This window comes from Dasypus novemcinctus, chromosome 22, assembly GCF_030445035.2.
Source record: "Dasypus novemcinctus isolate mDasNov1 chromosome 22, mDasNov1.1.hap2, whole genome shotgun sequence".
NCBI classification, from domain to species: domain Eukaryota; kingdom Metazoa; phylum Chordata; class Mammalia; order Cingulata; family Dasypodidae; genus Dasypus; species Dasypus novemcinctus.
In genome coordinates, this window is record NC_080694.1 from 64,014,418 (window position 1) to 64,086,250 (window position 71,833).

General features: G+C 44.4%; 1 protein-coding gene and 3 non-coding genes across 5 annotated transcripts; 1 reads left to right on the forward strand and 3 right to left on the reverse strand.

Moving 5' to 3' along the window:
• Positions 1-23,943: 23,943 nt before the first annotated feature.
• TRNAA-CGC (transfer RNA alanine (anticodon CGC)) lies at positions 23,944-24,015 on the reverse strand. Its single transcript has one exon. It is a non-coding gene; the product is annotated as a tRNA-Ala (tRNA).
• A 1,819-nt stretch (positions 24,016-25,834) lies between these two features.
• Positions 25,835-25,907, reverse strand: TRNAR-UCG (transfer RNA arginine (anticodon UCG)). The gene has a single exon. It is a non-coding gene; the product is annotated as a tRNA-Arg (tRNA).
• Positions 25,908-46,114: 20,207 nt separating this feature from the next.
• Positions 46,115-46,221, reverse strand: LOC111759338 (U6 spliceosomal RNA). The gene has a single exon (XR_002793359.1). It is a non-coding gene; the product is annotated as a U6 spliceosomal RNA (small nuclear RNA).
• A 5,664-nt stretch (positions 46,222-51,885) lies between these two features.
• On the forward strand, positions 51,886-61,332 carry LOC101415684 (saoe class I histocompatibility antigen, A alpha chain-like). 2 transcript variants are annotated; one of them, XM_058285392.1, is made up of 9 exons: positions 51,886-52,016; positions 54,660-54,880; positions 55,067-55,336; positions 55,602-55,877; positions 56,437-56,712; positions 56,826-56,939; positions 57,327-57,359; positions 57,516-57,563; positions 57,728-61,332. In XM_058285392.1, exons 1-9 carry the CDS (start codon positions 51,901-51,903, stop codon positions 57,730-57,732), a joined length of 1,359 nt encoding a protein of 452 aa, XP_058141375.1. In that variant the 5' UTR covers positions 51,886-51,900; the 3' UTR covers positions 57,733-61,332. The 2 variants fall into 2 exon arrangements, with proteins under 2 accessions (XP_058141375.1, XP_058141376.1); XM_058285393.1 differs by lacking the exon at positions 51,886-52,016 and adding an exon at positions 52,029-52,091.
• Positions 61,333-71,833: the final 10,501 nt, after the last annotated feature.

Consider the following 71,833-nt stretch of genomic DNA (forward strand, 5'->3'; position numbering starts at 1 on the left):
GGCCCCAGACGTCGGATCCTGCTGCACCTTCCGCTCCTCTCACACAGCCTCAGGGGACGGGGGACGGCTCCCCTCGAGCCCACCAACGCCAGCGGGCCGTCCTGTCCCCAAAAGGACACTCCACCCGGGGCGCCCTCCCTAGCGCTCCCGCCCCCGAGGGGCCGCCCGACGCCCCCGGCCGCGGCAGCCCAGGCCTGGAGGAGGCCTTCGCGGGCCCGGCGCCCGCAGCCCCCGCGGGGCCTGGCCTCCTCCCGCCCGGGCCGGAGGACGCGCCGGGACATGGGCGCTCGGGCCTCGCTCCAGCCGCGGCTCCCGCACCCCGGCTCCCGCTCGCTCTCCCCGCACCGCTGCAGCCCCGCAGCCCCGTCTGCAGCCCCCGCTGCCCCTCGCTCCGGACCCCTCGCGCTGCCCCTTCGCCTCTCCTGCCTCCGCTCCGGTGTTAAGTGTCCCAGGGAGCCCACCTCGCTCCCGTGAACCCGAAGGCCAGGGCGGGCCGACCCCGGCTGCTTTGCAAAGGCGGCGGGGAGCCCCGGGCGCAGGTGGCTCAGGGCTCCCCCGGAGCGGGAGCCTGCGGCGGCGGCTGCGGCAAATTTGGGTGAAGGCGAGAAGCACCTGCCCTTCCCGGGCTCAGCAGGAGGGTCTGAAGGACGGACTTGGCAGAGACGGAGCTCCTGTCGCTGGACGCCCCCCGGGGGGCCTCGCCCCCATCCCCTCCCCTCGTCCCGGGGCCGCTCGGCACAGAGCCTCGGCGTCCCAGACCAGGCAGTGCCAGCTTCCCCGACCCCGCGCTGGCCCGGCGCTGGCGACGGGGGGACTCGGTGACCCACACTTGTCGGCCTCCACGGGGCGCCAGGAAGTGTGAATTCCGCTTCTTTCTTGTCTGCTGACCGGAACCTGAGTTTCCAGAGATGACACGGACGCTTCTACGTTTCTTTGTTTTTTAATCCAGTTGCATTATCTTTTTGTATATTCTGATATGTGGCAGAGGGAGAAGTTGTAAGAAAACAAAAATCTACCCTACACATATCAAACAATTTCGATAATGTCGTGTTTGTTCTCTCTCTCTTTCCAATTACATACATGTTTGCTCTGTCTCAGGTGCAGATTGATGCCTTCTAAATAATTCAGTTGGGAAGGGGAGGGACGAAGTGGCTTTGGGGAGCTTTGGTCTCCCTGAAATTCTGACTGGCCCCTTACTTGGCCTACAGGTGGCCCCTAGCTCACCTGCGGTCGAATCCACCTGACAGTCTAGGACTACTTTGCATGCTGCACCACTGCCCTCCCAACACCAACTTTGTCCCCGATATTCACAGATAGGAGAGGTGAGAAAATCACAATTCCTAAAGTTAAGCAATTAAATCCATTTTTTTCTCATTTTCTTGATTTCCTGGAAGTGTCCAGTTATTTGGAAAAAACAAACAGTTCTTCTCCTTCCCCATGCCCAGCATCTTTCTTCCTCAGACATCAATCTTCCCTCACCCACAAACTTGCCTGTTTGTTCCTGAATCCTCTTGTCAACATTATCTCCAGGTTTAGGTCAAAATTCAATAACTCTTTTGGGTCACATCCTAGGAGGTATGTCCTAAGGTATGTAATTCATCAAGGTAATTCTCTATTTTGAGACCAGTGAAGGCTACTGCTTGGACTAACTGGCTCTGGTTAGACCATGGGGAGGCCTTCTGCTGTTTCCAATGAAATGGATTCAGTTGAGTATGTTTATTTCTTTTGTTTTTGTTTTTATTATTTTTTTAAAAGATTTATTTATTTATTTCTCTCCCCTCCCCCCCGTTGACTGTTCTTTGTGTCTATTTGCTGCATCTTCTTCTTTGTCCGCTTCTGTTGTTGTCAGCTGGCCCGGGAATCTGTGTTTCTTTTTGTTGCGTCATCTTGTGTCAGTTCTCCATATGTGTGGTGCCATTCCTGGGCAGGCTGCACTTTCTTTTCATGGTGGGTGGCTTTCCTCACCGGCGCACTCCCACGCGGGGGACACCCTTGCGTGGCATGGCACTCCTTGCGCGCATCAGCACTGCGCATGGCCAGCTCCACACGGGTCAAGGAGGCCCGAACCCGGGGTTTGAACCGCGGACCTCCCATGTGGTAGACAGATGCCCTAACCACTGGGCCAAAGTCCGTTTCCCTTCAGTTAGGTACTTTGGTTGCATGTATTATTAAGAAAATTTTAAAAGAACCTTTAATGAAAGAATGTAGTGTAAAGGTACAGAAATTAAGTCAGTGTGGTATTGGCACAAAGATGGTGCAATAATTGATCAATGAAACAAAATAAAGAAGCTAGGGAGACTCAGAACAAAGAAAAAGCAAAGCTGGATTTCTGTGTCTTTCTTTCCTTTCTGAATCCCTTCTCCATTTCCTCAACAACAGGTTCTTCATAAACCATTTGACATCATGAAGTTTAGCAGGAAGACACTCAAAGTTTGGGATATTTGGAGCTACCACCAAGGAGGCAGTTCAAAAACAGATAAACACAATACAGGATGTTAGGATAATTGGGAACTGCCTGGGTGTCCTTGTAGATGGGGTCCACAAGGGAGATTTTGAGGATACTAAAACTTCCAGGAAGATGGAGGATTAGAGAGGCAGAAGGATCACTTTTCATCCAGAAGAATAGCTGGAGGACAAGTGGAGACTCTCTGGAAGGCAGCTGTGGGGCTCAGGACTCCAGGGAAAGATGAGACACCACCCAGAAGAGAGAAGGGTGAGGAGAGGAGTCTGAGCTGGTTGAAAAATCCTGTGTGTAGAGCTGCAGAAGCAGCAGCGTGCACTTTACCCACGTATGAAGCAAACAGCAGCCTGTGAACTGTCGCGGCTGTGGACTGCAGTGGCTGCGGACTGAGGGGGTTTCAGGGGTCTGCTTCCCCAAGAAAGGGGAGAGGGAGGGAAACAGCTTACTGCAAATTCAGATTTTGTTCAGCAAATTATGGTCTGCTGTATTTGAGGTGTCCTACACTTCCAGGTCGGTGGGGACATGGCATTATTTACTTGGAGAGCAGACAGGGGACTAAGGATAATTTGCCTTTTCAAACATCCTTCCTACTGCCCCAGGCTGGCTGCTGAAGAGGCAGAGGGAGGGAGGGTGCAGCTGGCTAAGGGAGGAAGGCAGCCTCTGAGAAAGTTTGTTTGTGAGACTTGACCAGCTTGAGGACATTTCTTCTGCCCCATCCACCCTTTACACTGAATGCACCCCCCTGCCCCAGCACCTGGGATATGAGCTGAGAGGGCTGCCAAAGTGCTTTATCTGCTGACCAAATAAGGGAAGTGCACTAAAAGGGAAAATTAATTAATAAATAAGAGGCAAGCAGGTGCCTTGCCTGTCCCCTTCTCCCAAGCCCGTGGAAATTGCCTGCCCCCCATTACTGGGTCCTTAGTCCTAGTTCGAGCAGTTGAATAGGGGCAATGCTAAATATCTAGAACAAGTTGAACCAAGAGCCAAAGAAATGTGGTAGCACACAGCTACTTGACAGTAACCCCCCAGGCAAGAGAGAGAAACCAAACCTCAGAATAAACTTATCATTAGAATCAGGTGCCTAGACATCAGCAAAAAATTACAAGCCATACTACAAAAAGGAAGGTATGACTCAGGCAAAGGAAGAAATCAAACTCCAGATGAGACACATTGATTGAAACAGCTAATTAATGAGGTTCATACAAATCTCCTAAGTCAAATCATAGAGCTGAAGGACAACATGGCTAGAAAAAAAAAAAGACATTAAGAAGACACTGGTAAGGACGAAGAAAAACTTGAAGTCTTAGATAGAAATTTAAGAGAGCTTATGAGAATGAAAGACGCAATAAGTCAGGTTAAAAATACAATTGGGAAGCGGATATGCCTCAATGAATCAAACTGCCTACCATATAGGAGATCCAGGGTTCAATACCCAGGGCCTCCTGGCCCCTGTGGTGAGCTGGCCCATGTGGAGTGCTGCCACGTACAAGGAGTGTTGCCCCCGCACAGGGGTGTCTCCTACACAAGGAGTGGACCCAGTGTAAGGAGTGCAGCCCTGTGCAGAGGGCAGACTGCCCAGGAGTGGTGCAGCCCACATGGAGAGCTGACACAGCAAGATGATGCAGCAAAAAAAGAGGCACAGAGAAGAGACAATATGACATGCGGTGAACTAGGGAGCTGAGGTGGAGCAAGAGAATGGTCCTTTCTCTCCCACTCCAGAAGGTCCCAGGATGGGTTCCTGGAGCTGCCTAATGAGAATAAAACAGACACAGAAGAACACACAGCAACTGGACAGAGAGAGCAGACAATGGGGGGTGGGGGGTGGAAGGTAGAAATAAGAAAAAAAAATTAAAAAGTTACATATAAAAAAAGACAATAGAGGCACACAGCAGAAGATTTGAAATCATGGAAGAAAGAATCAATGATGAAGAGGAAAGAAAAATGGAAATTGGAAAGACAAAACAGAGAGAGGAAAGAATGGAAAAAATTGAGCAAGGGCTCAGGGAATTGAAAGATAACATGAAGGACATCAACATACATGTTATGGGAGTTCCAGAAGGAGATGAGAGGGAAAAGGAGCAGAAAAATAACGGCTGAAAATTCCCCCAATTCTCATTAAAGAGATGAATATACATGTTCAGGAAGCACCACAGCATACTCTAAATAGAATAAATACAAATGTACCTAACCCAAGAAACATAATATTCAGAATGCAAATGCCAAAGATAAAGAGAAAATTCTGAAAGCAGCAAGGGAAAAGTGAAACACCATGTACAAGGGACTGCCAGTAAGACTTAAGGAATTCAGATTTCTCATCAGACACCATGGAGGCAAGAAGGCAATGATATGATATAAATAAGGTATTGAGAGAAACACTATCAGGCAAGAACTCTTTATCTGACAAAACACACTTCAGATATGACGGTGATTTTAAAATATTCACAAACAGAAACTTAGAGAGTTCATAAACAAGAACTCAGCTAAATGCTATAGGGAGTTCTGTAGCCAGAAAAGAAAAGAGAAGAGAGAGGCTTGGAAGAAAGTGTAGAAGTGAAGACTATCAGAAATGGCAACCTAAAAGATAAAAAGATAGATAAAAATCATATATGACATGTGAAAGGCAAAGAATAAAATGGCTGAAGTAATTGCCTTTACAGTTAATACCATTGCATGTTAGTCAATTAAACTCCCCAATCAAAATATAGAGGCTGACATCAGAATGGATAAGAAAACATGAGCCATCTGCATGCTGTCTGCAGGAGACTCAGCTTAGACCCAAGGATGTAAATAGACTGAAAATGAAAGGTTGAAAAAGATATTTCATTCAAATAGTAACCAAAAGAGAGCAGGGGTAACTAAACTGTTGCCACACAAAAAAGACTTCAAAAGCAAAAAAAACAAAACCAAAACACAAAAAACTGATAAGGGATAAAGAAGGCCATTATGTATCAATAAAAAGGACAATCCACCAGGAAGGAGTAACAATCATAAGTATCTATGCACCTAATCAGGTGTCCCAAAATACATGAGGCGCACTCTGGCAAAACTGAAAGGAGAAATAGACATCTCTATAATATTAGTTGGAGACTTCAACAGGCCACTCACATCAATTAGATAGAGCAACTAGAGTGAGGATCAACAAGAAAACAGAGAAATTGAACAATATGGTAACACATTGAGACCTGATAGACATACACAGAACATTTCACCACAAATCACAAGGGTATACATTCTTCTCAAGTACTCGTGGATCTTTCTCCAGGATATACCACATGTTGAACCAAAACACAGCTCTCAATAAATTTAAGAAGATTGAAATTATACAAAGCACTTTGTCTGTTCATAATAGAATGAAGCTGGAAATCAATAATAGGCAGGAAAGGGGAAATCTTGTAAATACATGGAGGCTAAACAACACACTCCTAAACAATCAATGGGCCAAAGAAGAAATTACAAGAGAAATTAGTAGATATCTTGAGATAATGAAAATGAGAAAACAACTTAACAAAACTTATGGCATACAGCAAAGGCAGTGCTGAGAGAGAAATTTATAGCCCTAAATGCCTATATTAAAAAAGAAGAAAGAGCTAAAATTAGAGATCTAAGTAAACAACTAGAGAAACTAGAAAAAGAACAGCAAACCAATCCCAAAGCAAGGAGAAAGATAGAAATAACAAAGATTAGAGCAAAAATAAATGAAACTGAGGAAAAAATAGAGAAAATCAACAAAACCAAAAGAAAAGCCAATAAAATCAACAAACATTTAGCAAGACAAACAAAGAAAAAAAGAAAAGAGATGCAAAGAAATAATATCTGGAATGAAAGGGGAGATATTACAACTGACCATGCAGAAAAAATAATGATAATAAAAGGATAGTATGAGAAACTATACGCCAACAAACTAGTGAACCTAGATGAAATGGAAAAGTTCCTAAAAATGCACAAACAACCTACATTGACACTACAAGAAATATAGGAACTCAACAAACCAATCACAACCAAACAGATTGAGCCAGTCATCAAAATTCTTTCAAGAAAGAAAAGTCCAAGACCAGATGGCTTCACAGGTGAATTCTACCAAACGTTTCTAGAAGAATTAATACCAATTGTGGTTAAATTCTTCCAAAAAATTGAAAAGGAAGGAAAATTACTCAACACATTTTATGAAGCCAACATCACCCTAATACCAAAGCCAGATAAAGATAGTACTACAAGAAAAGAAAATTGCAGATCAATCTCTCTAATGAACATAAATGCAAAAAATCTCAACAAAATACTTGCAAGTCAAATCCAAAAGCATATAAAAACAATTATACATCCCGATCAAGTGGGTTTTGTTCCTGGTATGCAAGCATGGTTCAACATAAGAAAATCCATTCATGTATTATGCCACAAAACAAATTGAAGGAAAAAAACCCACATTATCATCTTGATTCATGAAGAAAAGGCATTTGATAAGATCCAGCATGTTTTCTTGATAAAAACACTTTAAAAAGTAGGTGTAAAAGGAAAGTTCCTCAACTTAATAAAGAGTATATAAGAAAACCCCACAGCCAACATCATATTCAATGGGGAAAGGTTGAATGCTTCCCTGTAAGTTTGCAAACAAGACGAGGATGTCCTCTGTCACCACTGTTATTTAACATTGTGCTAGAAGTTCTAGCTAGAGCAATTAGGCAAGAAAAAGAAACAAAAGGCATCCAAATTGGAAAAGAGGAAGTAAAACTCTCACTATTCCCAAAAGACATGATCCTATATTTAGAAAATCCTGAAATATCTGCAACAAAACTACTTGAGCTAATAGATGAGTTCAGCAAAATAACAGCATACAAATAAACATGCAAAAATCAGTAGCATTTCCATACATCAGTAATGAGCAAGCTGAGGAGGAAATCAAGAAAAAATGTCATTTACAATAGCAACAAAATACTCAAATATCTAGGAATTATTTTAACTAGGAATGTAAAGAATCTGCATTCAGAAAACTATAAAATATTGCTAAGAGAAATCAAAGAAGACCTAAACAAATGGAAGGACATTCCATGTTCATGGATTGGAAGACTGAACATTGTGAAGATGTCAATTCTACTCAAATTAATTCGTAGATTCAGTGTAATACCAGTCAAAATTCCAACAGAGTACTTCAGAGGAATAGAAAAGTCAATTACCAAATTTACATGAAAAGGAATGGGGTTCCAAATAGCCAAAAACATCCTAAAAAGGAAGAATGAAGTAGGAGGACTCATGCTTCCTGATCTTGAAGTGTGTTATAAAGCTACAGTGGTCAAAATAGCATGGTATTAGCATAAAGATAAACACATTGTTCAATGGAATCAAGTTGAGAGTTCAGAAATAGATTCTTACTTCTATGGTCAACTGATTTTGGATAAGCCTTCCAAAGCCACTTTTCTGGGACAGAGCAGTCTCTTCAAGAAATTGTGCTGGGAGAACTGGATATCCACAACAGAAAGAATGAAAGAGGACCCTTATCTCACTCCCTATACAAGAATCAACTAAAATGGATCAAAGACCTAAACATAAAAACCTGGACCATAAGGTGTTGTATGGGAGTTCTACACATGTCCATGATTGTTTGGTAAGTTTACAACTTCCATAATAAAAATACATTTTAAAATAATAATACTAGGGTGAGTTGGGGGAAATACAGCACACGTAAGGTATGGACTATAGTTAGTAGTAATATTTTGACAGTATTCTTTCATAATTTGTAACAAGTGTTTCACAACAATGCAAGGTGTTGGTGGTGGGGTGAAGTATGGCATCCCTATATGATATTATGTCTGCTTGTTTTGTAAGTTCAAAAATTTTACCATACACTTATTGCTTATGTATGTTTATGTATGAATGATGTAATTCAATAAAATTTTTAAAAAGCTCCTAGAAGGTAATGTGGGGAAACATCTACAAAACCTTGTCATAGGTGGGAATCTCTTAAACCTTATATCCAAAGTATGAGCAACAAAAGAAAAAATGGATAAATGGGGCCTCCTTAAAATTAAACATTTCTGCATCTCAAAGAACTTTATGAAGAGGTAAATAGGAAGCCTACTAAATGTGAGAAACTATTTGAAAATTGCACATCAGACAAGAGTCAAATATCCATAGTATATAAAGAGATTCTACAACTCAACAAGAGAAAAACAAGTGACCTAAATAAAAATAGGCAAAATGCCTGAATAGATATTTTTCTAAAGAAAAAAATACCAATGGTGAAAAAAACATATGAAAAAATACTTAACATCACTGGCTATTATGAACTGCAAACCAAAGCTGCAATGCGATATCATTTTGCACCTACTAGAAGGGCCATCATTAACAAAATAGAAAACTAGAAGTGTTGGAGAGGATGTGGAGAGATAGGAACCCTTATTCACTGTTGCTGGGAATGTAGAATGGTACAACCACCGTAGATGTCTGTTTGGCGGTTTTTAAGGAATTTAGATCTAGATCTACCTTGTGAACTGGCAATACCACTACTGGGTATATATCCAGAAGAACTGAGAGCAGTGACATAAACAGACATCAGCATAGTGATGTCCATAGCAACATTATTCACTACTGTCAAAAAATGGAAACAACCGGGTGTCCATCAAGTGAGGGATGGATAATCAAACTGTGGTATATACACATGACAGGGTATTCTTCCGCTATAAGAAGAAATGAAATTGTGAAGCATAAGACAACATGGACGAACCTAGAGGACAGTATGTTGATAAAGCAAGACAGGCACAGAAGGATAAATATTGTATGGCTTTGCTATTCTGAACTAAATATAATGAGCAAACTCAGGGAGTTAATAGCTATACTATAAGTCACTAGAGGAAAGAAAGTGGTTAGAGAGTGGAAAACTGAAGTTTATTCTGTGCAGAATTGGTCAAAAGTTGTTTGGAAAGGAATAGAAATGGTGAAAGCACATTATAGGATTTGTAATTAGCAGCACTAACATATGGGTATGATAGTGATTTGGTTTTTTGTTGTTTTTCTTTCTTTTTTTTGGAGTAATGAAAATGCTGTAATGTTGATTTACATAATGAGTGAACATTTCAGTGATTATACTGAATCCCATTGATTGTACACTTAGATAAATTATATGGAAAATACACCAAATGTAAGATATGGACTATAGTAATTTTTTAAACATTTTTAAAAATTTTGTTTTATTGAAATATAACACTCATTCATAAACACATAAATAATAAGTGTCTAGTAATAGTTGTGAACTTACAAAACAAATGTACATAACATCATACAGGACTCTCATAACTCACCTTACCACAAATACCTTGCCTTGTTGTTAAAGATTTTAATCTAATGATTAAAGACCATTGTCAAAATAGTACTACTAACCAAAGTATTTCCCCCAACCCACCCTATTATTATATTATCTTTATATCATTTATATATGAACATACATAAACACAAAGTGTATAGTAACAGTTGTGAACTTACAAAGCAATCATGCATAACATCATACAAGTGTCCCAGATATTAGGGAAGTGGATTTGGCTCAACTGATAGAGTGTCCATCTACCATATGGGAGGTCCAGGGTTCAAACCTAGGGCCTCCTGGCCTGTGTGATGAGCTGGCCCATGCACAGTGCTGATGTGTGCAAGGAGTACTGTGCCATGTAGGGGTGTCCCCCCTGTGGGAGAGCCCCACACACAAGGAATGTGCCCTGCAAGGAGAGCCATCCCATGCAAAAAAACCACAGCCTGCCCAGGAGTGGTGCTGCACACACAGAGAGCTGAGGCAGGAAGATGATGCAACAAAAAGAGACACAGATTCCTGGTGCCACTGACAAGAATGCAAGCAGACACAGAGGAATGGACACAGAAAGCAGACAATGGGGGAAGTGGATTTGGCCCAATGGATAGGGCATCTGCCTACCACATGGGAGGTTCAAGGTTCAAACCCAGGGCCTCCTGACCCATGTGATGAGCTGGCCCACGCACAGTGCTGATATGTGCAAGGAATGCCATGCCATGCAGGGATGCCCCCTGCATAGGGGAGCCCCTCACATAAGGAGTCTGCCCCATAAGGAGAGCCACCCAGTGCAAAAAAAGTTCAGCCTGCCCAGGAAGGGTGGTGCACACATGGAGAGCTGATGCAGCAAGATGATGCAACAAAATGAGACACAGATTCCGGGTGCCACTGACAAGAATAAAAGTGAACACAGAAGATCACACAGTGAATGGATGCAGAAAGCAGACAACTCGGGGGGGAGGGTGCAGAAAGGGAAGAGAAATTTTAAAAAAAGAAAGAAAGCAGACAATGGGGGGAGAAGGGGAGAGAAATAAATAAAAATTAAATCTTTAAAAAAAAGGGCCCCATACATTAACCCTCCACCAACACCTTGCATTATCGTGACATGTTTGTTACAAATTATGAAAGAATATTGTGAAAATCTTACTACTAATTATGTTCACAACTTCTGTAATACATTTGGTGTGTTTTTCCCCCAACACACCTTATTAATTTTTAAATATATTTTTTTATGAAAGAAGTTGTAAACTTATAAAACAATCATGCACATGTGCAGAATTTCCAAACAACACCCCTCTATCAACACACCACACTGTGATGGAACATTTGTTACAGATAAGATAATACCATCTTATTGTTACCACATCCATAGTATACATTTGGCACACATTTCCCATACTGCCCCATTATCAACACAGTACATCTTTGGCATAGATGCAAGAATTTTGTATTAATACTGCTAACCACAGTCCATAGATCACTCCAGTGGTATTTTTCCCATGCTTCTCCACATTCCCACCACCCTGCAGTAGTGATGTACATTTGCTCTAGCTCACAAAGGACACTCTTGCATCTGTACCATCCATCACAATTCTCATCCACCTCTTGGGTTACTGTGCTATTCAGTTCCCAGATTATTCTCTAGCATTCTGTCAATTGGCATTTTAAATCCCTAGACTACCATTTTCAGCCACATCCCCATTTATAAACTGTTACTCACTATGTGTTGCCATCCGCTCTACACATTTCCCCATGTTTACAGTAAAGCTAATTAAAACTTCTACCTACCTTAAACTTCAGTAGTCATTCTCAGTCCTCCTCTTGTCTCCTTTAAGAATCCATCACCTACCACCAGGTCTTGAAGATATTTTCCTACAATTTCTTCTAAAAATTTTACAGTTCTTGCTTTTATTTTGATCCATTTTGAGTTAATTTTTGAATAAGGTGTGAGATAGGGTCCTCTTTCTTTCTTTTGACTATGGATATCCAATTCTTTGAGCACCATTTGTTGAATGGACTGCTCTGCCCAAGCTGTGTAGGTTTGACAGGCTAGTAAAAAATCACTTGACCATACATGTGAGGGTCTGTTTTTGAACCATCAGTTTGGTTCCATTGGCCTATGTGTCTGTCTTTATGCCAGTACTATGCTGCTTTTACCACTATAGCTAGGTAATATGATTTAAAGTCTGGAGATGAGGGTTTGCTTTTCCTTTTTGAGTTGTTTCTGGCTTTTCAGGACCCCTTACCCTTCCAAATAAATTTGATTATTATGTTTTCAATTTTTTTAAATGGTGGTGGAATTTTTATTGGGATTGCACTGAATCTGTGTGTCAATTTGAGTAGAATTGACATCTTAATGATATTTAGTCTTCCAATCCATGAGCATGGAATATTCTTCTAGTTATTTAGTCCTTTTTTGATTTCTTTTAACACTGAGTTGCAGTTTTATGAATACAAGTGCTTTACATCCTTGGTAGAGTTTATTCCTGACTATATGAGTTTTATCTGTCATATTTCATTTTCACCACACTTTTTGACACTTTTAGTTAATTTTATTGATATAATAATCTTCATTTCTGGACTCTCTTCTAGGCCTATCTCTCCTGTCTTTTCTTTTCAGGCTCTAGCATCTAGCACACCCTTTAGCATTTCCTAAAAATCTGAACTCTTGCTTAGAAATTCTCTCAGTTTCTGTTTAATCTGTGAATATTCTAATTTTGTTCTCATTTTTGAACAACTGTTTTGTTGGATATAAGATTCTCGGCTGGAATTTTTTTCTCTTATGGTATCTTAGATATATCAGACCACTGTCTTCTTGCCTCCATGGTTTCTGGTGAGAAATCAGCGCTTAATCTTACTGGGTATCCCTTACATATTATGCATTGTTTTTCTCTTGCTCTTCTCAGAATTCTCTCTTTGTCTTTGTCTTTGACATTCTGATGAGATTGTGTCTCGGAGTGGATCTATTTGGAGTTTTTCAGATGGCAGTAGGTTGTGCTTTTTGGACATAGATATCTATGTCCTTCAATAGGGTGGAGAAATTTTCTACAATTTATTTCTTCAAATATTGTTTCTGCCCCTTTTCCCTTCTCTTTTCCTTCTGGGACACCCATGACATGTATGTTGGCATGCTCTTCATGGTCATTTAGTTTCCTAAGACCTTGTTCAATTTTTCCCATTCTTTTCTTCATTTGTTCTTTTGTATGTTCACTTTCAGAGGCCATTTCTTCAAGCTCACCAATAATTTCTTCTGCCTCCTCAAATCTGCTATTATATGGTTCCAAAGTTTTTTTCATTTCATTTATTGCACCTTTCATTCTCATAAGATCTACTATTTTCCTATGTATGCTTTCAAATTCTTCTTTGTGCTCATCCAGTGTCTTCTTAATATACTTAATCTCTTTAGCCATCTCACTGAATCTATTAAGGAGATTTGTTTGAACATCTATGATTAGTTGTCTCAACTACTTTGTCATCTGGAAGCTTATCTTGTTCCTTTAACTGGGCCATATCTTCCTGTTTCTTGGTGTGGATTGTAAATTTTAGTCTTGGCATCTGGCTTACTAGAGTATTTATTCTATGTGCAGGTTTTCTCTTTAGTTTAGAGCTCTCTGCCCTTTCTCTCTTGCTGGTTGTGTATTAGGAGCCAAGGATGTAGTTGGTGCTGTAAGCTGTGGAGGCTCAAGCTACCTTCATTGCCCCAGGGACCAGTGAAGCTTCTCCCAACTTTTTCCTTTGCCAGGGGTAGGAACAGAGCCACACCCATGTGTAATAATCCAAGTCATGCAGACTTGGACTGGAGGTACCCAGAGTAACTGATGAAGCTTTCTCCCTTGCCTGGGGTAGGAATGGAGCTGTAGGCTTGGGCAGCAATCTATGCAGTGAGGGTCCAAGATGACCGCAGTTGCCCCAGTAGACTTCTGATTTTCAGCCTGTGCCAACCAAAGATACCTGCAGTTAGTTGGATGGGCTGGTGCAGGGTCCACCAGCCTCGTCCCTTCCAGAGATGGGGTTGAAGCCTAGTCTAGGGCTGCAGGCTGATCGGGGTGAAAGAAACCAGTTGCTACCTTCGCTGTGATTTTCGATCCTGGCTTCCCCTTAGGCTAGGGGTAGAGTCAAAATGGTGGCCACTGGCCTCTTTTCAACTTGGTCAGATTAACACCCCAGCTGTTCTCAGGGTTATATCTTAGCCAGCCGAGCCTACCAATCAGTAGCTGAAATCAGCAGCCAACTGTCTCCTTCTACCATTTTTGAAAAATGGAACTTCCAATTCCAGTCACAGAATAACTTTTGGGGCGGCTCGTGCCACCAGAGTAGGATAGTCACTGACCTCCATGGTTTGGCTGTTAATGTCCTGGAGAGGCTGGGGCAGGTTCCTGCAGCTTCCTCCCTGCTGCAGGTGGCACTGGGAACTATGAGCCACCATTTTTAAAGATTGCCCGTGTTACTACAGGAATGAATGTCAGTTTTAACGTGACCATTGCATCTACAATAGTGTTGAAGGTGTTTAACAGTTTAGTCTCCAAGTAAATTTCAATATTGAGCCCAGTATTTACTCTTGGTATTAAATTAGATAATCCATGGGCAGTCCCTGGATGAAAGTAACCTTGTGATTGGAGATTTTGACTATGTGTATATAATTATTATATATTATACAATATTATATATTGTATAGGTATTATAAATTTATATTTGTGTATTTGTTAGTATCACCAAATTTATTTGGTAAACATGGAGGAGACAAGTTCTGAAATATTTTCCTAAATAAGGCCTATGAGTAAATAAACATTAGGTCAATTATCATGAAATTGGTAACTGAATTCAATTCCTCATGATAAACATAGTTTCTTGCTCAGGATTCTCCCCCAACTCTCATCATCAGGAGCATTGATTTTGGGGAAAGTCACCTTGAAGGGCCATGCCACCTTATGTTCTCTCACAATTCATTATAGTAAACAATTGTTTTAGTTTGTGGGTTTTTTTTTTCTTTTTGGTGTGTGTTTTGTTCTTCTTGAGGTACTGGGGCTCTGGGGATTGAACCCAGGACCCCCCATGTGGGAGGTGGGCACTCAAGTACTTGTGTCACATCTGCTCCCTAGAAGTTGTTTTATTGATTTCCTTTGATGTTGGCTAATGTTACTCTCTTATGAGAGATTTTTGAGAAATGTGTCTTGTGAAAGCAAGGGACAGAAAGTTATCCTTCTCCTCCCTGCTAGATAATGGAAGCGAGAGCCTCCTGGTGTAGGACAGCCACATATTCTAATCGAGAAGGTGTTGGATGCTTCAGCTTCACTCAATTCATGAAGTTTTATTACTTCTGATCCCTTTATATTCCAAATTGCAGACTTGACAGGAGCTACTGATTTAACTTGCAGTAACTGAAGTATGATGGTGGTGATTCTTCTGTCAGAGATTCTAAATGGAAAGCTGGCACTTCATTACATAAATAATCTTTGAATACCCACAATGAGTCTGACCTGAAAAGACTTGTAAATAACAAGTGTAATAAGGTAATGATGTATTTTAGCTCCGACTGAACTTTGTATTTTTGGCATCTAACACAAGGTCTGAAATAGGATGGAACCAATAAATCGTGTATGTCTATATGTGGGTATATCAAGATGTTAGGAGGAAATAACTCAATATTTGTGGTACTATAATCTGGGTTTGGCGGCGGACTTGGCCCAGTGGTTAGGGCGACTGTCTGCCACACGGGAGGTCCGCGGTTCAAACCCTGGGCCTCCTTGACCCATGTGGAGCTGGCCCATGTGCAGTGCTGATGCGTGCAAGGAGTGCCCTGCCACAAAAGGGTGTCCCCCATAGGGGAGCCCCATGCACAAGGAGTGCACCCCGTAAGGAGAGCTGCCCAGCGCCAAAGAAAGTGCAGCCTGCCCAGGAATGGTGCCACACACACGGAGAGCTGATGCAGCAAGATGACACAACAAAAAGAAACACAGATTCCTGTGCTGCTGACAACAACAGAAGCGGACAGAGACGACGACGCTGCAAATAGATACAGAGAACAGACGGGGGGGGGGGGGGGGGGGGAGGAGAGAGAAATAAATAAATAAATCTTTTTAAAAAAATCTGGGTTTGTTACTTAATGGCATTTAAATGTTCGTGACATAGGGCAAATTTTGGAAGTTTATTTCATCCCCTTTTTCATATCTGTAAAATAAGACCATGTAAAAGCTATTTTGAAATGTCAAAGAATTTCATGCATGGTGTTTGCAAGGACATTCCAACACCCCTAGGTGATGTTGTAACAGAACTTCCCTAGGACTCTTTCCAAAACAGCAGAAAATTGCTTTTCTATGTTCCCTCAGGAAATAGATAAGTTAAACATACACCTCTTAAGGTTTAGGGTTTTCTGAATAGAGAATATTGGGTATGGGTGTGTTCTGTCTTCTGAGTAAAATGTGGAGTTCCTCAGAAAATTCTGTAACAAAGAATTAATCCTACAGACTTCCCTTGAATAGGTGCTCCAATAATGCTGTAGAAAGAAAGACTGGCTCTTGCCACAAAAAGTTTTTGAGGTGTAACTTGTGGAAGACAGAAAAAAAAATCCCTTCTGTGTTAGAAATATACAGAGTTCACTTAGAATCCAGTTTGCTCCCATCACAATACAGAGTGATGACTTATCAGACACTGGACACATCCACGTTGTGCTTTGCACCAAGACACAGAGCCAAGTTAAATGCAGCCCTTCCTCCACCCCCACTTAGATGCCTGCACACCTTTGGGTGGGACAGCTCCCTAATTCTGTCCCTCAGTAAGACCTGCCACTTTTCTGTTTCCCATTCTCACATTTTACCAGTGTGATGAAACTTCTGGACCAACTGTGAGACAAGTTTTGACAGCAGGTGGGGAGGGGCACCCCAAGATCATAGTCTCCTTCATGGGGTTTCTGTGAATAAGAAAAAGTCCCATTGACAGAATGCTAGAGAATAATCTGGGAACTGAATGGCACAGTGAGCCAGGAGGTGGATGGGAATTGTGGTTGATGGTATAGATGTAAGAGTGTCCTTTGTGAGCTAGAGCAAATGTATATCACTACTGCACGGTGTTGGGAACGCATGGGAAAAATCCAACCAGAATGACCTATGGACTGTGGTTACCAGTAATAATATAATATTCTTGCATCTATGCCAAAGATGTACTGTGTTGATAATGGGGCAGTATGGAAAATGTGAGCTAAATGAATACCATGGACATGGTAACAATCAGATGATATTAACTTATCTGAAACAAATGTTCCACCACAGAGTAGTGTGTTGATACAAGGGTGTTGCTTGGGAATTCTGCATATGTGCATGATTGTTTTGTAAGTTTACAACTTCTGTCATAAAAAATATATATTCAAAAAATAATAATAAGATGTGTTTGGGGAAAAACACACCAAATGTAAGGTAAGGACTATAATTAGTAGTACGATTTTGACAAAATTCTTTCGTAATTTGTACCAAACATCTCACGACAATGCAAGGTGTTGGTCGAGGTTGATGTATGGGGCCCCTGTGTGATGTTACGCATGTTTGCGTTGTAAGTTCACAACTTTTACTATATACTTAATTGCTTATGTATGTTCACATATAAATGACATAAGATAATAGTAGGGAGGGTTGGGGGAAATACTTTGGTTAGTAGTAATGGTTTGACAATGCTCTTTAATCATTGGTTGGAGAGGTTTAACAACAATGTAGGGTGTTGGTGGTGGGGTGAGTTGTGGGAGTCCTGTTTGATGTTATAGTTTGTTTTTTGAGTTCACAACTGTTACTATACACTTATTGTTTATGTATGTTTGTGTGTGGGTGGTATATTTCAATAAATTAATTTTAAAAAAAGGAAAAAGAAAGAAAAAGTCCCATATAGATGGAGGACAAAGGGGAGCCACCCCTTTCTAAAGGTTTTCTGGAGAGCCACCTTCACTAGCTCACCGCAGGGTTTTCAATGCATATCATTAAAACTCCCTGATTTCCAAATCACAACGGACCCTTCTCAGTTCTCTTTCTACCCACGGTCTCTCCCTTCTGTAGTTAGATGGTTAATAAAAAATGCTCCTGATCAGAGCTTTCTGCACAGTTCCAGTCTCATGGCTCTCTGTGCTTACCAGACATGTTCAAAGTCTGCACCTCAAATTTCTAGGCTTGTTAAATTAATCAAGCGCAACCCCAAGCCCTCCCCGCTTCGGGCTCTATCCAGTACCCACAAAGCACGTAATAAAACAGCCCACAAGACGCAGGAGAGGCAGACTCGCGCCGCGCCTGGAGATGCGCTCCGTCCCGCCCCGGTCCTCCTGGGCCAAGGCGCAGCCGCCACCCCGGGACGCCCCCGGCCGGCGGTCGACTTCAGGTGCCGAGCTGCCGCGCTCGGGGTTAGAGGTGCAGGAAGACTTGTCAGACCTCAGAGGCGCTGGGCTTAGAGTTCCTGAGATGAGCCACAGGACAGATGTCACTATTATTAACACCACGGAGAACCCTGAGCGGGAACGGTGCTTCATTCCAGACACCCGCAAGGGGGTTCACGCCTCACAGGTTCCGAGCCTGTTCCTCGCTTCAGGACTATGTTCACAAAAGGTTTCAGGAAAAAATAGGCACAAACAAAATGTCAAAGTTCCACCTCCTGTAAATGAATACATTGTTTCGCATTGTATGACTACGTGCGGGGGGCGTAGCTCAGGGGTAGAGCACGTGCTTAGCGTGCGCGGGGTCCCCGGCTCAATCCCCAGTCCTTCCGCCTTCGTCTCCTCACCAACCTCCGCTGTTGTCTACTAACCTGAAAGGGCCCTAGCGTTTTTTTCTGGTGAGCCTCTGGAGAAATACGGAGGTAATTCATGTTCTTTATTTTTTCTGTTCTCCATCCATTCTCTCCAAGCTGTCTTACCATCACTGGCCCCTGGCCACCGCCTCGACCCAGGTGAGTAGGCAGGTTTAGGGGGCTGCGCTGTTTAAGGAAGGCTGCCCGATTCTTCAGGAACGGTTCTACGAGTCCCTGTAAGTATTTTAAATTCTCCGTCCTGAAAAAATAGTAACCTCGATGAATCAATGGAAAATCGCTGATACAATCTGTGATAAGAAATAAAAGGTTTTTATGCTGTGTGTATGTGTGTGTGTCACACACTCTTTGTCCTTCTGTGCTGGCTTTACTTCCTCTTTTCCAATTTGGATGCTTTTTATTTTGTTTTCTTGTCTAATTGCTCTGGTTAGAACTTTTAGCACAATGTTGAATAGTGGTGACAGTGGGCATCATTGTCTTGTTCCTGATCATAGAGGGAAAGCTTTCAACCTCTCCCCATTAAGCAAAATGTTGACTATGGGATTTTCATAGATGCCCTTTATTATGTTGAGGAACTTGCACACCTGTTGCAAATCAACTCCTGAAGAGCACGGTTGGGGAGGCAGCAAGACCAAAGATGCACCTGGTACAGGATTAGATATAAACTCTATTTATTGGGACTCATAGACAGGGGAGGGGGGTTTCTGAAGGCAGAAATTCAGAGAATGGTTAGGGCTCCCCTAAGTGGCCGGCAAAATGAGAGGCAATATATAGGGTCTCAGAACAAAAACATTTCATAACAATGTTACATAAATGTGACCTGGTGAGGTTATTGTAGGAAGGAATTGTGTGGGCTGGAGAAAATTACAGTCTATGATACCATCTGTGCATTGTTCCTATGTGACATTGTTACGTTTTAACTTGTTTTTGGGGGCAGGCAGGCTGCTGCTGGCAGGGGGCTGTTTCCTTTAGGGAGGGGCAGGCAGGACCAGGGACCCACTGCACCCCACAATACCTGTCTTTTAAAGTGCTTTTATCAAGAAAGGATGCTGGATTTTGTCAAATGCTTTACCTGTATCAATTGAGATGATCATTTGTTTTTTTCTTTTGATTTGTTACTGAAGTGTATTATGTTAATTGATTTTCCTATGTTGAACCACGAATAAATCCCACTTCATCCTGATGTGTAATTGTTTTTATATGCTGTTGGATTCGATTTGCAGGGATTTTTCGAAAAATTTTGCACCTGTGTTCACTAGAGTTTGGTCTGTAAGTTTCTTTTCTTGCAGTATCTTTATCTGGCTTTGGTATTAGGGTGATATTGACTTCATAAAATGTGTTGGGCAATTTTCTCTCCTTTTCAAATTTTTGGAAGAGTTTAAACACGATTGTTATTAATTCTTCTTGAAATGTTTGATAGAATTCGTCTGTGAAGCCATCTGGTCTTGGACTTTCCTTTCTTGAATGATTTTTAATGCCTAATTCAATCTCTTTGCTTGTGATTGTCGAGTACCTGCATTTCTTGTAGAGTCAATGTAGGTTGTTTGTGCATTTTTAGGAATTTTTCCATTTCATGTAGGTTGCCTGATTTGTTAGCACACAGTTTCTCTTAATATCTTCTTATGATTCTTTTTATTTCTGTGGGGTCAGTCATAACATCCCCCATTCATTTCTGATTTTATTTTTAAATTTTCATTAATATTCCCACACAATGTAAAAATTACACATTGTTACCACTCATTTTGCAGAACACTATTAACAGAAAATAGAGTAATAATAAAAAAATGTAGAAAAACTGACAATGCGAAGCAGATGTGGTCCCTGGTTTGGTTGCCGGTACCTCCTGAAGAAGACAGCGAGTGGACGTGGTGGGCAGGCGCGGAAAGCTGACACAAAATAATGCATCAAGAACACAAGATGAAAAACATTTTCAGAGACGCAACGAAGCAGGGAAAGGAGGTGCTCAAGCATTTAGGGGCCTCCCTCCCACATTGGAAGTCACGGGTTCAGTTGCTGGTACCTCCTCAAGACATATCATACAGCAAGGGCAAATAAGTAGGGGGTGAGAAGAAATAAATTTTAAAAAATGTTTAAAAAATTGACAAGATTCTTGCGACATTTCTCACTCATTCCCATACTTGGCCGAGAAAAATATCAGAATGAAAATTGAAAATGAAAGAACAGGCACAATGATTTAAGATTAGTTTCTAAAACATATATGGGTTGACTACCTGTATTTTTTTAAAGGGGTACCAGTGTTTGAACCACTGAGCTACCCCAGCTCCCCAAGAAACCTCTGCTCTTTGGTCCCCTGCGATGACTGAGGTTTGAGTAGCCGTCCAGCAGTATGGGTGCGGGTGGGGGCTGATTAAAAGCGGGAAGCAGCTGTGGCTCCATCAGTCAGACTCCGGGCTACCAAATGGGTAGGGCCTGGGTTTGAGTGTGAGCCGCCTTGTGAGCGCAGACTCAGCAAGGTGACGCAACAAAAAGGGAGAGAAGCAAAAAAACAAATAAAAACAAGAAAACCACATGCTCAGAAAAGCACGGAGCGAATGTATACAGAGCAGACGGCAAGCAAAAAAAGCTGCGGGCTGGGGGGTGGGGGGTATTAAAAAGAAGGTTAACTCATCGGAGGGCGTGTGGCTCCGTGACTGAGCGCCTGCTTTCCACGTACAAGGTCCAAGGTTCAATCCCTGGTACCGTCTTAAAAGAAAGTGAACGCACTTTGCAGCCTCGAAATCCCTTCCTCAAGTTTTTTTCGTGGGTCTCGGAACTAGACCTGAGCCGTCCTAGACCTGAGGCGTCCTAGACCTGAGCCGGCCGAGGCAAAGCCCCTGCGGCGTGTCCCAGGCCTGGCGCTGGGCTCAGCTGTTCTAGAGCAGGGACTGTTCTGACTTCCCACACTTACCGTTTCCCATTCGGGACCTGTTTTCTCTCTCTCTGTGGATCTAGATCTCCTTTGCCAACTTTTCCAGGTCTGCTCTTTTGTTCCCGCCGCGCGTTTCCCGGGGCGGCTTTGAGCTGGAAGTGGGAGCTGCAGGAGCCCGAGGGGGAGGCGGGGCCAGGCCTCGGCGCCGCGGGGACTTCGCGGAGGAGCCGCACAGTCGGAGCCCGAGCCGCAGCCGCCCGAGGGACCGCGGCCCCGCACGCCCGGCGAAGCTGCAGGGCCCGGGCTTGCTTTCCCTGCCCTGTGAGAGGTCCGTGGCCTGGATTCCCTCCGCGGCCGCGGGGCAGAGCTCCGTGCTCCGTGGGGTTTCTCCTCCCTCAGGGCGGAGCTCCGTGCTCCGTGGGGTTTCTCCTCCCGCGGGGCGGAGCTCCGTGTTCCGTGGGGTTTCTCCTCCCTCGGGGCAGAGCTCCGTGTTCCGTGGGGTTTCTCCTCCCTCGGGGCAGAGCTCCGTGCTCCGTGGGGTTTCTCCTCCCTCGGGGCAGAGCTCCTGTTCCGTGGGGTTTCTCCTCCCTCGGGGCAGAGCTCCGTGCTCCGTGGGGTTTCTCCTCCCTCGGGGCAGAGCTCCGTGTTCCGTGGGGTTTCTCCTCCCTCGGGGCAGAGCTCCGTGCTCCGTGGGGTTTCTCCTCCCTCGGGGCAGAGCTCCGTGTTCCGTGGGGTTTCTCCTCCCTCGGGGCAGAGCTCCGTGCTCCGTGGGGTTTCTCCTCCCTCGGGGCAGAGCTCCGTGTTCCGTGGGGTTTCTCCTCCCTCGGGGCAGAGCTCCGTGTTCCGTGGGGTTTCTCCTCCCTCGGGGCAGAGCTCCGTGCTCCGTGGGGTTTCTCCTCCCTCGGGGCAGAGCTCCGTGTTCCGTGGGGTTTCTCCTCCCTCGGGGCAGAGCTCCGTGTTCCGTGGGTTTCTCCTCCCTCGGGGCAGAGCTCCGTGTTCCGTGGGGTTTCTCCTCCCTCGGGGCAGAGCTCCGTGTTCCGTGGGTTTCTCCTCCCTCGGGGCAGAGCTCCGTGTTCCGTGGGGCTTCTCCTCCCTCCGGCTTCGCCAGGTGCGCGGGAGAGTCCCGCGGTAGTGAATGGAGGGGGTGACGCAGGGCCGGAGGGGAAGAGCCCGCGTGGGAGGGGGCCCGGGGCCTGTCCCTGCCGAGGGGCTCGGGGTCAGGAGTCACGAGTGGGCGTCAGCCTCAGGAAGCGCGGCTCTCCCATGTCAGCACAAGGGGCACCTGGAGACCACCCGGGAGGAGCCCGGGGGGCGGGGCTGGGGGCCGCTCGGAGGCCTGGCTGGTTCAAGTCACAAGTGAGAGGTCTGGGGGCAGGAAAATGAAGCCATTTTAAAATTTCGGCTTCACCTTTTAAAATCCCTTTTCAAATACAAATCTAGCATAAACAGGTTTTGGGAAAACTCGAACTGATTTTGGTCCATCCAGCCTCCACACGCTAGCACAGAAAGCAAAGGAAGAACAGTGGTGAGTAGAGCGCTTACTAACTCTCCAACAGCGCTTCCTCTCGCAAGTACAAGCAACTTGGGAAACTCCTGTAGTTCCCGCCCAAACTCCGTGGGCTCCGTCTTCCTCGGGGGCCTCGATGTGGGTTCCCCTGAGGTGTCATGAATTCATTAAAGGATTTAAGAACAAAAAGCTGAAATTCAGGAGGAAAGGGGGAAGACGAGGCACGTTAATCCGCTGTCCGCGGGTGTCCTGTGGATTTCTTCACTTAGGGGTCCTGGTTGGAGTGAGGAGTTGGGGCGAGGCTCCTCGCGAACACTGGAAAGTGGCCCTTCGTGAACGCCTGTTTCGTGTGGACCCAAAAGGTCTGCTCGCGACAGCCGGGCTGGAACCTCGAGCACGTGTCTGTGGAAGTCGCGCTCAGCTGCGCTGCGCAGGAACCTGAGAGCTGCTCCCTTGAGTTTTCCAAATTACGTTCCCCACGTGCTCGTGGCAGAGGCCGCGCCCAGGGCCCCGTGCTTGTCCAGGGCCCACCCATCACTGGCCTGGAGAAACGTGGGACCTGATGCCCAGAGCTCTGCGCGGACCCGGCTCTCGGTGGCGGCGGCGGCTGTGCGGGCGAGAGACGCCACGAACACCCGTGGGAAGCTTTTCTGCTCCTCCGTCTTGGACCACCCAGTGCTCAGAAAACCAAGGGAACGCAGGGAAGTCCTTCGCGGAGCTGCCCACCCCCACTGACGTTCTTTCCTGTCCTGCTCTTTAGCGATGCTCCCGAGTGGAACTCAGTGAAGGGAGGAGACCCCGGGGCGTGGTCCTTTCCTTCCTTGCTTCCCTCTTCCTTCTGAGGATGCCCGCGCCCTGAGTGGCACTAAGGCCCGTGGAAGGGAAATGATGTACTAAAAGCTCTTCTTTGGACTTCTTTTCAAAATGTGAGAGCAGTAATCGCGATAACATACATGTAAAGAATGGGAGAGTCATTCATTACCTGATTGTGGGAAAAAGAAAAGGCCGAATGGAACATTATCTGATTATGAAAAGGAAAGACCGAATGGAGGTGCCGGGGATTGAACCCGGGGCCTCGTACATGCGAAGCACGCGCTCTACCACTGAGCTACACCCCCAGCTGCAATCTAAGCACTTTCAGAAAATATTTATTGCATGTATCCATTTTTGCCTGCGTGTATTTAAGGAGCTGAAACCGTTAGCACGAAGATCTCAGATCTACCACTATTTCTGAAAGCCCTAGATTGCTCTGTCCTTTACAGCTGCATCAGGAGAAAGTAACAGCTGTGGACAGAAAGCCACAGTGCCCAGGCTTTACCCACTCCTGCAGCTCGCCCCAAAGTCCGGTCCAGAGAAGATGATTAATGGACACTTCCATCCTCCCCGGGGAGAGTCCTGAGATACTAGGTTCTCTCGCAACTTCAAAATCTCTTTCCAAAGACACTCTCTTTGGAATCCTGTTAATACTTTTTATAGTCAAATGTAAAAACCAGATTAACACGTATAGAAGAAAAGTACCTTAAGCTTGAATACAAATTGTTAAAAAAATGAAAATAACTCCATTTCAAACGAATACTATAACCACACTGAATAGAAAAAAAGAATTAATCCAAGTAAATGCTTTCCACAGTACTTTGACCTTGTATCCACATCATAGAAACAAAAGAAGGGCAAACATCTTGAATCCTCCTTGTTGTGTTTTTTTGTAGTGCTGTGAGTGTAGCAATGATAATGTTATTTTTGTCTTTTTAAGGATTGAGCAAATGAGTAAATACATTGCTGTTGTTGGAAGCCACTGATCTCACTATAAGAAAAATAATACGCAAAACCTGAAGAGGAGGGCAGAGAGTAGTCCTGTCTGAGCCGGGTCTGCTGAAAGAGCCTCGAAACAGCGCACCCTAGAGCGCGGAGCAGGGCGAGCCGCGTTTCCATGCCTGGGTTTCTTAAAACCAATTCCCTCCTGGGAGAATTTGCTGTTACCAGAAGGGCTGTAGGTTGTATATATGGTAACAGAATAAAAATTTTTAAAAATCCATGTAATTGTACTACACAGTGAACCCTAAGTTAAACCATAGACTATACTTAATAGTACAATTACAAAAATGTATTGTTATTCATTGTAACAAATGCTTCACACCAATATGAGGTGTTAATAATAGGATCAAACATGGGAATCCTGTACTTTATCCACGACTATTCTGTAAATTTTCAACTTCTCTAACAAAAAACGGCACGAGGAAGTTTTCGGGGTGATATCTATGCTCAGTACCTTTGCTGTGGCCGTCGTTTCACGAGTGTGAGCGTGCCAACTTACGCATACACTTAAAAACCTGCAGCTTACTGCGTGTCAACTGTGCCCCCACAAAGCTCCATAAAGCTCTGAAAGACAAGCTCGTGACATTCTGGTGTTTTAAAAATGGAGTCCTGGGCCTTCCCCTGTTTTCTATCCTGTGGAAGAGTTTGTGTCTGTTTTAATTTATTTACTCTTTGATCGTTTTGAAGAAGTCTCCAGGAAGCACCGGGACATGGCATTGTCTCGGTAGGAAGATTTTTGGCAACGAATTCCATTTATTTCCTAGTTGAAGATGCTCACATGTGCTCTTCCTCCTTGAATCTAACGCGATAAGGGATAGTGCTCTAACATTCTGTCCATTCATCTCACTGTTGAAGCGTTTGTCCGGATCCCTTGCGCTTCTGCAGAAGCTGCCCCGTCGTGGTCCAGGCTTTCTGGGCTCGCCCTTCTAGAAGGAGTCCAGGTCTCAGTTTCACTTTGTTCTTCAATGTTAGTTCCTGACGCTGCGTCACCGAGACAGGCGTCTTTGCTAAACTTTTCCCAGAGGCTATAACGTGGGTTTGGGAGTTTGGGGGTGGGAGTGGAGTATGGGAAAGGGAGCTGGAGACCGGGAAAGGAGCCGGTGAGTGAAAAAAACCAAAGCGCAACCACGAAGGGATTCGAACCCTCAATCTTCTGATCCGAAGTCAGACGCCTTATCCATTAGGCCACGTGGTCTCCGAGGAAGTGATGTGTTCGAACTTCTATACTGTAGAGATTGTGAGCTCTGTGTCTGGATTATTTCGTGCAACTTTATAAAAGAGTTACATGATGTTACCATTAATTTCATGGCAAAGCTGGTGTCATTAACACTCAAAAAAGCCAAGGCACTTTAGTGTAACACACGGTAACAGGCTGACCCGAAATCCGAATTCCGGTTTTCTCCAATTCTCCTACCCTAAACTCAGCCCTACTTTTCCTACTTGAACAACATTACCCTGCTCTCCGTAAACATCTGAAGAACCAAAGCTCAACTGAGACCTAAACGGTGAAAAAAGGTTAGTCAGAAGAAAAGCAGAGAGAAGAGTATTTCCAGAAGCGGCATCAGAACAGGCAATGGTGTGAAGAATTTTGCCCAAATTATTGAAAAAATTTAAATGAAGTAGCAAATTCTTCAAAAATATTCTTTATGAAATTTGACTCGAGAAGAAATAGCAAATATGAATGCTTTTTGGTTTCCAGGAGGGGCCAAGAGACGCGCTCGATTGATTCCTAATTGAAGCCCTCAGGTGGGAGTGGACACCCAGCCCAGAGGGTCTCTTCTTCACTTCAAGGTGATTTTCCTTTACTCCTAGAGCTTCTCATATCTGACTGTCTTCATTCTGAGGCTAATCGAGTTCGTAGCCCTGGTTATAGAGGAACACGCCATTCTTTTCTTCTACCCATTTACAGCCTACTTCTACCAGCTTAGAGACAGACACACCTAAGCACAAGGGTAAAATGTTCAAACAGGAAATGTGGAGTTCACTTTAGGGTAGGAGAATTGGAGAAAACAAAACAATCAAATAAATCAAATGAATATTCAAAGATTATCCCACAGAGAAATCTGTAAAACCAAACATGTTCACTTGGAAATTCAACAAAACACCCCAGGGAGAACCATTTCAGTGATGCAAGCACTTCCAAATATAGCAGCAGAGGGAAGGCTCTCCATCTCATTTTATAAGCCTGCATTTAATAAAGGAAAATAATATGAATACAAATAACCAACTGAAGCCAATACCAATAGTTAGTGGTAGATTTGACATTACACTAAGGGTTGTGATTCAGCCCATAAAGAAATTTAAGAAGAAAAACTATGTTCACCTCAATAAGGAAAGAAAAAGCATTTGATAAAATCCATTGTCCATTCATGATACAACTCTTAATCTGGAAAAAGAAGGAAATTTCTTTAACCTGATTTCAAAAATACAAAAATACTCTACAGAAAACATAACACTTAAATGTGAAAATGTTAAAATATTATGTCTGAGATTGGGAAGATTTCTCGTCTAAAACCATGTAGGCAAGAATGCAGTGGTATGACATAGGTAAGATGCAAAAAGGAAAAAAAAACCACTGTTAGCCAAGAATTGTGTATCCAGCAAAGCTGGCATTAAAAAATGAGGTAGAGTTAAACAGATTCACAGATGAATAGAAACTATGAGAGTTTGTCAAAAAGAAACCAGCCCTTCAAGAAATATCAAAGGGAGTTCTGCAGGTTGAAAAGAAAAAAACAGGAGAGAGAGGGTTGGGGGACAGTATAGGAAAAAAGATTATTGGCAAGAATAATGAAAAAGATAAAAAGACTGATAAAAACAACCTATGACATATATAAACTGAAAGAAAATATGGCTAAATGTAAGTAATGCCTTGACAGTAATAACACTGAATGTTAATGGATTAAACTCTCTGGCCAAGAGACACAGATTGGCACAAAGTATAAAGAAATAAGACCCATCTATATGTTGTCTAGAAGAAACTCATCTTAGACCCAGGGATGCACAGAGGTTGCAAGTGAATGGTTGGAAAAAATTTTACATGCAAACAATAACCAAAAAAGGGCATGAGTAGTTACGTTAATATCAGGCAAAATAGGCTTTAAATGCAAAACTATTGTAAGAGACAAAGAAGGCCACTATACATTAATAAAAGGGGTAAACTATCAAGAAGGAAGAACAAACATAAACACTAATGTACCTAACCAGGGCTCTTCAAAATCCATGAGGCAAATATTGGAATAACTAAGTGGAAAAATAGATGCCTCTAGAATTATAGTGGGGACTTTAATACAGCATATTCACCATTAGATAGAACATCTCAACAGAGGGCCAATAAAGAAGCAGAGATCTTGAATAATATATTAAAAGATATAGACCTAATAGATATATACATAACAATACACCCAAATACAGCAGGATATACATTCTTCTTGAGTGCACATGGATCATTCTCCAGGATAGACCACATGCAGGTCACAGAATAACTCTCAACAAATTCAGAAAGATTGCAATTATACAAAGTAATTTCTCTGACCACAATAGAATGAAGTTAGAAATCAGTAAAGGGAAGAGAAGCAGATTAGGCCCAAAGATATGAGAGTTAAACAATACACTCTTAAACAATCAGTGGGTCAAGGAGGAAATTTCAAAAGAAATCACTAACTACCTTGAAATGAATAAAAATAACAATGCATAGTACCAAAACTTCTGAGATGCAGCAAAAGCAGTGCTGAGAGAGAAATTTATAGCCATAAATGTAAAAAAGAAAGAACTAAAATCAAGGACCTAACTCCACACCTGGAGGAACTAGAAAAAAACAGCAAACTAATCCCAAAGCAAGTAGAAAGAAGGAAATATCAAAGATTAGAGTAGAGCTAAATGAAGTTGAAAAAAAGAAAACACTAGAAAAAAATTTAACAAAATAATTAATCATTCTCTGAGATGTTTAAAATTGACAAACCCTCACTAGACTACGAAAGAAAAAAAAAGAGAAGTTGCAAATATGTAAAATAAGAAATGAGGAAGGGGTTATCACCACTGGTCCCACAGAAATAAAGAGTATCATAAGAGGATACTTTGAAAATTTGTATGACAGCATACAATTAGGATAAATTAGATGAAATGGACAAATTTCTAGAAACACACAAGCAGCTTACATTGCTGGAAAAAGAAATCGATGAACTCAATAGACCAATCAAAGGTAATGAGATTGAATTAGTCATCAAAAACCTCCCAACTAAGAAGAGCCAAGTACTAGATGGCTTCACGGATGAATTCTACCAATCATTCTGGAAAGAATTAACACCAATCCTACCTAAATTCTTCCAAAAAAAAAAATAGAAGGGGAGGGAACATTGCCTAACTCATTCTATGATGCAATATTACCTTAATACCAAATCTACGTGAATATGCCACAAGAAAGAAAAATACAGACCATTCTTTCTAATGAAACTGTATGCTAAAATCCTCAACAAAATAATGCCAATTGTATTCAACAACACATCAAATTAATTATACACCATGACCAAGTACGTTTCATTCCTGGTATGCAAGAAATGTTTCAGCATAAGAAAATCAATCAATGTAATACACCACAATAGTAGACCAAAAAAAAAAAAAAATCACATGATCATCTCTATTGATGCAGAAAAAAGCACCTGACAAAATACAGCACCCTTTCTTGATAAAAACACTTCAAAAGATAGGAATAACAGGAAACTTCCTCAACATGATAAAGGGTATATATGAAAAACCCACAGCTACCATTATATTCAATGGTGAAATGATAAAGGTTTTCCCTTTAAGATCTGGAACAAGACAAGGATTCCCACTGTCACTGCTCTTATTTAACACTGTATTAGAAGTACTTGTTCAAGCACTTAGGCAAGAAAAATAAATCAAAGGCATCCAAATTGGAAAGGAAGAAGTAAAAATTTCACTATTTGCAGATGACATGATCCTATACATAGAAAACCCTGAGAAATCTACAAAAAAGCTTCTAGAACTAATAACTGAGTTCAGTAAAGTGGTAGGATATAAGATCAACATGCAAAAATCAGTAGCGCTTCTGTACACCAATAACGAGCAATCTGAGGAGGAAATCAAGTAAAAAATTCCATTTATAATAGCAACTAAAAGAATCAAATACCTAGGAATAAACTAAATATGTAAAGGACTTGTATGCAGAAAACTACACAACATTGCTAAAGGAAATCGAAGAAGACCTTAGTACATGTGAAGAATATTCCCTGTTCATGTAGTGGAAGACTAAATGTCATTAAGATGTCTGTCCTACCCAAACTGATTTACAGATTTAACACAATCCCAATAAAACTTACAACAGCATTTTTCACTGAATTGGAGAGGCAAATTATGAAATTTATTTGGAAGGGCAAGGGACCCCAAATAGTCAAAGACATATTGAAAAAGAAAAACAAAATTGGAGGAATCAAACTACCTGACTTTAATACATACCACAAAGCTACAGTTGTCAAAACTGCATGGTTTTGGCACAAGGATAGACATACTGACAAATAGAACAGAACTGAGAGTTCTGATATAGATCCTCACATATATGGCCAATTGATATTCGACAAAGCCACCAAGCTCACTCACCTAGGAAAGGAGGGCCTTTACAACAAATGACGCTTGGAGAACTGGATATTCATATCCAAAAGAAAGAGAGGAGCACTTTCTCATTCCATATACAAAAATTAACTCAAGATGATTTGAAGATATAAATATAAGAGCCAAGACCATAAAGCTCCTACATGATAATGTAGGGAAGCATCTATAAGATCTTGTGATAGAAAATGGTTTCATAAATCTTACACCCAAAGCATGAGCAATGTAAGAAAAAATAGATAAATGGGACCTCCTCAAAATTAAAAATAACTGTGCTTCAAAGGAGTTTGCCAAAAGTGAAAAGGAAGCCTACTTAATGGGAGAAAATATTTGGTATCCATTTATCTGATAAGGGCCTAATATCCAGCATATATAAAGAAAACCTACAATCTAAAAAAATAAAAAGACAAACAACCCATTTTAAAAAATGGGCAAGTGATTTGAATAAACACTTCTTCAAAGAAGAAATGCAAATCGCTAAAAAGCACATGAAAAGATGCTCAACATCACTGGTATTAGCTCAATGGAAATCAAAACTAGAATGAGATATCATCTTACACCTATTAGACCGGAGGCTATTAAAAAAACAGGGCTACAAGTGTTAGAGAGGATGTGGAGGAATGGGGACTCTTATCCACTGCTGGTGGGAATTTAGAATGGTGCAGTCATTGTGAAGGACAGTTTCGTGGTTCCTCAGGAAGCTAAATATAGAAACAATCCCACTGCTGGGTTTATACCCAAGGGAATTGAAAACAGGGAAACAAATAGATATATGCACACCCATGTTCATAGTGGCATCATTCACTATTGCCAAAAGTTGGAAGCAACCCATCTGTTTATCAACAGGTGAATAGATAAGCAAACTGTGGTATATACATATAACTGAATATTACTCAGCTGTCAGAAGAAATGCAACATGGACACATGGGATAACATGGATGAATCTTGAAGACATTATGTTGAGTGAAGTAAGTCAGGCACTGAAGGACAAATATTACATGACTTTATTGATATGACCTGTATTAGTCAGCCAAAGGGGTGCTGATGCAAAATACCAGAAATTGGTTGTTTTTTATAAAGGGTATTTATTTGGGGTAGGAGTTTGCAGATACCAGGTCATAAAGCATAAGTCACTTCCCTCACCAAAGTCTATTTGGAGCAAGATGGCTGCCGACGTCTGCGAGACTTCCAGGGTTCCTATGTTCCTGGGGCTTGCTTTTCTTTGGGTTCAAGGTTCCTTCCTTCCTGGGGCTGGCTTCTCTTTCCCCTGTGTGCTGACTCCCTGGGGCTCCAGTTTAAGTCTTCAGCATCAAATTCCAACATCAAAACTCCAACATCAGAAACCCTCAACTCTGTTCTTCATCATGTCTTTCATATGTGAGTCCCCACCCCTTGGTGGATGGGGACTCAATGCCCTAATCATAACTAAATCATGCCCAGGTACAGATCATATTACAAGCATAATCCAATATTTCTTTTTGGAATTCATCGATTATATCAAACTACTACGTGACCTAAGCAAATTGAGCAGGCTCTCAGAGCTAGAGTATGGAAGATAGTTTTACAGGAAACAGAGTAGATGGTGGTGAGCTGATGCCCGTATATGGACAAAATCTGTGATAAATTGGACGGTATGGTTGAACGGTTCATTGGCATGAGAGTGGTGCAGTGATGTGACTGGGTTTGGCAGTGGTGGTCTGTGAGGGGAAATAGGGTTAGCGGTTGTGTTGCACTATCCATGGAACCAGGGGAAGGGTTGGAGGAAGGAGCAGGTCAACACTGGGGATTTGCAGGTCTGTGGTTAAAACTACAATGCTAGGAATGTTCTTTTGGCAAAATTGGCAGGGGAGTGTTACTGGTATATGGCGCTGGGTGTGTGTGGGGAATATGGGGAATAAGGCACACCTGGGGCATTTACTATGGAATATGTAAGTGCTCACCATGTCATAGTGTGTTATCTCAGGGGGTAGAGTACCACACAATAAACAAGAAAATATTAAACTCCCTTCCTGGGGAGTCCTGCTGTGTTCTCAATTAGAGGGACAAGAATCCCTCAAGAACAGAGACGGTGCTTAATAAAAGAAAACAGACCAATATGTCAAACCCTCACATTATTGCAAGTAACTATGAATCTTATTGAAACGTGGTGGTTACCATAGGTTCTGAGGGGAGGAGGAGGGCAGAATAGAATAGATGGAATATAGGATACTTTTAGAGAATTAGAATTGTTCTGCATGCCCTTGCAATAACGGATACAGGCCATTTATTTCATCAAAATCTATTAAAGTGTATGGTGCAAAATGTAAACCATAGTGTAAACCATTGACCGTGGTTAGTAGCAATTCTTCAATATTTGTAAATCAGTTGTAACTAATGTACCATCTGTATTAAAATGTTATTAATAGGGGAGAGTAGAAAAAAAGGGGGGCATTGGGTATATGGGAATTCCCTATATTTTCTATGTGACTTTTCTGTAACCTAAAGGTTGTTTGAAGATAAAATGAAAAAATAAGACACTGGGGGAATATATGGAAGAAATTGTCACTGTACATACAGGACAACAGAAAATATGGTGATGAAAGACACAATGTCTATTATTTCAAAATTTTAAGTATTGTTTTGGTATTTTATTAGTTATTTTGAAAACTGTTATTATTGCATTTCCTTATTAATTTTATTTGGTTATTTTGTTGCCTTCATTTTTAGAGAGGTTTTGGATTACAGAAGAATCACAATTGTGGCAGGGGAGGATCACTGGTGAGGGGTGTCATTGATGGGGGGATGTATGGGAAGGGGTGCACCTGGGGCATGTCTCTAAGGCATTTGAATACGTTCAAGTGTCCATGGGGCATTGTCTCTGTGGGTGGATACCCACATAATAACTGAACGAATATTAAATTCCCATCCTGGGGAGTCCTGCTACATTCTCTAATAGAATGGCAAGAATCTCCTGAGTACGAGGGCAGTGCCTGGTGAAGGAAGACAGTCCATTACACCAGCCTCTTGATATTGATGACTGTAGTTATGAACTTTTCTTTAGAAATTGAAATTTAGCCTAGTATTATATGTTGCCTAAGAGTTACCTCTTGAGAGCCTCCTTGTTCTCAAATGTGCCTCTCTCTAAACTGAATTCTGCATATAAATGCATTGCCTTCTCCCTGGTGTGGGACATGACTCCTGGGAATAAGCCTCCATGTCACTGAGGGATTGTTATCAAGCATCAGCTAGCTGTGCATCCAGAAAAAGACCTTGACCAAAAGGGGAAAGTGTAAATACAAATAATTTTTTATGGCTGAGAGATTTCATAGTGAATTGGGAAGTCATTCCAGAGGTTATACTTATGCATGTCTCAGCAGGATATCATTGAGTGCCACAGTAAATATTGCTCAAACAGTGGGGCTCCTGAGGGCTCTGGAGACACCAGACATGATAGGCAGGGCAGACAACTCAAGAGTTTGGTGCCCTGCCAGTGGGCCCTACTTGGGAATCTGTGCTAGCCAGTGTGACAAAGCTGGCCTCATTTGTGGTTTTCCTATACGTGGGTTTTCTGCACTTTCTATTTGAACCTATAGATAGTACTAGACTTGATAGTTGTATATCCAAGAGACTTAAATCTTTGTTCCATCCATGTGCCAGTTGGGCTCTGAATTGCAACAGAGTTGCAACACCTACTCTCCAGTTCACTGGACTCACCCAGGACAGCTAATAAGAAGATAATGATGGACAATGCCCATCCCAAGGAACAGAGAAGGCCGGCAACTGCCAGCAAGACAGTCTCACCCATCCCCCCCTTGAGATAAAGGCCCCTCTCATTTAGAGGCAGAGTGGCACAGAATCCTCAGGTTTGGGGAATGAATGATTGACTAGGGTAGACTTAACCATTATTCTGCTATAGACTTATTGTTATTTTAGGAGTGGAAGACCTTTTTTCAATGATGTGGAGACAGTGGCCACTGGAGGTTCTGAGGGGAGGGAGAGGGAAAAAGATATCTAATAAGGGGAATTTTTGGGTTATTGGAATTGTTCTGAATTATGTTTTTTAAAAAGATTTATTTATTTTATTTATTTCTCTCCATGTCCCCCCCCCAGGTGTCTGTTCTCTGTGTCTATTTGCTGCATCTTCTTTGTCCTCTTCGGTTGTTGTCAGCGGCACAGGAATCTGTGTTTCTTTTTGTTGCATCATCTTGTGTCAGCTCTCCATGTGTGTGACACCATTCCTGGGCGACTGCATTTTCTTTTGCACTGGGCGGCTCTCCTTACAGGGAGCAATCCTTGCGTGTGGGGCTCCCCTACGTGGGGGACACTCCTGCGTGGCAGGGCACTCCTTGCACGCATCAGCACTGCGCATGGGCCAGCTCCACACCAGTCAAGGAGGCCCGGGGCTTGAACCGCGGACCTCCCATGTGGTAGACGGATCCCCTAACCACTGGGCCAAGTCCGCCGCCCTAAATTATGTTTTAATGACAGATGTAGGACATTACATATTTTGTCATTACTTACGAATGTGTGTGGGACAGAATTTAAACTATAATGTAAACTATAATCCATGCTTAGTGGCAATGCTCAAATATGTGTTCATCAATTGTAATAAATGTATCACACTAATGAAGGATTTTGTTAAGGTGGAAAAAACGTGGGAGGGGTAGGGAGTGGGGCATATGGGAATCCCCTATATCGTTTTTTATGAACCAAATTCCATACTCTATTTGCATTCCCTTCATCTTAAACTTTTCCCATCTCGGAATTCCATCCAAGTTACATTACTTTTTTGTTTGTTTTATTAGAGAGTGTGTGAGCTTATAAAACAATATGCATAATGTGCAGAATTCCCATACATCACCTCTCCACTAGCACCTTATAGTTGTTACAGATTATGAAAGGACATGATTTTTTTTCACCTTTTAATGCCACAATGTTTATTTATCAAATCAAATGATTTGTCTTTTATTTATCTTTCATAATTAGCTAAAATATTCAAATAAGCCTCAGGAACAGTATGGTAGCATGATATGTAAAAGTATGTATGTTAGTCAGCCAAAGAGGTGCTGATGCAAAATACCAGAAATTGGTTGGTTTTTATAAAGGGTATTTATTTGAGGTAGAAGCTTACAGTCACGAGGCCCTGAGGAGTGTAACTCAAGGTACTGTAAGAGGTACTTTCTCACCCAGAGTCTGTTGCCATGTGTTGGAGCAGGATGGCTGCTGACATCTACAAGTGTTTAGGCTTCCTCTTCCTCTTAAGTCTCCATCGTCCCAGCTTCTTCCAATATCAGCTGTAGCCTGGGATAAGTCTTGTCTCTCTCCTGAGGCTCATTTGTCTCCAGGCTCAGCTGCTTTATTCTTCACAAGGTCAGCTGTAGACTATCAGGTTCTCTAGGTTATGTCTCTCTGCTGGGGCTCGTTTCTCTCCAGGCTCAGCTGCCTTTTTCTCTACAAGACCAGCTGTGAACTCTCAGGTGAATGGCTAATCTCTCTTCCTGGGGCCTCTGCCATGTCTATGCAGCTCTTTCTATTCCTCTGTGTTTTTCTTCTGTGTGTTTACTTCCTGGGGCTCTAGTTAAAAAAAATCCACTTTCTCATCTGCCATGATGTTGTCTCTGTTCCCTATATTTTTTTAATAAAACATTTATGTAATTTAAAGTATGTTTAAAAATGTTTTAAAATTATTTTTAAAAAAGGTGTAACCTGAGACTAACAATATAAATGGGAGGGTTGGAGATATATGTGAGTAGACAGTTTGTATACTACTGAAACTAATTTAGTAACAGCTCAACTAGATTGCTACTAGCTTAAGATATTGCAATTACAAAAGTAACCAATAAGAAAATATCTTTTAAAAACAGGGAAAAGCAAAGAAGGGAATGAAAATGGCAAATTACAAAAATCCCCAACTAACTGAAAAAAGACAATAATGGAGTAACTGAGTAACAAAAAATGTATATACAAGACATACAGAAATCAAATAACTAAATGGCAAAAGTAAGTTCTTTCTTCTTATTTATTACCTTAAATATGAATGGATTAAACTTTCCATTAAATGGCAGAGATTGAAGATTGGATTAAGAAGCATGATCAATCTATATGATGTCTACAAGAGATTTACTTTAGGTACAAAGGCAAAGAGGTTGAAATTAAAAGGGTGGGAAAAGGTATTCTATGTGCTATTGCATCATAAATATCATCAGACAAATAGACTGTCAGTCAAAAAAATTATGAGATAAAGAAAGATATTATATATTGATAAAAGATTAAATCCAGCAAGATGTGACAGTTATAAACATATATGCACTTCACAACAGAGCCCAAAAATATATGAAGCAAAATTGACAGAAATGAAGGGAGAAATGGTTTGTTCTACAAAAATAGTTGGAGACTTCAATACAATACTTTCAGTAATTGAAAGATCAATAGGAAATATAGGACTTAGATTAGATCTAATGGGCACATATAGAACAATCCACAAAACAACAGCAGAATATGAATTCTTCTCAAATATAATGGAATATTTATCAGGATAGATCATATGTTAGGCCTCAAATAAAGTCTTTTTTTTCTTTTTCTTTCTTTCTTTCTTTAATTTTTTTATTTTTAATTCATTTTACAAAAATATTACATTAAAAAAATGAGGTCCCCATATACCCCCACCCCCCTCACCCCACTACTCCCCCATAGCAACATTCTCCTCCATCATCATGACACATTCATTACATTTGGTGAATACATCTCTGAGCATCGCTGCACCTCATGGTCAATGGTCCACATCATAGCCCACACTCTCCCACGTTCCATCCAGCGGTCCATGGGAGGACCTACAATGTCCAGTAATTGTTCCTGCAGCATCACCCAGGACAACTCCCAGTCCCGCAAACGCCTCCACATCTCATCTCTTCCTCCCATTCCCCGCACCCAGCAGCCATCATGGCCACTTTGTCCACACCAATGCCGCATTTTCTTTGATTACTAACCACAATAGTTCATGAATAGGATATCAGTAATATAAAATCTTAATAAAATTTAAAATATTGAAATCACACAAAGTATCTTTGCAGACCACAGTGGAGTAAAACTAGAAATCAAGAAAAGAAGGGAAACTGGAAAATTTACAAATATGTGGAAATTAAACAATATAATATTAAACAACCAATGGGTCAAAGAAGAAATCACAAGGGAAATGAGGAAATATCTTGCAATGAATGAAAACTAAAACAGCATACTAAAACTTATGGGATGCAGTGATGGCCATGCTCAGAGGGAAATTTATAGCTCTAAGTGCCTACACTATAAAAGAAGAATGATAAAAATAACTTAACTTCTCACTTAAAGAAACTAGAAAAAGGAGAGCAAACTAAGCCCAAAAAAGGGAAATAGTATTAGAGCAGAGATAAATGAAATAGAATATGAAAATAATAAAGTCAACAAAACCAAAAGATTTTTAAAAAAAGATCAATAAAATCCACAAATATTTAGTCAGAGTAATAAAGAAAAAGAGAGAATACAAGTAACTGAAATAAAAAATGAAAGTGGGGATATTAATACTGACATTAAAGAAATAAAAAGGATATGAAGGAACTATGAACAACTATATGCCAACAAGTTAGAAAACCTAGGTGAAATGGACAAATTTGTAGAAGCATACAAATTACCTAATCTGATGCAAGAAGAAATGTAAAATCTCAACAGACCTATAACAGGTAAAGAACTTGAATTAATTAAAAAACAAAAAACAAAAAACAAGCAAACCCTCAAAACCTCCCAACAGAGAAAGTCCAAGACCAGATGGTTTCACTGCTGAATTCTAGCAAACACTTAAAAAAAGATTTAACAAGAATCCCTCTCAAATTCTTCTAAAAAGTTGAAGAGGAGGTATTATATCCTAACTCCTTCTGTGAGGCTAACATTGCACTGATATCAAAGCCAGAAAAAGACAGCAAAAGAAAAGAAAATTACAAACAAATACCCTTATGAATATAGATGGAAAAATCCTTAACAAAATACTGGCAAACCAAATCCAACAGTAAATTAAAAGGAGTGGCCTAGTGGGGGTTTATTCTAGGAATGCAAGGGTGGTTCAGCAAAAGAAAATTGATCAATGTAACAGACTACCTAATAGAATGAAGGGGAAGGGGGGAACCGTGATTATCTCGAAAATGCATTTGACAAAATCCAACAATTTTTTTCAGGATAAAAACACTCAGAACACTAGGAATAGAAGGGAACTTTTTGAACACGATAAAGGACATTTATGAAAAATCCACAGTTAGGCCATTCCTCTGCAAATTAAACATAAAATTACCATATGTCTGTGCAATTCCACTCCTAGAATTGAAAACAGATATTTGTACACTAATGTTCATCACAGCATTATTCACAATAGTCAAAAGGAGGAAGCAACCCAAGTGTCCATCAACAGATGAATAGATGAGCAAAATATAGTAAATCTAAACAATGGTATATTATTTAGCCATAAGATGTGAAGTCTGGTACATACCTTGTTGAGTGAAATAAGTCAGATACAAAAGGACAAATACTGTATGATTCCTCTTATATGAAATAACTAGAATATGCAAACTCATGGAGACAGAAAGTAGAACAGTGGTTACCAGGGGTGGCAGAGGTATAACTGGGGAGTTATTGCTAAATGAGCATGGGTTTTGGTATTGGATGATGAAAACAGTTTGAAAATAGTGGTGAAAGTTACATAGCATAGTCTTAATGTATTTTATATCAAAGAACAGTCTACTTAAAAAGGTTAAATAATCCTTTATTATGTATATTTTACCACAATTATATGCAAACAAAATAAAATAAAAAAGGAAGGACTTGGGCCCAAGCAATACTATGGAGGCCTGGCCATTAGACTTGGGCCAGCACGAAAACCCCATCAAGGGCACAAGCAGGTCAGGTGGCGGGTGAGGACCCCGTCACCAAATCAGGTCTCTTTAAAGCTCTTTCTGAGATTCTTCTGAGAAGCACATGGGGGTCTGGCCCTCCTAGAATTTCCTTAATTGAACTGATGTGTGGGATTTGGGAATCCTTCAGTAAGGCATCCTGTAGGAAAGAGTGACAACGGATGTACAGGCATAGCTTGTTTTATTGTGCTTTGTTTTATTGTACTTCTCATATACTGTAGTTTCATAGAAATTGAAGGTTTATGGCAGACAATTGATGAAGATGGCTTCACTAAGCAGTGTATATTGGAAGAAGATGCCATCTAGGACCTTCATGGCTAGGAAGGAGAGGTCATAACTGGCTTCAAAGCTTCAAAGGATAATGACTAAGTTGAAGCCACTGCTCATTTACCATTCTGAAAATCCTAAGGCCCTTAAGAATCATGTTAAATCTGCTCTGCCTGTGCTCTACAAACAGATCAACAAAGCCAGGATGACAACATACCTATTTACAGCATGGTATACTGAATATTTGAAGCCCACTGTTGAGAAGCACTGCTCATAAAAGAAGATTCCTTTTAAAATATGGTCGCTCATGACAAAGCACCTGCTCACCCAAGAGCTCTGATGGGGCTATAACTGCCATAGATGGTGATTCCTCTGATGGATCTGGGCAAAGTCAACTGAGAATCTTCTTGAACGGATTCACCATTTTAGATGTCAGTAAGAACATCTGTAATTTCATGGTATCAAATATCAACATGAATAGGAATTTGGAAAAAGCTGATTACAACTCTTACGGTTGGCTTTGAGGGGCTTGTGAATTCAGTAAAGGAAGTAATTGCATATGTGGTGAAAATAGAGATCTAGAATTAGAAGTGCGAGCCTGAAGATGTGACTGAACTACTGCTGTAATGGTTAGGCTGGTGTGTCAACTTGGCCAGGTAATGGTGACAGTTGTTTGGTCAAGCAAACACTGGGATAATTGTAATAAAATGGCATTTCATGGACTTTACTCATCAATGAGTTGGTTGTATCTATGGCTGATTACATCTACAGTCAATGGAGAGGATTTCCTTCAGCAATGAGTGGAGTCTCATCCAATCAGTTGAAGGTCTTAAAAGGAGAAGTGCTTTCAGTATGCAGGTAGAGAATTCTAATCTCTATCTGAGGCAGCCAGCATCTCATGGGGACCTCATCAAGGATCATGGAGTCCATGGCTTGCAGCCTGCCCACAGAATTTGGACTTGTGCATCTCCATGGTTGCATGAGATAATTTTATAAAATCTTGTTCTATTTACAGATATCTCCTGACAGACCTTTTTTCCCTAGGGAACCCAAACTAATTTAACTTGGTATTGAGAGTATTTCTTGAGAAACAAATCTTTAAAATGGGGTTTCTGGTTTGGTTCTGGGATTTTTTTGCAATTGTTTCTCTACACTGATTAGATTAAAGGTCACCAATACTCTGTTTCCAATAATGACGAGGCCACTGACAGTCCATGGCATGAGATGGCAATAGATATACACAAAATATCACCACTGGATATGATTACTTCCATGCTTATAAGAGGCAAGACTCTGGGTGAGAGTGTTTTTGGCAACTTAACAGTTTTGTGGAGTTAAAATGTACAGTGATGTTGGCTGGCTGTTTCTAATACACTGGATACACTTACAAAAGGAAGAGGGTGAGCTTATGGTTTCAAATTTGCAACTTAAGCACTACATGAATGATGTGAAATTTCTATATATGCCCTGAAAGAAAATCTTGTTTCATGCAGCTGCAAAATTGAAATCTCTGAAAAACAGACCCAGAGTCTCATTGTATGAATAGCAGAGTTACAACAGAAACTAAAATCTTGGGAAGCAGACATGGCTCAACTGATAGAGCATCTACCTACCATATAGGAGGTCCAGGGTTTGATAATCCAGGGCCTCCTGACCCATGTGGTGAGTTGGCCCACGTAGTGCTGCTGCACACAAGGAGTGTGATGCCACACAGGGGCGCCCCCAGTGTAGGAGTACCCCACGTGCAAGGAGTGATACCTGCAAGGAGAGCTGCCCCATGTAAAAAACACAGCCAACCCAGAAATGGCACCACATACATGGAGAGCTGACGCAGCAAGATGACGCAACAAAAAGAGACACAGATTCCTGGTGTTACTTGACAAGAATGCAAGCATACACAGAAGAACACACAATGAATGGACAAAGAGAACAGACAATGGGGGAAGGGGAGATAAATAAATAAAATAAATCTTTAAAAAAAACTCAACCTTTCAGAGTGTCTTCTGTCAAAGTTGGGCAATGATTGGAAAGGAGTGGATTACTGAGGATTAGGAGGGAGACATGTGGGTTGATGATGATGCAGCGGGGACTCTGAAACCCTAAATCCTTCTGGGACTTTGCCAGATAAATGTGTAATGATCCACCCTTAGGAGGCAGCCACCCGATCTCCTTCCTGTCCTGAGGAGATACCCACCCAACATCAAACCTGCCTTGAGGAGACAACCACCCAACCTCCAGCCTGCCCCAAGTGGTCAGCCACCTGAAGAAATTAATCCTGTCCCACTAGATGAAACTATAACAGAATGCTCTAAGGTAATTGGCTTGCAAGACACTTCTAATGCTCCTCATTAGCTACCCTCATCACACCTCTTTACTTTCAGACCTATAATTAGACTAAAGTCGCAATAAGACCCCCAAAATGATGTAGAAAGTGTGACCCATGAGTAAGTATGCTATACTCCAAAAGAACTGCATGAGTTTTCCATTTTATATAGACAAAAATCAGGAGAATATTTGTGGGAATGGGTATTATGGGTGTGGGATAATGGTGGAAGGAATATAAAGTTGGATCAGGCTGAATTTATTGATTTGTATGAACTGAACAGATATGCTGGATTCAATGTTGTAACTCGAGGGGTTAGAAAGGATTCTAACAGTTTGTTCAGGTGGCTCTCTGAAACAGGGACCAAAAGATAACTGATATTACCTAAGGTTGAGATACCAGAATTGCCCCAGGACATTGTAGATGAGGGGATCCAAAGGCTTAGAGAAACTGGCATGTTGGAATGGGTTTATTATGTAAGACCTGCCCACCCACCTCAGGAATGTCCAAGGGCATACCTCTCACCAGGACAGTGAGGAATAAATTTGTGAGACTAACTCTATCTTCCCTGAAGAGCTCTGTGGTTACTCTTCTTTGTAGGCCAGATATTACTGTGGGAACTGCTGTCATGGAATTGAATTTTTAAAACGCTCATGGGATGATCTGACCCCGGGTGGTTATGAATGGGCTCGGGAACATGGACTTCATCTCCTCAAGGCTGACTTGGCTACAGTCACTGCTGAGTGCCCAATCTGCCAGAAGAGACCTACACTCAGAACCTGATATGGCACCATTGTCCAAGGTGACCAGCCTGCTACCTAGTGCCAGGTTGGTTACACTGGACTTCTTCCATCATAGAAGGGGCAGTGATTTGTTCTAAGAGGAACAGACACATACTCTGAATATGGGTTTGCCTTCTCTGCACACAATCCTTCTTGCAAAACAACCATCCATGGGCCTACTAAATGTATTATGCCCTGCCATGGTATTCCACAAAGCATGCTTCTGATCAAGGAACCCACTCCATAGCAAATGATGTGTGGGAATGGGCATATGCGCATGGAATTCACTGTTACTATGCTCCCTATTATCCTGAAGCTGCTGGATTGATAGTAGGGTATAATGGCTTTTTGAAGACTCAATTACAGTGTCAACTAGGTGGCAATACCTTGTCATTGTGGGACAGTGTTCTCTGGGAGCTTGTGTATGCTCTAAATCAGTGTCCACTCTATGGTGCTCTTTCTCCCATACCCAGGACTCATAGGTCCAGGAATCAAAGGGTGGAAATGGGAGTTGTACCACTCACTATTATCCCTAGTGATCCACTAGGAAAATTTTTGCTTTCTGTCCCTGAAACCTTAAGCTCTGGGAGAGGGAGAGGGAAGGAGAGGAAAAAAGTAATAAAAAAGAAGAAATAGGAAGTGTGAATAGCTCTGTATCATTAAAGAAATTAAATTCATAATGAGAAACTGTCCCACAAAGGAACCTCCAGGCTCAAATGGCTTCATTGTTGAATTCTACCATACATTTAAGCAAGAATTTATATCACTACTGTGGAAAATCTTAGAGAAAATAGAGGAGGAAGAAATCATGCTTTCCAAATTAAGGCATTAACATAATACCAAAAGCAGAGAAAGATATGAAAAGATAACTGTGATGGTCATGTTTATGTGTCAACTGGATCAGGTTTTGGTGTCCATTTGTTTGGTCAAGCAACACTGGCCTGATTATTACTATGAGGACATTTCATGGATTTAAGTAATCAGTACATTGATAGCATCTATGGCTGATGACATCAACAATCAACTGAGGAGATGGCCTTCAATAATGAGAGATGTCTCGTCATATCAGTTGAAGGCCTTAAAAGGAGAAGTGATGGTTTCAGCAGTTAGAAGAGGGAATTCCCATCTCTCTTTAGCCAGCTCCTCCTGGGGAATTCATGGGAAAACTTCACTGGAGTTCACAGCTCACAGCCTGCCCTTTGGAATTTGGAATTTCGACTTGCCCATTTCTACAGTCATGTGAGACAATTCTTATAAAAATCTGTTTCCCTAGAGAATCCTGACTAACATACAATTCTAGATCAATGTCTCTCAGGAATCCTTTTCAAAATACCAGCAAATTGAATCCTAAACAATTTTAAAAGGATAATACATCATGACCAAGAAAGTTTATCCCTGACGCAAGTTGGGATGAATATATGAAAATTAATCTAATTTTTCATTTAACAATAACAATAATATATGCTCCATGCAGAAAAAAAACATTTTAAAATTCAACATGCTTTGATAATAACATTTTTCAGTAAACCAGGAACAGAAGGCAGCTTCTTCAAGGTGAAGAAATCTACTCTATGAAATCCTCTATGAAAAATCTGCAGATATCAAATTTTATAGTGAAAGACCAAATATTTTCTAAGTTCAAGAACAAGTAAAGGGTGTGGACTCTTACCACTTCGATTGCACAAAATACTGTTAAGCAAAGGAAATAATGGACATACAGATTATAAAACAGGAGAGGAAGTGTCTCATTTTGCAGGTGATATGGTCGTGTACATAGAAAATCCTAAGGCAAAAAAAGTTTCTAGCCTAGTAAGTGAGTATCACAAGATTTCAAGATTCAAATATATACAAAAGTCAATTTTATTTCTATACACATTATAAAATCAGGAAAATTAAAATTGGAAATGCAATTTATAAAAGCATCAAAATAATAAAATAATTAGGTGTCAATTTAAAGGAAGTGTGCAAGATCTCTACACTGAAATTGACAAAGTAGTGCTGAAGGAAAGTAATGAAAACCTAAACAAATGTGAAGAAATACCATGTCAAGGATTGGAATAGTCATTATTACAGTATCAGTTCTCCCAAAATTGGTTTATCATTAAATGCAATTCCAATCAAAATCATGGCAGACTTTTAAAAAGAAATTGACAAGGTGATTACACAATTTATATGGAAACTTGGAAACACAAAGGACTTTTTAAGAATAAATGTGGAGGATCCACAGGAACAGATTTGAGAACTTACTACCGAGCTCCAGTAGCAGCCTCAGGGCAGTCGTAGGTCAATGACTGTAATAAAGAGTGTAAATAGAACCACACGTGCACATGCTCAAGACAATGGCTCCTGGTAATGGAAGGGTGGAAGGACAGACTTTTCACTAAATGGTTAAAAGTTTCAAATACGGTTTTGACACAAAAGAGCTGGCAGGACCGAGGCCGAGGGGACCTGGACAGCTAAGGTCCCCGAAGGAGAAACGACCCGGGACGCCGGGCTCCTGCGCTCAGCCTGGGGGAAGGTCCACCTTGGTGTGGGGGTGGTGGGCAGGTGCCTGGTCCGGGGGTCTGGGGAGGCGGGAGGGTCAGCCCTCGGGTTCGTGGGGTGCGTGGGCAGAGCCTGGGAGGGTCTTCTCGCCCACCTCCCCGCCGTCCACGAGGGTCTCCAGCCCCCAGGCCGCGTCCTGCCCTCCGCCCTCCAGGACCCGCATCTCCGGGGCCTCCAGCTGCGAGGCCGCCTCCCCGCACCCAGCCCGGGTCGCACCAGCTCAGCTGATCAGGAGCTGAAGAGGAGCCCAGGGAGGGCTCCCCTGAGGGCAAAGGGGGGCGCGGGTCTCTGTCCTCCGCCCGGTGGCCACGCGGGGGCGCCGCCGCGCTCTCTAGGATTCTGACGTGAGGAGGGGTCGGGCTTGAGGGGGGCAGAACTGGGGGACCTGGGGGTTCAGCTCTGATGGGAAAAGGGAGTGAACTTGCCTTCTGAGCATCCCGGGAGTCCACTGGAGGCAGACTCCCAGGGGTGCAGGGAGGGGCCTAGGAGGGGCGCTCAGCAGCCCTTGTGCCTCCTTGAGGTTTCCATCTTTTCCCCAGAGCCCCCACCGAGCCCACTTGAAAGCAGCATCTGGGAACAATGAAGAGTAGATCGTATTTTTATCTGCTCTCTATTCCTTTTCAGAGGACTGTTTTTTTTAAAAAAATTAACTTTTAATCTTAGAATGGTTTTATATCTGTAGAAAAATGGTGAAGGTGTTGAGAGAGCTCACAGACAACCCCCAGTTTCCCACATTGTTAACATCTTACATTCCTCTGGCACTTTGCTCCTGCTAATGAAACAATATTGATACAGTATTAGTAATTAACTTGAAATTCATGTGGATTTCATTAGCTTCATCTTGTCCCAGGATCCCATCCAAGGCACCACATTACATTTAGTCCCATCAGGTCTTCTTCTTCTTCTTCTTTTTTTTAGATTTAATGTCTTATTTATTTGTAACTCTTAGGAAGTAAAAAATATGGAACGCTTCACGAATTTTCATGTCATCCTTGCTCAGGGACCATGCTAATCTTCTCTGTATCGTTCCAATTTTAGTGTATGTGCTGCCGAAGCGAGCACCCATCAGGTCTTCTTCAGCTCCTCTGGCTGTGACAGTTTTCGCAGACTTTCCTTGTTTTTGGTGACATTGACAGTTTTGAGGAGTCTTGGTCAGGATGTGTAGACTACCTCTCGATTTGAGTTTGGTTATGTTTATCTCATGGTTAGACCAGGACTTTGTGTTTTTAGGGAAAAGGCCATATCTCAACAGAATAAGAAGGGGATGTGACGTGACCCTGATTCATCACTGTTGATGTTAGCTGGGTTTCCTGGCTAAGGCTGCGTTTCCCAGGATTTTCCAGCTTTAAGTCACTGTTTACATCTCCCTTCCATTGTCCTTCTTGGAAGAATGTCTTCTGTGCGGTCAACACATAAGGGGTGGGGAGTTATGCTCAACTCAGTGAGGGTGGAGCATCTCCCTAAATCATTGGTAATTCTTGTGTTTCTGAACTTTGTCTATTCCTGCCCCATGTAATTATTTATTCAGTCATTTACAGGCTCGTGGATATGAATTTTGTACTTTCAGCTATAATCCAGTTCTGTGCTATTTATTTTGTTCAAATTGTTCCAGTTTTGGTCATAGAGAGTCCTTCCACTTGGCTCCTGAGTGCTTCTGACATGTCCCCATGGTTTTATGTTTTGGACAATACTCACTTGCTCGCACTCCCATATGCTCCAGACTCATCTTATATATTTCCTCCCCCAGCTCTAGATTCAGCCTTTTCTGCAAGGAGCCTTGGTTCAGTTTTGAGATAATGGTATTTGAAACTGAGGTCCAGTCACTGGGGTGCTCAATGCTATTGGGGCATCATTGCTTCTAGGCCCTCAGTAGCAGGAACTAAGAAATGTGTGTGTATACCAATTCATGTATAACATATGTCTATAAAATATATTTACACATATACTAATATTTATACTAAACTGTATTATGATAAACATTATTTGGTTCCATGTAGGCAATTCTAATCCAGTATCATATATTTTATTTTGGCTATTCCCTTTGCAAATTTGTAATCTCCTACTTCTATGATGAGAAATTTGACTCTCACCACCCACCACATATTTACTTATTGTTCAGTCCTCATGTGCATGGACAGTGATTTCAGAATTGTTAGTCCCTACCCCATGAGAAAGAACTTTACCAACTACAGTCAGTGCTTTTATATAGTTCCTGTTGTCTTCACTCTTACAATTTCCAGCCATCTCCAAACATCTTCAGTCTGGCAGCTCCCACCTCCCTCCTTCAGTGAGGTCATGTCATGCACCTGTAATACAGCTGGATCCTTCTGCCACACTCTGCAGCCATCCTGTGACTTCTCGCCTGCCCAGGTGACTTTTTAAAGTTTGCAAACTCAAGATTCACTCTTTGTGCTGTAAGGTTTATGGGTTTAGACCCATGGACAATGTCATGTATCCACCCTACAGTATTATGCAGAGTCGGTTCAGGGCCTTAAAATCCTTTGTGTTTCACCTAAACAGCGCTTCCTCCTCCCGAAGGTCATGGCAATCAGGGGTCTGCTTTCAGTATCTATAATCTTTCCTTTCCAGAATTTCATGTAGATGGAACCAGACACCATGGAGCCTTCCCAGAGTGGCTTCCTTCACTAGCAACATGCATTTCAGATTCATCCATGTTCTTGCCTGCATTAACAGCTCATTCCTTCTGAGGGCTGAGTAGTATTGTGTACTATGGATCAATGGATTACACCAATTTTTTTTATGAGGTACCATGGATTGAACCCAGAATTTCATGCATGGGAAAGAGATGCTCAAACCACTGAACTACACCAGCTCCCCAACCACCAATTGCTTAGCCATTCACATATAGAAGGACAACATGGTTGCTTCAAGTTTGGGGGAATTATTAATTAAGCTGCTATAAGCATTTCTGTGCAGGTTTTTATGTAAATGCAAGTTTTTAAATTAGATGAGCAAATACCTGGGAGTGGTATTTTCAGCTTGTAAGTTATGTCCATGCTTAGCTTTTCAGAACTTGTCAGATGCCTTCCGTGGTGGCTGCACCCTTTGGCCTTCCTACCAGCAGGGAGTGCGGGTTCCTGGGCTCCATGTCCTTGACAGTGCAGGTGTCACCACTCGTGACAGACTGAAAAACACCTCCCAACCCAACAATGACCTCTACATCCTAAACCCTGGAAACTGTGAATATTACCTTATATGGCAAAGGGAGCCTTTACCTATATAATTGATCTAGAGATGGGGATTAGCCAGGATTATCTCCATGGGCCCTAGGAGTGATCACATGGATCTCAGAACAGGGAAGTAGGGGGAGATTTTACTACACCTGGAGGCGAAGGTGATGAGAAGAAGGAGCAGAGATATGACGATGTTGGCCTTAAGGTTAGAGCTATGCAGCCAGAAGCCAAGGAGAGTTGGTAGCACCCAGAAATGCAAGAGGCAAGACACAGGTTCTCTCTCTGCTTGAGCCTCCAGAGGGAGCCAGGCCTGGCCCACACCTTGATTCCAACCAGAGACATATGATTTTGGATTTCTGGCCTTCAGAATTGTGAGAACATAAATTTCTGCTGTTTAAAGCCACAAAATATGTGAAAATTTGTTCCATTGGCGAGAGGAAACTAACCCATCAATTTATTTTACTTTATTTTGATTTAGCCATTCTAACAGGTATGTGCAGTGGCATCTCATTCTCATGATGGTTTTCATCTGCACTTCCTCATGACAATGACACTGAGCATGTTTTCAGGTACTTATTTGCCACCTGTGTATCTTCTTTTGTGGGATTCTGTTCAGACTTCAGTCCAGTTTTTAAATTGGTTTTTTAAATGATCATTCTGTTTTAAGTTTTTTTGTTTTTTTTAATGTACTTTGGATAGAAATCCCCTACCAGAAATTAATTTGAAATATTTTCTCTCTTTCTTGAGTGTTCACTGTCATAACAACATATATTAACACTTCAGTTTATTTTTCTGTGAAGAGAAGTGAGAAATTGCTACAGTGATGGCTTCTGTGATGGCTGGGGCTGACAGATGGGGTGATGAGACTTATCTTTGTACATCCTGGAGTATATTTTGAATTTTTCTGTGTTTTCATGACTAATGTTTTCAAAAAACATGTTACTTTCAATCCCCTACACTTGTGCAGCACTTGACAGACCATGTCTGGGCCATGTGTTAGGTCTCACATTCTGACTCTCTACTCTAGGAACAATGATCTTTCACTGAACTATTTTGCCTTACTACTTCCAATTCTGGAAAAGTGAGCTAAATTATGTAGACAAATCCTCCCACTGAAAACAGTTAAAATTCCATGTAAAATATAAAACCATCTTCTTAAAAGTATCAAAACAGACAAGACAAGTAAGAAATCATGCAGCACCCAACAGAAGGAGAGATGCTGCTTGGTCCCTGTAGCAGTTTGATATAATTGATGAATGCCGAAAAGAAATATTGGATTATGCTTGTAAACTGATCTTTATCTGGAACTGATTGAGTTATAATTAGGGCATTGTGTCTCTGCCCTGTGGTGGGTGGGGACTCACAGATAAAAGGCATGGCAAAGAATAGAGTTGGGGGCTCTTTTTTTTTTAAATTTTTTAATTCATTTTGTAAAAATATTACATTCAAAAAATATGAGGTCCCATTCAACCCCATTGCCCTCTCCCCACCACTCCCCCCCCAGCAACACTCTCTCCCATCATCATGACATATCCATTGCATTTGGTAAGTATATCTCTGGGCATCACTGCACCTCATGGTCAATGGTCCACATCATAGCCCATACTCTCCCACGTTCCATCCAGTGGGTCCTGGGAGGATCTACAATGTCCGGTAATTGTCCCTGAAGCACCACCCAGGACAACTCCAAGTCCCGAAAATGCCTCCACATCTCATCTCTTCCTCCCATTCCCCGCACCCAGCAGCCACCATGGCCACTTTTCCCACACCAATGCCACATTTTCTCTGTGAACCTTGGATTGGTTGTGTCCATTGCACATCTATGTCAAGAGGAGGCTTAGATTCCACATGGATACTGGATGCAATCCTCCTGCTTTCAGTTGTAGGCACTCTAGGCTCCATGGTGTGGTGGTGACATTCTTCAACTCCATGTTAGCTGAGTGGGGTAAGTCCAATAAATCAGAGTGTAGGAGTTGAAGTCTGTTGAGGCTCAGGGCCTGGCTATCATATTGTCAGTCCAGAGATTCAAATCCCCTAGATATATCTTAAACCCCAGCACCAACTACAATTCCAGTAAAGTAGCATGAAAGGCTTGTGAAAAGAGATCCCATCTGTGTCCAGCTCCATCACGCAGAAACAACAGCTCCAAAGAAGAGCCAACTGACATGGCAGTGAACCCCATCTGCCATGAGAGTTGGGGGCTCTTAATGTTGGAGTTTTGATGTTGGAGTTTGATGTTGAAGACTTAAACTGGAGCCCTGAGATGTCAGCACCCACAGGAAAGAGAAGCCAGCCCTAGGAAGGAAGGAACCTTGAACCCAGAGTAAAGCAAGCCCCAGGAACGTAGGAACCCAGGAAGCCTGAACCATCATAGATGTTGGCAGCCATCTTGTTCCAAATAGACTTTGGTGAGGGAAGTAACTTATGCCTTATGGCCTGGTGTCTGTAAGCTCCTACCAAAAATAAATATCCTTTATAAAAACCAACCAATTTCTGGTATTTTATATCATCACCCCTTTGGGTAACTAATACAGTCCCCATAGAGAAGACAGTCATGGGAAATGAAGGAAAGGCTCTGGGTTCATTTCCTGGAGCCACACATGGAGGGCCAGCACCTCCGGGTCTTTCTCTATCACAGGAGGTGGGACGTAACCATAAAGCACTTCTGTGCATTCCAATGTACCGCATTCCTCCAAAAGAAAACAATTTAAGTGAACTGAACTGGCTTCTTTTTTTCCATGGTAAACGATTTTTACTTAAAAGTATCAATGACAGAGAAACTAAGGCTATTTGAATTTGGACACTGGGCTGACACTTTCTGGAAAATGAACAATGTGAATCTGTTACCTCAAGGAAATTTCACAGAATTTGTCACCAGTGACAAAAGATAAGCTCTCAAGAGAAAATTAGAGTTCTTCTAAACTTGTGTGCATCACCTTGAGCTTGACAGCTTTCCAATGGTTACATATTTTCTCGTGGGATCTGTTGGATGCTGGAGTAGAACAATTGGAATATGGAGACCAGTGATTGCAGGCAAGGATTTATTGGAAAGCTCTCTCAACTGAGGGGGTCTGAAGAATAAATTTCAGGTCACCCGTGGCAGAAGCAGTCATGAATTTATATAGCACATCTATAGGCGGGAAAATGCTTAGCCAGTTGGAGTGGGTTGGGGCTTGGGTAAGACTTGAGGACCTATGGGGATGGCTAGGGGTGGTGGCTAGAGCAGTGAATTCTAGGGGTGTGGGAGGGGTTGGTGGTGTCATGGGTTTCTTTGTCTATTCTTGTGAGGAAATGAACTGTGTTGTAGGCTCAGGATGGGGGTTGTTCTATGTCACGGGACGTGGTTCCTTCTGAGTAAATGGTTGGTGGCACTTCCACAATGGGGCAGGTTAATAATAAACTTGCAGCTTCTGAAAGACGTGGCTGTTATGGGGGTGAGGAATGGGGCATAGTCCTGTCATTCCCAGGTCTTGATTATAATAATAAAAATAAAGTAGGCCTGAGAGTGGACAGCCAGGCTTGCACACGAAGGGTGGAGGAAAGAGGCATGGCCTCATTCTGGCTGCTTCCTGCTGTCAGGGGGCGAAGGGGGTCCTTCTCCTGCTGCTCGGCTGGTGGGATTTTGCGTTCTGAGGTGGTTATTGAATGTTGTTCCCATAACAGGTGGGTTCCACTCAAATATTCTTGGGTGGTTGTTTGAACAACTCAGTGGATGAATCAGGAAAGGAGCTGTAGGAGGTAAGAGCCACACATGAGAAGGAGAAACATTATTAGTTGCATTATTAAGGGTATTAGTATAGCTTTTAAAGATGAAGAAAAATATGACAGTCATGTAAAAGCAAAGCTGTTTTGAGAGTTTTCGTCTAGGGGGATTGTGAGAAAGGCATCTTTGAGGTCTATCACTGTCGTGTGTGGTTTGGGGAGGGACACGTGATAAGAGGCTACAGGGGTTGGGGACTGAGGAGGGTATAGGCTGGGTGGCATGGTTGATAGCTCCTAGGTCTTGTACTAGAGGATAACTGCCCTTAGGTTTTATAACAGCTAGGATAGGTGTATTGAATGGAGAGTTGGTGGGCGTAACAGCTTTGCGGCACAAAGTTGTCAATGGTGGATTTAAGTCCCCGCTTGGCACTGAAGGAGAGAGGATATTGGGGAATGTTGGTGAAAGGAGGGCTGTCTGCTAGGGTGATTCTTACAGGGGAGAGGTGTGAGGCTGTTGTGGGAGAGACAGTGCTTCAGACTTGGGGGTTTACTTTCTGTTGTAAGACAGGAAGGATGTGAGGAGGGGAAGTGGGAGTCCAGGCTGGGGCTGGGAACAAAAGGAGAAGGAAGCCGGCTTGGGGGAGGGTAAAGGAGCTAGAGGAGTGCAGTTTGGAGGGAATGTCTCCTCTGAAGAGGGGAAGGGGCATGGTGGTATAACTAGGGGTTGGGGTGAGAATGTGAGATTTTTCCATAATGCAGGCAGGGGGGTGTGTAATCAAGGGAGAGGAAGGAACACCGTCAACCCCCACAATAGAGATTGAGGAAGATGTGAAAGGTCCTGAATGCTCTGAAAGGACCGACTGCGTGGCCCCTTTGTCAGTTAGAAAGGAGATCGGCTCACCTCTAACCCTGGTGATAACCCTTGGCTAGGACTCATTGATGGAGATGCGGGACCTCTCCGCACCCGGGACCTGTCAGGTTTCTGCTGCTGTTATTCCGAGTAGGTCAGGAAGGGAAGATGACTAAGTTCTAGGCTGGTAAGGCACGTTGGAGTGACTTTCCTGGATTCTGGGTTTTTGGGACAATCCAACTTCCAATGACCCTTACTTGGGCATGTGGGACAAGGCCCTAGCAGGGGTCTTGGATTGGGCCATGCGCATGCCCAGTGTCCTTCCTTCCACATGTAAAGCAGGGTCCCGGTGGGGCCTCAGGCAATAAGAGGGACGGGGCTTTGGGGACTCCACTCTGAGGGCAGCAGCAAGGAGGGAGGCTTTAGCTTGAGCTCGTCTGTGTTTTTCTGATTTGGCTTCCTCCTCTCAATTGTTAAAGACCTCGAAGCCTGCTTTAATTAGGTCTTTCTGAGGGGTTTGAGGGCCCTCCTCTAACTTCTGCAGTTTTTTTCTGATATCTGGTATGCCTGAGTGATAAAGTGGGTATGTATGCATAGTCATCTGGATTCAGAATCAGGGTTTAAATTAGTATATCTGAGGAGTGGTTCAGTTAATCTATTCATAAAGGCAGCAGGGTTTTCATCTGATTTTTGGGACATTTCTTTGATCTTGTCATAATTTACTGCTTTGAGGGCTGCCTCTTTCATGCCTTCTATCATGCAGGTTAGAAAGTGTGCCATGCGATCTAAATCTCTAGGCCTGCCTGATTTTCCCATGGAGGGGAGGCTGGGGGATCAGTGTCAGTGCCAGGGGCATGTCGGTGAGGGCCCCGTGGGTAGGGAAGCGGCCAAGGCAGTGGCTTTGGGCAGGTTAATAATAAACTCGCAGCTTCTGCACGTTGTGGCTGTTATGGGGGCTGGGGATGGAGCCCAGTCCTGCCAGGATCTGTGTTAACTGTAACAGGTATGACTTTGTGGAAATATGGAACGAAGTGTGTCAACACTGGAAGATCTACATAACTCAGTGGGCCAATGTGCTACTTTAAAATCCTCATGCATCAGTACAAGATCCATTCAATGTCCAAAGGCAGACCTGAGAATTTTAATGTCACAAGAGGAAATATTCAACAAAATTTCAGACTGCAAGTCACTTTTAGAAAGTACCACTTGCATACTGTTGGTATAGGATCAAAGATGAATGTCAACACTCACCTGTAATGGCTATTAAAAATAACCTCTGTTTCCCAGCAACATATTTGTGCCGGGCTGAGTTTCTCCTTGGAACCCAAATAACAGATAGAATGAGATCGAGAAGTCCAGGGTTGCTCTACTGAGAGTGCTTTAGAAAGATTTGCAAAAATGTAAAAGACTGGTCCTCTTATTACAGTGTTTTCTTTGGAATTAGTTATCGAGGTGTAATGAGTTTTGGTATAAATATTCTAAAGGCATTCGTATGTTAAATTTCGCTTTGATTTCTAGTTTGGTCGGTACCAGTAGAGGTCACCAGAATCTCCTCGGGGTCCTCACTAATCTGTAAACTGTTAAGAGTCAGGACCAGGCCTCGCTGACAGGGGGTGACAGAGCGCTCGGTGCAGGGGAGGGGCTGGGGCCGGTCTCGGCTCTCAGGGTCCCGCCCCGAGGTTGGTGTGCAGAGCGGGAAGGCTGAGCTGGGAAGTCCCCGGTCCCAGCAGTTTCATTTTCCATCTCCCAACCAGAGTCAGGTCCTTCTGCAACGACACTCGTGACGCGGGCCCAGGGCGGCCTCCCATTGCGGGCCCCGTTCCGGAGAAGCCAATCGCCGGCCCCGCGGCCCATATGGAGCCCGCCACGATGCGCCCGGACTCAGGTTCCTCCAGACCCGGGGGTTCGGCCATGGCGCCGGGGACCCTCCTCCTGCTGCTCTCGGGGGCCCTGGCCCTGACCCCGACTAGGGCAGGTGAGTGCGGGGTCGGGGGGCGCTGCCCCGGAGGGGGCGAGGGAACCTCCGGAGGGGGAGGGTAGGACCCCGGAAGCCGCGTGCGGGACTTGACTCGGGCCCCACGCGGACCCCGACCCCCATCCTGACCCCGCACGCTGACTCCGTAACCCACGCCGCCCCCCGCTCCTTTTCTGTACCCCCCAGGCTACCACTCCCTCAGGTATTTCAGCACCTGCACGTCCCAGGCCGATAAGAGGGACCCCCGCTACATCTCCGTGGGCTACGTGGACGACACGCAGTTCGTGCGGTTCGACACCGACGCGGCGATTCCCCGGGAGGAGCCGCGCGCGCCGTGGATGGCGAAGGAGGGGCCCGAGTACTGGGAGGAGAACACGCGGAAGGCCAAGCTCAGCGCGCAGATTCTGCAAGGCAACCTGCGGACGCTGCTCCAGTACTACAACCAGAGCCAGGCGGGTGAGCGCCGCGCCGCCCGGGTCCGCGCACGAGGCGGGGTCCCCAGGAAGGGTCGGGGTCGCCCCGAATCTCGGGCCCCCACTGCACGTGGAGGCCGCGGAACGCAGAACCCCCAACTCGGGAGCGGGGGAGGGACTTTTACTCGGTTTTATTTTCAGTTTAGACCAGATGGGCCCAGAACAATCAGCGCCGGGGACAGGGAGAGCAGGTGGGCAGACAGGTGGGCGTGCCCAATGGCTGAGGCTGACCGCGGGGGCGGGCCCAGGACTTCACACCCTCCAGGTGATGTCAGGCTGCGACATGGGCCCCGACGGGCGCCTCCTCCGCGGGTACGAACAGTTCGCCTACGACGGCGCCGACTACCTCGCCCTCAACGAGGACCTGCGCTCCTGGACGGCGGCGGACACGGCGGCGCAGATCACCAAGCGCAAGTGGGAGGAGGTCGGTGTTGCGGAGGACAGCAGGGCCTACCTGGAGGGCAGGTGTGTGGAGTGGCTGCAAAGATACCTGGAGAGCGGGAAGGAGACGCTGCTGCGCACAGGTACAGGGGCCCGGGACCCTCCCCGATCCCTCGGGCTGGGCTGCGCCCGCACCTGTGTCCACGGGGAAGGGGAATCCAGTAGGTGCAGGAACACTCTCCTGCCTGGAGTCCAGGGGCGGGGTCGGCCCAGGTGTCCAGACCCTGAACCCTGAGTGACTCGCAGAGGCCCCGCCCTCTGTCAGGACAGTGAAGGGTCCAGCCTCCCCCGGGATGGAGGAGACCGTCCCTGAAGCACCTGGGCAGTAGGTCAGCCTTGGGGACCACCGGGACGTTCTCAGGCCTTGTTCCTGCAGCTTTTCTGAGCCCCTCAGCCTCCACTAGGTCAGGTCTAGAGGTCCCTGTTCACATCACACACCTGGGGCCTCCTGCACTGGACGGTCTCACCTGACCCCAGAATTTCCAAGATCAGGACTTACCCCGGAACCCCGAGTCCAGGCTGGTGTCTGGGGCTTCCACTGCCCCCCAAGACTGTCCTGTCCATTCCTGGTGGTCACATGAGCGCTGCTAGAATGGCGAGGAGACAAATGGAAAGTTCCTGAAGTTTCTGACCTTCCCGCAGATCCCCCAAGGACACACGTGACCCGCCACCCCTTCTCTGACCGTGAGGTCACCCTGAGGTGCTGGGCCCTGGGCTTCTACCCCGCGGAGATCACGCTGACCTGGCAGCGGGACGGGGAGGACCAGACCCAGGACATGGAGTTTGTGGAGACCAGGCCTGCGGGGGACGGAACCTTCCAGAAGTGGGCGGCTGTGGTGGTGCCTTCTGGGGAGGAAGAGAGATACATGTGCCATGTGCAGCATGAGGGGCTGCCCGAGCCCCTCACCCTGAGATGGGGTAAGTGGGACGAGGTGGGGGTCTCTTGTAGGGAAGCAGGAGCCCTTCTGAGCTCCTCCAGAGGGTCAGGGCTGAGCCTGGGGTCAGGGCCCCTGACCTTCTCCCCTTCTCAGAGCCGCCTTCCCAGCCCATTATCCTCATCGTGGGAGTCGTGGTTGCCCTGGTCCTCCTTGGATCAACAGTTCCTGTGGTGGCTGGAGTTCTGATCTGGAGGAGGAGGAACTCAGGTAGGGGAGGGGCGGGTCTGAGGTTTCTTGTCCAGGGGGGTTTCCAGCCCGGGTAGCAGTGTGCCCTGCCCCTTCCTGGTACCATGAAGCCCCTGCTCACACACGTGCCATCCAGTCTGGGCCTGTTACTACACTTACTTTATAAACCTGTGAGAGAAGTAGGACAATGTCCCCCAGTGATGACGTGGAGACCCTTTCCCAGCAGTCAGAGGGAAGGGGCTGCTGAGGACAGACCTCCAGGAGGGCAGAAGGTCCAGCCCATACAGCTCCTATGTTGTGTTTCCTGATCCTGCCCCGGCTCTGCAGTCACGGTTCTGGAAACTTCCCTGGATCCAGGACTAGTTCTCAGGACCTCATGTCCTGGACTCACTAGTTGTTTTTCCACAGGTGGAAAACGAGGGATCTACACTCAGGCTGCTTGTAAGTGGGGGATGGAGGGGGAGGTGGTGTGGAGGGTCAAGGCTGACCTGAGGCTTTGGGGAGTGTAGACGGAGCCCACGGGGCAGCTCAACCCGTCACTCCTCGACTCACATCTCCCTGTGGCTCTGACCAGACCCTGTGTTTGTTCCTCTCCAGCCAGTGACAGTATAAATGGATCTGATGCGGCTCTCACAGCTTCCAGAGGTGAGTCCCTGGGCGGCCTGAAAGGGGAGAGGAGTTGGGCCGAGAGGACTCGCTTGGATCCTGGGGATTCCTTGGTCATGGACATGAGGGCTGTGGAGGGCTGGTCATGATACTGGCATTTACAGAGACGACCTGAATGTGCTCTTGATTGTTTTCTTCTGTAGCGTGACAAAGCTGCCTCGTGGGAGACGGAGAGATTCCAGAGCTGTTCACACTCCTCCTGTGACTTCAAGACCCCCTTCCTCTGGGATATGAAGACTTTTCTTTCCGCACCTGGCATCTGTGTGTCTGCATTCCCCTTATATATTGGAGGATGGGGAGGTAGCTCGCTCCCTGCCCCCCATATCCCTCCACACTGACCTGTGTTCCCTGCCCTGACCAACCGTCCTGCTCAGGAGAGCTGGGTGTGGAGCGTCCACAGCCCTGTGTTACTTCATGGTGCCCTGAGCTGCCCCTTCCTGCTTCCCTTGAAAATGTGAACCTGGTATGATTTTGCATTTACAAAGTCTTGCTGTTAGGAGAGACTGAGGAATCAATTGAGGGAGAGGAAGATTCTTAAACTAGAGAGAGGAACTGAATTGCCCAGAGAACCTTCCAGAACCCATGTGTCTGCTGTGTTGAGCATTGCTGAGAGGAGCTGAGGGTGGATGGCCTGTGTCCAGTCAGAGCTCCATCCATGAGGGCTTTGACTCATCCATGCCTTGACTGGGCCATCCTCACTGCTCCTGTGTCCTTGTCCCTGTGGTAGGATTCTGTCCCTCCAGGACCTAAGGTCACAGGGTCTCAGACATCACCTGGCCTTGTCCCATCTGCAGAACCGTGGACTGTGAGGGCTCGTGTGGCCGGTTATCCCAGCTCAGACTGGCCCACCCTCAGCGCCCTTTGTTTCTTGTTTGCTTGATGGTTCTCTGATGATGGAGAAACGTGGTTTTTCTTGCTCCTCTCCATGAGGTCTGCTCTCCTCCTGCTTTGTGTCCCTGTCTCTGACTCCAGCAGGCGTTGTGTTGACCGTCCCTGACCCAGAGGCCCAGGGCAGCTCCTGCCCATGAGCGTCTGATACCAAGAGAATGATTTCAAGACCGTCCAGCTCCGGCCTCGTGCTAGGCTGTTACCTAGTTTTTCTTTCCATGTTTTCTGCAATCTTTTCAGATTCTGGAATTAGCACTGAGGATGATCAACAGTTTCGACTTTATTTAACTCCTGGTGGTTTGGTCCTTCTCTGCCGCCTGCCCTCCCTCTCTGCCCTCACCCAGCTCCCCTGACCCCAATGCTGGCTGCAGCCCAAGCCCCTGGATTTGTAGAGCAGACCCTAGTGTAGACCTACAGGTGGGCAGTGGGGTCTTAGCCTGGATTGCTCTTGTCTTGGAGGGAGTTGAAATTGTGCTGTAGTCACAGGGGGTAGAGGGGAAGGAGAGCAGCACTTCTGAGGACAGTCCTGGTGGCCTCAGTGTCAAGTGAGTGGAGGTTGTGCCGTCCCTGCCAGGAGACCACAGCTGTGTTAGGAAAGGCACTGGGGGGGGGGGTCCTCACTGACCACCCCTGCACCTGGTGTTTGTGGAGGACTGTGCAGGATGCCTGCAAAACACTTGTGAACTAAAAACAGCTACAATCAGTGGCCTCATTGCAGGGAAGGTGCTGTGTGAACTCGGGTGTTCAGTGCGGGCCTCACTGAGGCCATGACCTTTGAGGACAGCTTCAAGGTCATGAAGGGCATATCCCTGAGAATGTCTGGGAAGGTCTTCCTAGGCAGGGAACCCGGCAGTGAGTCGTGGTGGGCAGGGGTGGCCTGTGGTACTGGGAAGGGCAGGAGGTGGAGTGGCTACAGCAGCGTCATGGAGAGGGCAGAGGTCGGCCAGATCTTAGGGGCCTTGTGGGTATGAGAAAACATGATTTTTCTGGATGAGATGGGCCTTCAAATACATTTTGAAAAGGAGACACCTGTTACAATTTCCCTTAAACGATTACTTGGGCTGTGCTGACAATAGAATTGAGAGGTGAGGGGTCAGTGAGGGAGCAAGAAAAAGAGGATAAAATCAGTGGAGTATTCCAACTAGAGTCGTCAGTTGCTCTGCCTGGATCGGACCAGGGAAAACAATGGGAAATAGAAGTGTAGATTTATAAATATTATAGGGTTTTCTAGTGGATTAACTTTGGTCTGTGAGAGAATAAGCAATCATGAGGAGACAAAAAAGTTCATCTGTAGAAAGGAAAGGACTTGCAAATGGAAGGGCGGAGCTGTCAGTGGAGGGGGGAAGACTTTGGAAGGAGAATACTTGAAGGGTCATTTCAGGCATTCTGTTTAGGAAAACTTGAATCTGTGATGTCCATAAGAAATGGAAGTGAGGTTGTCAGTTGCCATTGCAAATAAGAATCTGGAGATTAGGAGAAGTGTCTGGGCTAGACACATAGATTTGGGGGTGAGGCCATTTAAGTGATATTTTTAATCTAAGGAAAGGATATTAGGCCTTGTGATTAACTACAGAAAGGAGAGGAGCAAGGACTGACCCCTGGACCTCCCACAGCTCACCGATCCATGGACCACACTCGAGTGACTGCACAGCTCTGGCACCACGTCTGGAAGGCACGTGGACCAGGGAGCCCCAAACTCCTCTGTGCACAGGAACTTCCTGACACCCCACAAGGATCCAGAAGGTCTGGGTGGAGCATGAGGTTCTGTGTTCATAACAAGGGGGTGCTGAGCTGCTGGATTTCAGGTCCATCTTTAGAGCAAGAACCCAGACGAGGGAGGCCCCGTGTCTGTGCTCCAGCTCCCTGGGGTGGTGGAATGTGCCTTCTGGGCTCTCGCCCCATGTCCTGAGACAGGGGTCTGGGGAGAAGCCTGAGTGCTTCATCACAAGCCCCTCAGGCTGTCCTGGCTCAGCTGGATGGTGAAGCTTGTTCTTCAGTGGTGAGCATAGTGCCCCACGTGGTGCTTAAACCATGTAAAACACTCCTTTCTGGAAAAGAAAAAGAGGAAATCTATCCTCAGTTATGAGAGTGATGTTGGGAAATGCATGCACTTTCTCTACAGTGGGGTATAGCCAGGTGGGGATTTATAAAGTGGCTCAAAATTCTCCGTAAATTAAACCTCTGAATTCTTGCTATGTGACCTTATTTCTTAATGGATTCCACACTCCCTTCTTGGTGCAAACAATGGATTTTATATTTTTCTAATTTAAGCATAAGGTGTTTATACAGATGTTACTGGGGCACATTTTATTTTGGGGAAATGACAGAACCAGGAATTTGAGGCCACAAAGCCAGAAAAAGAATCCACAACCCGCCCACAGTCGGGTCCCCTGTGGGAACCAAGGCTGCTGCTGCTGGGCAAGGGGCTTGGCCACCCACTGGCCTGATACAGGACACAAGCCCTCAGGTAAGAACTGCTGCTCCTGCTGGGTGACCCCGTGCCAGTCACAAGCCCCTGCCCACTGGACTCTGCTGGGTCAGCATGTCCTGAGCCAGAGTCTGCTGTGGTCATCTGATGGGGAGACCAAGGCTCCTCCATGTCCAGCTCAAGCGTGTTGGGAAGGTGAACTTCCTTCTTCATGGCAGGCAGTGGCTCTGCCTCCACCAAGGCTCCTAAGTGTGGAATTCCCTGGTGTGGGAAGTGGTCCAGGCGCTGCGGGATGGGCATGGAGGATGGAACATGGGGACAGATGTCGATTCCTGGAGCCAGGATCAGCCTGGAACTCTATCTGGTCCACTGATGGCACTCGGGTTTGGTTGGAAAAGTGGGTGACTAGTAAATGACATATTTCAACTCATACCCTTATAGTCTGTTATGCTTTCTCCTTTTGTCTCTGTCAGTTTATCTTCACAAATAATAAGAGGGGCATTGTGGATGGATAAGTGATTTCTGAAAACATCTCACCCTGCCTTGTTCTCATAGTAGGATTAAAAAACCCCAGATCTCTAAGACTTCAGAGGATCACATGTGCACTGGCATTTTCATATAACTGTTATGTTTCCTTGCCCATGAACATATTTCTGTGGAGAGGATCCATAACCTTTATAGTTTTTATGTGACCCCATAAGAGTCTGTTACATACCATCCAGGCTTAGACACTATGCTGCTCAAAGTTGGTCATGAGTAGCTGGTCTGCAAACTTTTTAGCAGACCCATGAACATGACATAAACGCTCCTCCTTTGCTTGTGTGTCTCTAGTCTGGGACATGATAAGGTAGAGGCTCCTTGTTGCTCTCAGGCTCAGTTTCCATCTGGATCTCACTGTGGCTGGTAAATTGTCCACAGAGCAGAGCTAGCCCCTGACCACACTGGGGAGCACTGGGGGACATGGACCGTGTTCCACACCTACCCTGGTGTCCAGTACTGGGCAGGAATGAATGAGTAGCTAAGGAGATTCCATTTTATGTTATAGGGTAGGTGCACTTCTAAGGCTGTCTTTTCCACTGAGTATATTTAAAACAATAGATAAAGTAGAACAGCATCAATCAGTATTAAAGAAAAAGAGAACAAGTTGGGCCAAAGTCTATGTGAAAAAGCATCTAGAGAGATAAGTTGCATTCATCCTGTGAGCATGTGTCAACTCTGAAAATTGTGTCTTTAATTTCCTGGGCTCCATGCTGAAGTAGACAGGAGCTGATACCAAACCTTGTTCTTGGGGGCAGTGAAGTAGGAGTCAGTCCACCACCCTGAAATCTAGGAATCCAAAAATTCATAGCCTCACAGTAAGGGAGGAACAAAAGAAATCTGTCTCATCCCCCAAAGAAGAGTGTTCTGAGGAAACGTGCCTTTTAGTCAAAGGCGGGGGCTGAGTGGTGGGAAGGAGAAAGCAGCTGTTTCTGAGGAATTGTAACCACCAGCCAGCCCTCCTGTGGTTTGTTGTCCAGATGTGCCTCACCTGAGGAACAAAGTAACTTCAAGCCATGGATTCGGTGTATAATATCCTGGATTGGTGGTATCTGAAAACTGGAAGAAACAAACAAGAGCCTCTAGGGAAGTCCATATTTAACCTATGTGTCAAGATTTTACATGATTTCACAAGGAAGAAATGCAGCTCATAGCAAAAAACATATAAACGAAATAGAGAAAAGTCAACATGATCAAGAATCAGAAAAAATAGAGATAAAAAAAAGAGAGCCTCATAAAACTTTTATATTGGAATTATGAGTTATAGAAATTATTTTGTTTAAAGAATAACATAATTAGCTTGAAATTTCCTGCAGAACATGGGAAACTTAAAATGTCCTTCCTGTTTTATGAAAGAACCAAATATACATCTCTGAATTAAAAAATACAGAAATTCAATTAGAAACAGTCAGAATTTTGCTGTAGACCATGATGTAGAAACAGCAACCAGATGAATTTTCCTGCCCTAAACAAGTTCAAATTCAAAAAAATGTAAGAAACATTTTTTTCAGATACTGGACAACAGTTACGACAAGGGTTTATGATGGTTGAGGTGAAGATAACAAAAGACGTGAATTCTCCAGTTGTCCAAAGCAAGCAGAAGGAAAAAAAAAATAAAGACCCAAAATCAGTGAAATAGAAAATAGAGAAAAACAATTAGACTGAAAGCTAGTTTGCTGGGGAAACATCAGTACACTTTATAAACTTGTGGCTATATTGATCAAGACAAAAAAACATAAAATACATATATCAAGAATGAGAGAAAGGTTATCTGTACAGACTCTTTAGAAAGTAAAACGATAAGGGAATGTGCCGATAAATTTCCAAACCTGGATGAAATGAACAGTTTCTTTGAAAAACACAAATTACAAAAGGAAAAATAAAAAATTTCGTCCATCCCTTCATCACTTGTAAAAATGGAATTAGTAATTTAAAACCTTCCCATACATTAAACTCCAGTCCGAGAAGCTCTTATTGCTGAATTGTATCAAACACATAATAAAGAAATAATACCAAGTGTATGCAAAACTCTCTTACATATTAAAGGCTGGAACAATTCCCAATTCCTGTATGAGTCCAGCGTTACCCTCATTAAAAAACTAGGCAAAGACATCACAAGGAAAGAAACATAAACACTGTCTCTCATGATCCTGGGCTTAAAAATACATACAAAATGTGATTTAACCAAATGCAAAAATACATATAGAGTATAATAGATCATGCCTAATTGGAGTAGCTGGAACTGCAAAGGTGGGTTAATATCTGTAACTCATCTCAGTTCTCCAAATTAAGAGAATAAAGCACAAACACCATGTCACCATTACCGCAGAAAAACCATTTGCAAAAATGCAACTCCTTTTCAAGACAAAATCAGCAAACTAGGAAGAGAAATCAGATTCCTCTATGTGGATCCAGGCATCAATGAAAGTCTATGCTAGCATCATACTCAGCGATTAAAGGCTAAACGCTTTCTTCCTGAGATCAACTCGTTAGCGAGGTCCCCTCACACCATTTTTATTTAACCTCATTCTGGGTGTCCTAAGCAGTGCAGGAAGGCATGAAATGAAATGCAAGCCCTATAGATAGTAAAGGAAGGAGTAAAGCTGCCATTATTTACAACCAGCATGACAATATATGTTAGAAAACCACAGAAAATCTCCACAAAGTTACCAGAATTAAGAAATGAATTGAGCAAGGCCCAGGATGCAAGGTCAGCACATATGCATCAATTCTATTACTATATATAGCGATGGTAAACAGAAAATGTAATTTTAAAGACCCTGCCCTGGGTAGCTGCATGGCAGTGCAGCCCCTGCCCCTTGGCCGCTTCGCTGCTGCCCTGGAGCCAGGACTGCCCTGCCCAGGGTCGCCCAGCAGGCGGCAGCGGCAGAGGTGTTGGGAGCAGGAGCTCTGCTGGGAGCAGGTGTGGCTCTTGCCCATTTCTGCAATCACCAAGCACAAGGGACACCCCAGGGGCTACACACTGTGTCAGGTCACCCCAGGTTGTCTCATGAAGGAATCCAGAGGATGTCCAGGGAAGAAGTGTATGAAGATGCTGAGACTTTAAGAAACTGCACAGAGAACTCAGACAAATTCACAGAAACTTATTTCACCATTCAGAATTGTTTTCTCCATTTGCTAAAGGAACAGTTTTTGGTAACTTGATGACACTTATCGAAGAGAGAAGTTTGGCATAAGTTCTCTGCAAATATTCCTGCTCCTTCTAATAGTAACAGCTTGAAGATCTTTTCCAGGTTGGAGTAATTGAAGATGGTTCTGAATGGATTAGTCCTGCTGAAGCTTATTTGGATTGCATCGTTGACAGCTTTCCTGAGTGTGGTAGGGAAGGCTTCTCCAGCCACAGGGATCTGATATCACTTGCTGTGGATGTGGATTCTCTCGCTGAGTTATGGAAAGGAATGGCCTCCAATCAAAACTCCCATTACTAGTTTTGGTCTCCATCTTTACTCAGATATCATATAAGGACTGTTGCTTCTGACAGTGGCCAGAATAAAACAGAATAACAAGGAGAAAGTCATATACTCTTTCCTGGACATTTAGAACCCAAGCTTGGCAGGGAAGATTATTTGGAGAAAGCAGGAGAATTAATAAAGCTGGGTTTTAAAAAGGAAGAAGATGGTGAAGCTGCTTTGGATCTTATAGGAAGGGAGTTGCTGACTCCTAGGAGGTGTTCAAGGAGAGTCAAGCCCTACCCTTGAGAAGCTGTGATGAGACAGCAGAGGACCTTATGTGGGCAGAGAGTATCTCTAACCTTTATGGAAAACCCCACCTTGATGATGAATCACAGATTTTTTTAGCTGTCACGGATACAAGGACAGAACAGATATTCATTTTGAAAGGTCTATGGCGAAGCAGTGAACACAGCAGGAAGGGAACGACCATCCTCCCCACTCTGGCAGGTCTGCACAAGGACCTCAGCTCTGAGGAGTTGGTTCTCCTTGGGCTGCAGCAAGTGGGAGGAGGCAAACTGGTCACATGTCAGACAAATTCAGCTAACGTATTTTAGCTTGTGAAGTGAGGGTGAATTTCCTGTGACAACGATAGCACAGAGAGAATGGACTGTGCCCCAGAGGTTGAGCTATCAGGGAAGAAATAGAAGCCTGTGGCAGGTGGAGTTGGGTGCTGTCCTCTGAACTTCTCCCTGGAAGACTCTGGTTGAGTGCCCCCAGCAGGAATATGCACTCACACTGCTATGACCATGCCCGAGTGTGTCTCTGCAATGCTTGCTCACTCTGCAACAGCTCTTGCTGTTCAGTCCTGTGGAGCCTCTTGGTGCTGGCCTTGCTGGGCTTGAAGACATCGAGTCTCCTCCATTTTTTGCCCTGTGGATTGGGAAGAACTGACGCCCATGCAGGCCTGTCGGCGCACATTTTGGTCTTTGTGATGGTGTCTCCAGCACTGAGGCCTCTTTCCCTATAGCCTTTTATGGAGTTCCAAATTGTTTGGATAAAACATTTAAGGAAATGGGAGAAGAAAAAGACTAACCAAGAGTATTTATTTACAGCTACTATGTGGACAAGACTTGCTTTGTAAGAGTAAGGGACTGTTACTTACAAACATTTAACCAAGGTGTAGCCATTATTTAATCTGCATTTAGTGTTGCAGGTGAGTCGTAAACCCAACTGAAAGAGGAGTGCACTTCAAGATACTCCCCTGATGGAAATCCTAAATGTAAGAGTAAGTGTCGCTAGAAACAAGGACCTTTACCTGACAGCAGGTGGTGTTTTCTTCTAACCAACTTTGGTTTATATAATCAAATCAATATTTGTTGAACAATATACCAAAAATGCTTCATGAATAATGTCACCGATGGAACATAAAAAGTAAGAAAAAAGAACATGCATGTGTCTAAAAGGAGAATTGTACCATGATGCTGTACAATTAATGTATCCTCGGTGTCGTCTCATATTTTATAATTTCAGTAATCCATGTGAGAAGAAACCACCCATGCTGTCAACATTGTACTTTGTTGCTTGGTACTGCTTATCTAGAGAAAACATTCATATAAACACTTTATCTTCAACTTTGTTTCCTTTCTCCATCTTCCCATTTCTTAGACCCTTTATTTATTCTCTCAATTCCATTCTTTCCACCCTTACTAACACATAAGCAACAAAAAAAGGGAAGGGAATATTTATTTCCCCAAATTGTATCAACTTATTAAGGACTAAGTAATCATGATGTCAAATAAACTAGGTAAAAAAATGTTAAAAATCCTCCATGTATAAATATTTATCGATAGTTATAAATATTACAAAATACTAATGTAACACTATGTGGTGTCTTGTATTGGATCCTGGTACAGAAAAAGGAAAGGTCCTTAGTGGAAAAACTGGTGAAAGTCAATTAATGTCTATAGGTTCAGCAATTATAATATATTATACATTATTTCTTAGCTGTAGCAAACGTACAAAGTTTATGTAAGTACTAAGTGCAGGGGAAACTGGGAGAAAGGAAACTGCAACTGCCTATACTAACTTTTCAACTTTTTTGTGAATTAAAAATTATTCTAATATTAAAAAAAACTTTTCTTAAAAGTGGAAAAGAATATTTGGAAATAAATTTAATGCAAAGAATGAAAATCCTTACACTGACAATTATAGTACATTGCAAAGGGAAATAAAAGAAGACCTAAAGATATGGAGGGATATTCCTTGCTTATAGCTTGGAAAATCAGTATTGTTAAGATTATACAGTGAAGGCTCTTTTAGACAAACAAAAAATGAGAGAATTCATTGTTGTCAGTACTGAACTACAGATAATTTTAAAGAAAGCATTTTCAATGAACAGGAAGTGTCTTTGTGTGTGTGTAAACCTATCTATCCATCTGTGTACAATTTCTGTTGCTAATTGTCCTTTCTGGAACTCTGAGTTACCACCTAATGTCACTTGCCATGCAAAGGTGTTTCAAAATAAGTACTGTGGGCAGCTGCGGGCCTCCGGGAGGGTCGACGCGGATGGCCGGGTGAGCTCTCCGGACGGGGGCTGCCCCACGGTTAAAGGAGAGGAGGGGAGTCTGCACGAAGCCGTTGGGCCCTCGCTCTCTCCGCTCAGGCACGGGGGACGCGCGGTGCAAGCAAAAACACCACGGAGATGAGGTCTAGGCACAAGTCTGATTTATTGTAGAAGGGGACATGGTTTTATAGGGTCAAGGGATACGTAAAGGGACTTGATTGGTGCCGGTGGGTGCTGTTGCTTGCGTAGACGGTTACTGGACAGTAGGCGGTTACTGGACAGTAGGCGGCTAAGGGGTTAGGAGCAAGGGAGGGGAAGGGGAAAGTGTGGGCTGTCTAGATAATGGCTAGGCGGAAGACGGAGAAGGAGAGAAGGAGGGGCCGCGCAGGCTGCCAATACTGGGCGGAAAGGAGACGGGGACAATTGCTCCCTTTTGTTTAAAAGTATGTGCTTCAGGGGAGGTGAACTGGTGGCAGCAGGGGCAGTATGGAACGGGGTACTGGGGTAAGACGAGGGGAGGAGGGAGACCACGAGGACCGGCTGGTGGCGAGAAGCAGAGGGCCCTCCCAGCTGCTCTCAGCTGCAGAGGACACAGCGTCTGGCCAGGACACATGTGCCTGCTGCTGGGGTCGGCGCACGCCGGCGCCTGGCGCGCGCCGAGCTCTGCCAGCAAAACGGGGTCGTGATGTTCCTGAACCCCTCGCCCGATTGGGGGAGAAGGAGGGAGATGAGTGAGGAAAGGGAGACAGGAGGTTACAGGCGTGTGGTTCGGTGTTTGCCGCAGGGGCGGGAGGAGCGCGGCGGGTGGCTTGGTGGTGGCTCTTTGGTGGCGAGGCGTTGATAATGAACCTGCACAAAGGAGCTGAATACTGCGTTGGCTTGGTCTTTGGTGAGGCGGACTATTTTTTTGACGGCCCAGGGTCCTACAGTGAGGGCTAAGATGATGATGATGAGTGGGCCTAAAAATGGAAGGAGGTATGGGAGGAGGGTATGGAGAACACTGGAAAAATAGTTCGCATTTTCTCGCTCTTTGCGGCGCTTATCCAATCCCTCCTGGACCTTTCTCAGGTTGTCCTCGACTAAGCCGGTGGAGTTGGCGTATACGCAGCACTCCTCTCCAAGGGCGGCACAGAGACCCCCTTCCTTAAGGAGGAGGAGGTTGAGGCCGCGGCAGTTCTGGAGGACTACCTCAGAGAGAGAATTGAGAGAATTTTTTAGATGTTTTACAGCATTTTGAAGGTAGGTGATATCTTCGTCGACGGCCTGTCTGAGAGAGGAGAGGGCAGAGGACTGTGTGGTGAGGGCGGCGATACCTGTGCCTGCCCCTGCAAGACCTAGGAGGGTAGCGACTGTCAGGACTGCGGTGACAGGCTCTCTCCTTTGTAAGTGGAGGGAGGTTTGTCTGCTCAGCACGCGGCGGAAAAATTCGTGGTCAGAATGGTAAACGACTCGAGGAGCGAGAAGGATGAGCAGGCAAGTCTCATGGGTAGCGTTGAGGGTGGCGACATTGAGGCAGGGGGTTAGCCTGGTGGAGGTGCAAAGCCATTGGGAGGGGTTAAGGGGGATTAAGAACTTGGCGGAAGCGCTGGGAGAGGAGTAGCTAGAGCAAGCACTAAGGGAGGGGTGGGAACCTTGACGAGAATGAACACAGCGTCCTGTGGAGGAAACAGATTGAAAGGTTAGGGGGACGGAGGAAGTGTTCCAGTTGCACTCGGCTGGGTATACTGAAGTGGATTCGTCGAACGTGAAGTTAACGGCGACAGGCTCATAGATAGGAAGGGAGGGGGAGAGGCAGAGCCAACAGTTCTTGGTGAGGTTGGGTTGAGAAGTATTTAGAGATAAGTAGGATGCATAGATTAACGCGAGAAGGGGACTGGAATACTTGGTAGGGGGGGCCATAGCTGGGGAGTGATGGACGAGGGGGGGGGGGTGCCGCTGGAAGGGGGGGGAGGCGGGGGGATTGAGGACTTTATTGGGGCCAACGGCGAGGGGTGGGGATTCAGGCGTGGGCAGTAGTTTTCTGATGATGAGGAAGGCTTCCTCTTGCCAGGGCTGGAGGGTCCAATTGGAGCGTTGATGGGGCGAGTTGACAACGGCCGGGGAGATGAAGGGAAGCATGACGATGAGAACAATGGGAAGAACGGAACTACCCGCGTGGCGGTGAATCATCTGTGGAGACAAAAGAGAGAGAGAAGACTACAAAGGAAACAGCGATGGGAAGGAGGCAAGTTAGGTAGGCAACTCGTTAGGAGGATCACTGGTGTTAGCGTTAGCGGAAGCCTCGGCGGTGTGGGGCTTGATGAAACGTCCTGGGACCCAGATGGGCTGCGGCTCTGATTCAGGGAAAACGCAGGCGAATCCCCGTCCTTGGGCTAAGAGAGGGGCAGGTCCATGCCATTGGGTGGTCTGCGGGTCACGCCAGAGGACAAGCGGTGCAGGGGTGGTCCGGAAGGTAGGCCCCCAGTGCATGTGGACCGGTGAAAAGCCTTGGGCATTGAAGGTCATCAGGTTGTGTCGGATTAGGGCCTCTGTGACGACGTCGCGAGGGGTGTGACGCGGCTGGTCGGCAGATGTCTTGAGAATGAGGGTTTTGAGAGACTGGTGAGCACGCTCTACTAGGCCTTGTCCCTGCGGATTGTAGGGAATGCCAAAGTGATGGGTGATGTCGTAGAGTTTGAGGAATTCGGCAAAGGAGGCGCTCCGGTAGGCAGGTCCGTTGTCTGTCTTGATGTCCCATGGAACGCCCATGAAAAGAATAGATTCTCTGAGCGCTTGGATGGCGTGCTTGGCCGTTTCTCCGGTGAGCGCAGTTGCATAGCAGAGATGAGAGAAGGTGTCGATGGCCACGTGGAGGTATTTCCATCAGCCAAACTGGGGGACGTGAGTGACGTCCAGTTGCCATCTGGAATTGGGGCGGAGCCCACGAGGGTTAACTCCCTGCGGTTGGAGCGGCCCCAAGGGCAGCAATGGAGCGCACGTTCGGCATGACCGCACAAGGTGTTTGCAGGTATGGATTGGGAGGTCTGGAAAGAGTTTGTGGAGGCCAGCTGCTGAGAAGTGAAATCTGGCATGCAGCAGCTTGGCCTGATTGATGAGGTCTCCGACCGCGACGGTGGTCTCGGCTGGAAGCAGGTGAACGGCCTGATCAGCAAGGTGGTTGCCGTGGGCTAGGGGCCCGGGAAGGCCGGAATGGCTGCGGATGTGAGCGATGAACCAAGGCTGTTGGCGGTTCTCTATGAGCTCTTGAAGGTCCAGGAGAGCGACGTTAATGCTTTCACTTGCTGAGTCGTCGGGCGGAAAAAACGCAGAAAAGGCGATGACTTGGCAGACTTGTAGACAGTAGAGGCTGTCTGTAAAGATGTTCAGTGGACAGTGGGGATGGGTTTGGAGTGCTAAGATGACAGCACGCAGTTCGGCCACTTGCACAGAGGATTGATGGAGGCGCACGTGTGAACGTGGCTGGTGCTCGCCGGGTGCGAAGACAACGGCGGCAAACTTAGTCTTGGAGGCGTCTGTGAAGATGATGGTGGTGTCTGGAAGAGGCTTGCTGGACGGAAAAGGGAAATGGCCGGGGGCGGCGATTTCTAGCAGGGGAAGGCCCTGCAGTAACCGATGCTGTGGAAAGTGGTTATCGAAGTTGCCATGATAAAGCTCCATAAGAGTTTGCATATCAATGGAGCTGCGTAGCAGGGTGGTGACTTGCCCGGTAGTGAAGGGCCACACAATGGTGTCAGGTGGGCACCCATAATGACGGGTGGCTTGTGTGACTAGGGCGGTGGCGAGCTGAACGAGTAGGGTGGTTTGAGGTCCAATCTTTTGGAGCTTGCTCTTTGCCATATGGACCCAGAGGAGCGGTCCGTCTTGCCAAAGAAGGCCAGTAGGTGTTCCCCGAGTGGGTAAGACTAGGCCTAACAACGGTTTCCCAGGCTCATGTCGCTGGAGTTGGCACTGTTCGATGGCTCTATTTACCCGGGCCAGGGCATTTTTGGCCTCGTTGGTGAGGCGAATCCTCTTTCCGGGTGCGGATGATGGCGGAGCGTTGGAGCAGAGTAGCCGGTACAGGGTCTGGAGTTGCTCTGTGGTAAGCGGCAGCGCTGGGCGCAACCAATTGATCTGTCCGCAGAGTTGTTGTAATTCGAGGAGCGTAAGCAGGTCAGGAATTCTGATGTGTGGTGTTTGGGGCGCAACGGTGGAAGTGATGGAGAACCCTAGGAACTGGTAGGGTGGATGAACCGTTAGCTTCTGTGTATTGACTTTGAGATCTAGGTCTCGAAGGTGGCGCAGCAGTTGCTCCAGGACTGCGTGCAGGCCTGACTCTGAGGGATGGGCCACGAGCAAGTCGTCCATATAGTGGATGATGTTAGCGTACTTCACGAGTGGCTGGATGGCTTCGCGTACATACATCTGGCAAATGGCAGGG

What these genes read in the sequence shown, in the direction of transcription:
- LOC101415684 (XM_058285392.1), top strand. Translation starts at nt 51,901, where the DNA reads ATGGCCTCATTCTGGCTGCTTCCTGCTGTCAGGGGGCGAAGGGGGTCC. An exon ending in GAATGTTGTTCCCATAACAG is followed by an intron (nt 52,017 to 54,659) that starts GTGGGTTCCACT and finishes TCTCCCAACCAG; the next exon opens with AGTCAGGTCCTTCTGCAACG. An exon ending in CTGGAGGAGGAGGAACTCAG is followed by an intron (nt 56,940 to 57,326) that starts GTAGGGGAGGGG and finishes GTTTTTCCACAG; the next exon opens with GTGGAAAACGAGGGATCTAC.